This window comes from Megascapheus bottae, chromosome 6 (assembly GCF_031878675.1).
Source record: "Megascapheus bottae isolate mThoBot1 chromosome 6, mThoBot2.hap1, whole genome shotgun sequence".
Classification (NCBI taxonomy): Eukaryota; Metazoa; Chordata; class Mammalia; order Rodentia; family Geomyidae; genus Megascapheus; species Megascapheus bottae.
The window spans coordinates 62,133,346-62,201,449 of NC_143514.1; the positions used below are offsets into that span (position 1 = coordinate 62,133,346).

The window sequence follows — 68,104 nt, forward strand, 5'->3', positions numbered from 1 at the left end:
TGGCTTGTGTGGCATGTGTACACACACACACACACTCCACCACCTCTATGCCTGGTACACAGGAGTTGCTCAACAATTGTTTATCAAATGGCTAAGTAAATTTGTTACTCACTTGTTTCCCCCCATCTCTGTCTTCTAAGACTAGGCCTCTGTCATCTTTTCCTGGACCTTGGTAATTACTTTTTGTCTCCTGGCTTATAGTCAAATCTTTACCATCTTATATTCCACTGAGAAACCAGATGGGTCTAATAAAGTTTCTGATCTGCTTATGTCACTCATCCTACTGCCTGTTTAACAGCTTTCAGTTCCTTTGCAGAGTACAGGGAATAAAACCCTAGCTCCTGACCACAGCCTTACAAGGCCTTGCCTGGTCTGGCTGCTCCCACGCCAAGCTCTGCCTCATCAGATCTTTTTATTTTGCCAGTCCTGGGGCCTGAATACTTAAATTCAGGGTCTGAACACTGTCCTTGGAGTTTCTCAAAGTTAGCACTCTATCACTGGAGCCACAACACCACTTCTGGCTTTTTTTCTGTGTGTATGGGACCAAGGAATTGAATCCAGGCTTTATGCATGCTAGGCAAGCACTCTACCACTAGGCCATGCTCCTGTTCCCAGATCTTTCTTCCTTTCTCTTTTTTTTCAGTCATGGGACTTAACTCTAGGCTTGGGCATTGTCCCTGAGCTCTTTAGCTCAAGGCTACTGCTCTACCCCTTGAGCCACAGTGCAACTTCCGGTTTTCTGGTGATTAATTGGAGATACGAGTTTCATGGACATTTTAGTGCCTGGGCTGGCTTTGAGCCATGATCCTCATATCTCAGCCTCCTGAGTAGCTAGGATTATAAGCATGAGCCATTGCACCTGGTTCCAGATCTTTCTTAATTCAACAAATATTGAGTGCCTGTTCTACCGGGCACTGGGGACTGTAGTACAGGAGCAAAAGCAAACTGAAGATCTGCTCTGTCCTGTGCTACTCAGACCCCACTCCTTCTCATTCTTTCCCCTTGGAAAGTACTGTCTTTCCTTTCTGTGCATCAGGCCTCAGCTGAATCCTTTTACTCAAGGAACATTGTGTGACCTGGCTCTGGTTCACATCTTTGCTGTATGACTTTTTTTCTTTATGGTCTTGGGGCTTAAACTCAGGGACTACACATTGTCCCTGAGCTTTTTTTTTTGCTCAAGGTAGCACTCTTACTACTTGAGCCACAGCTCTCCCTCTAGCTTTTTGCTTGTTGAATGGAGATAAGAGTTAGATTTGTTCATCCAGACTGGCTTTGAGTCTGTGATCCTCAAATCTTAGCCTCCTCAGTGTTAGGTCTGCTTGGAAGAAATTATTTCTTCCCTTGGCTTTCGGCAGACGTTACATTCAGTAGCTAGGATTATAGGCTTGAGCCATCAGTGGCTATTTGGCTGTTGCTACACTCTTGTTGATATTCTGTCTTTCTAGCACTTATGTATTCCACGTTCACATTTGCTTATACGGTATTTGAGGAACGCCCATCTTCTCCACCAAGAAGCTCAGGAGCTTCTGGGCCTGGTTTCTGCTTCCCACAGAATCCCTCTGGTACTTAGTTGTCCCACAAGCAATTTATTGGTTGAATCAATAGTGAGTAAATGCTTTCCCAAGAGCATTCTCAGGATAGTGTCTCTGCAAACATGAAGCAGTGGCTGAGCTGGGGGTCAGGAGATGCAGGCAAAGGAGCTCCCATCATGGAGGGCAGGAGACAGTTCAGGATGCCTCAGCTCATAGCCCATAGGTCTCCCATATCCTGACACACCACCTGCCTCTCCTCTGCCTTCAGGTCAAGTTTAAATATTGGTTCTCAACATAAATACCTTCCTGGAGTAGGTTTCCAAATTATTCTCACCTTTTCACCCAGGTCATTTCTTTTTGCTTCACAAAGGAAATGAATTTGATTGTTTTCACAGGAGAAGGGGATTTGGGGCCACTAGTTCAGAGGTAGGCCTGTTTTAGGATGAATCTTATAGTCTCAAGGACCTAGGTTCTCTTCTCCTTGTTCTGACATCCAGGATGTTGGCTTTGTCCTCAAGCTGGTTGGCAGGATGGCTGTACCCATCCCAGGCATCACAGTGGAACCTTGGATCACACAAACAGGGCTTCCTGATTGCACAATCAACTCATTAACTACTGCAGTGGACAAAGTATCAAAACATTGAACAGCTTTTTGGGGGTTGGGGGTGGGGTTGCTATTACTGAGGCCTGGGTACACTGTTCCACTAGGGTTTTTACTCAAGGCTAGTGCTCTACCAATTGAGCCACATCTCTACTTCTGGCTTTTGGTGGCTAATGGGAGATAAAAGTCTCACAGATTTTCCTGCCTGGGCTGGCTTCGAACTTCAATCTTCAGAACTCAGCCTCTAGGATTAAAAGCATAAGCTACTAGCACCCAGATTTATCTTGCAATGTCCAAGGGTTGGAAACCCAGGAGTGGCTTAATTGGTTAGTTCTAATTCAGTCTCTTATGAGGTGATGGTCACATTATTGGCCAGGACTGAAGTCATCTGAAGGCAGGACTGGACTAGAGAACTGCTGCCAAGAAGCTTGTGTCTGGATGCATGGGGGCTTCTTACAAAGCTACTCACGACACAGCCGCTAGTTTCCTTAAAGTGAACAGCTGATGATCCAGAGAACAATTGTGACAGAAATTGTGGTGCATTTTATAACCTAATCTTGGAGTGACAGATCATCCTTTCTGCTGTATTCCACAGTCAACTTAGGTACAAAGGGACCAGCCAGGGGTGTGAGTTCTAGGAGACATTCTAAAGGAGGTCACCTTAGACACTATCTGCCAGTGTTGCTTTTCCAAAGTGAGGAAGCCTTTCCCAGACACTCTAAGGAGGCTTCTTTTCATGTCCATTGGCTAGAACTGTCACACGCTCATGCCTAAGACAATCACTGGTGAAGGAGTTGGGACCACCATTTCTGGTTCATCACAATCCTGATTCGCTGTCCTGGGTCTAGGTTCCACCTAGCTGAAGCCCAGCAGTGTCCAGAAGGAAAATTTTATAGTGCTCACTGCTAGACTGTAAACTCCACAAGAGGAAAAAGGTGGTTTCCACCTCCAGCCCTGGAGTTTGAACTCAGGGCTTTGTGTTTCCTCAATGGGAGCTCTTGAGCTATGTCCCAGCCTTTTTCTATTTTTAATAGTCTTGTGCTTTTTTTCCAGGCTGGTCTTGGACCACAACTCTACCTATGCCTCCTAGATAGCTGAGATAATAGACATGAACTACACCAGCATAGTCTTGAACATTGGTCTTCCTGATGTCTGCTTCCCGTGTAGCTCAATTATAGGTGTCAGTCACCATGCCCAGTCTAAGCTACATCTTTTCCTATGGCTGCATCCCCAGTGTGCAGCCCCACATCTGGTATAGATACAACAATATTTGTTGAACTAGTAGATGAAGAGTCTATGATGGAGCTAGAAGACTGCAGGGCAAGGTCTAGGATGGGTACAATCAGGTGGGGACAGAGAATCCTGTTGGGCCTTAGGCTCCTTAACGTCTTAGCTCTCCTTTCCCTCTCTACCAGCTCCAAGGATAGACGGGGTTGGCAGAATTATTCTCACTTTATTTCTGGAGAAGTTTGATCAGATGCAATAACACTGATTCCAGGTGAGGGCAGGGGGCATGGTTACCCAAGAAGCAACCTGTATCCTGTGGCCCAAGGTGCCCCCCCATTCCCAGACCTGAGTTCCCCCTCAGTTACAGTTAAATAGAGGGAGGAAGATCTCCCCAGGGAGCCTTGGGAGGAGGGTCTGCCTCCCACCCTGCCCCCTCCACGCTGAGGCATCTGAGCACAAGCTATTTACAGTATTCACATCCACTGTACCCCACTGAACCAAGGCAATACTACAGGTGGCCCTTCCCCAGGGGGGAGGCCAGAAAGGCTGTGAGTGTATGTGTGTGTAGGGGGCGAGGTGACCGCGCGTGTGAGCACACGAATGCACTGAGGGGCAGGGTCTGGCTCCAGCCAAAGACACATCAGTCTATAAGGTGCAGATTAAAAACAACAGAGAGGACCCACCCCCAGGGGCCCAGGCCACGTCCATCTTTGCTCTGTCTCTTTCTTCTGCAGACATCTGGGTAGATGACGCAGAGGGGCCTTCATAGCCGCACCTGGATCCAAGGCAACCGCTTAAAGGACTTCTGAGGGAGGAGAGAGGACAGACATCAGGCAAAGCCGGCATGTACGGCCAGACTGGGGTTTCCATGGTGAAGCAAGAGCAGGTTTCTGGCAGGAAGGGAGGGAAACACAGGGCTGGGGAATAGAGGGAAGGCTGCTAAGAGGGATACTGCTGGGTCCGGGAGCCAGGGGACCCCACCTGTGATCTGCGGGGGCTGCACCACAGCTTTCTTGAGAAAGGCTTCTGCCTCTGCAAAGGGCAAGAGTGCCTCTGGTGTTCGGCCCAGACTCTTGTCCCCAGAAGGTCCCTTGGGAGAGAAGCCATTCTCCTGGTGTGCTGGGAGAGGTTGCAGACCATTCACCAGGGATCCTGGCAGCTCCTTGCTTGGCAGGCTGTGGGTGCAGAGCTGATAGTTAGCAGCTTGCCTCCCTGGGAAATGTAGGCCGCCCCACCTACCCTACAACTCCAGCCTGAGGCTGCCTCATTGTCCAGGTCCTGGGGTTGGGGGTTGATACCTCCACTGTGGCTCCTGGGGGGCCAGCTCCTCTTTCTGTAGAGTGTCCTTCTGTAGGCCTGAGGGTCTGGCCTCCACAGCTTTCTCTGGGTCTGTCAAAGGAAAGAATGGTGGGAACTCAGGGGCTGGTCAGGAGTGAGGCTGAAGGACCAGGGGATGGAGATGAAGGGGACAGAGGTTTTACCTTGGCTGGAATTGTTGGCTGCTGCCTCCTTTCTGTCCTGCTTCTGCTTTGAAGAGGAAGCAGAGTCAGGCTCAAGAGCTATCTGAACCACCTGATATGGAACTCTTCTCTCTCTTGGTCCAGACCTGAGCAGCCTCCTGCCTTGGCTCTGGGTGGCTTTCCGAAGGCTCGATTCCTCACTCAACCTCCCACCCCATATCCAACCTGGGAGACCTGACCTTAGTTTCAGCAACTTCCGACTTCCGAGTCCTCTTCATGATCTCCTCTAGACGCTGTTTGGGAAGCCCCACATCAGTTAGGTTCAAAGCTTTACCAAATCTTAAAACTCCCAACCAGCTAGCCCCGGTGCTGAGCTCAGTGCCTTCTGCACTTATACCAGAACAAGGCAACTACGAACCAGAACCTGCTTCAGCTCCTACACTCCACCAACCCAAGGCTGGACCCCACTATTCATGTCTTCAGTCTCAGGAAAAGGAGAGATCCATCCCAGATGCAGGCCCAGCCCAGGAGTTGGGACCCGCCCATTAACCCCACCCTCCGTCTTGGACACCTTTTTGCGTTCCTGGCGTTCTTGTTCCTCCCGCTGGAAGTGCTTTTCCCGCTCCAGACGCTGTCGCTCTGCTTCTTCCCGTGACCGGGCTTCAGCCTCCTCTTTCTGCCAAAGATCTCTATGAGCTCTGGGCAGGTGGCTCCAGCCCTGCCTCTGGGCCTGCCCAACGCCTGCCTGGGTACCTGCTTCTGCAGCCGTTCCTGCTCCTCCTGCTCAGCCTGTGCCTTCTCGCGGGCCTCCTGCTCCTCCTTCCTCCTGGCCTCTGCCTCCCGCTCAGCCCGAGCCTCAGCCTCCCGTGCTAGTTGCTCTTCTCGCATTCTCCTGGAGAACACAGGTGGGCAGGAAATTCAGGCACAATCTGCATCTCATCTCCAGACCTTATAAATGCTGCCTGGTGTGGGAAGGTAAACTCACTTGTCCTTTTCAGCCTGTAGCCTCCGCTCCTGTTCCTCCCGTTCCCGCTGCTCTCGGGCTTGGCGCCGCTTTTCAGCAAGGAGACGAGTGGCCTCTTCTCTGTCTGTGGTGCCCGCCATGGGTTTGCTAGGGGTTACCGGGGGAGCAGGGGCTAGGGATGAGATCAGAACAGGCATATCTGGAGGAGGATCCAAGATCAGTTAATAGTCACCATACACCAGTACAGGCAGACACATCTACCATTCTTGCTTCCTGGATGTCGGGGTGACCTACTTACTCAATTGCTGCTATCCCTCAGTGTGGTCTATGTTCTGAGGGCCAGACTAGCTGTGTACTGAGCCACCTTCTTCTTCTTCTTTTTTTTTTTTGCCAGTCCTGGGCTTGAGCTCAGGGCCTGAGCACTGTCCTTGGACTTTCTCAAGGCTGGAGCTCTACCACTTGAGCCTCAGCACCACTTCTGGCTTTTTTTCTATGTATGTGGTACCGAGGAATTGAACCTGGGTCTTCATGCATGCTGGTCAAGCACTCTACCACTAGGCCAAACTCCCAGCCCACTGAGCCACCTTCTTTCCTGACCCCTAACACCCAGTTTCCAGGCATGTGTGATAACCTAGACCCCGCACCACCTCCTCCTGCACCAAGGCAAAACTAGCTCCTCTGCCATGCCCATCATGTCTTCATGCCCACCTGCAGGGATCTCCACCGTGGGCTGCTCCTTCTGGAGCTGGGCTGGAATGGGCGAGGGCACGGGTGAGGGTGCTGGTGAGGCTGGGCCTATGGGCTCCTTCTCATCACTGGCCCTGCCCTTGTCCTGGTTCTTGTCCTGAGCCCCTGCTGGACTGGGGCTCTCCTTTGCCTCCTCTTTCCTCCGAACTCGCCCCTTGGGTGATGCAATGGTGCCCCGGGGAGATGGTGGTTTTGGAGGCAGAGCATGGCCAGGCCCAGGGCTAAGGCAAGGAGAAGCAGGCCTAGGCCAGGATGTGGAGGGAGAGGACGTCCGGGCCTTGGACTTAGGGCTAAAAGAGAAGGGAAAGGTTAGAATTGGAGTACAGAGAACACTGGAGCATGCACATACATACACACACAGAACATGTCTCTTTCTCAGGAAGTGTTCCTCTAGGCAAGGCCTGCACCTCCCCTCCTACTTATTCATCCAAACAAGTTCAGTGTAAATAGCTCAGTTTGCAATTATATATTCATTTATGAGAGTCTTTGATTAATGTCTCTCCAATAGCCTATATACTTATGAGCAAAATGGATATAGTTGTGGCTTAGCTCATCAAAGTGCCCTAATCACCAGCAACACTACTCAACATTCATTTATTCATTCGTTTAGGGAGTACACATTGAGTGCTTATCAGGTGCCAGACACTTTAAGATATGGAGGCACGGCTATTATCAAAACATGTTAGGGGGCCAGGAGTTTGGCTTAGTGGTAGAGTGCTTGCCTAGCATGCATGAAGACCTGGATTCCATTCCTCTGTACCACATACATAGAAAAGCCAGAAGTGTGCTGGGTGCAGTGGCTCGTGCCTGTAATCCTAGCTACTCAGGAGGCTGAGATCTGAGGATCAAGGTTCAAAGCCAGCCCAGGCACAAAAAGACCTGAGACTCTTATCTCCAATTAACCTCCAGAAAACAAGTGAGGCTGTGGCTTAAGGGTAGGGCGGTAGCCATTAGCTAACGAAATCAGGGACAACGCCCAGGTCCAGGTAGCTGAAGAGCTCAGGGACAGTGCCCAGGCTGAGTTCAAGCCCCGTGACCCACCAAACACACACACACACACACACACACACACACACACACACACACACACACACACACACACACACACAAAACCCATGATAGGGAGAGAGGAAAAGAAGAGAGAAACAGAGAAAAGGGAGAAAAAGAAAAGAGAAAGAAAAAAATCCAGGAATAATGGTGCATGCCTAAAGTCCTATCAGTCAAAAGGCTAAGATGGGGGAGATATCTTGAGTCTCAGACCAGTGTGGGCTACATAGTGAAATTTTGGCTCAAAAGGAAAGAGAGAGGGAAGGGAAAGAAAGGAAAAAGAGAGAGAGAGAGTGAGTTTCGGGAGTGTTGACTTAAAGGAATGTTCACCACCCCAGGCAGGGTGCCCAGGAAGCGTTTGGGACCTGCGGTGAATGGTGGCTGGCTGTCGGGTGGCCCACCTGGGCTGGGAGGAGAGCCCCGAGGAGAGGCGCGGGCGCAGAGAGGCAGGCAGGGACTGGCGCTTCTTAAGGCTGCGCTCCCGGGCTAGGGCGCTTTTTTCCTTCTCGTTTTCCCGCTCCTTATCCTTCTTCTCTTTCTTCTGCACCTGGCAGGGAGGGGTTGGTGTGGGACGCAGAGGTCAGTGACGCCCGTGCTCCTGGACCCAGGCCTGCGGCCCCACCGCGTGCCCAGGCGCCCACTCACCGGCGAGGCTTCGGGCCGGCGGCGGGCCAGAGCAGGGCTGCCGCCCGCGCCGCCGCCACCGCCGGGCTTGCGCCGCTCCCCGCGCTCCCCGGCGGGGGTGCAGCGGTGCACGCTGCTTCGAGGGGCGCTGCAGGGTGTCAGGGGGCTGGCGGAGGCCGAGCGCGGGCACACGGGCACGGCTGCGGAGGGATGAGTGCGGTCGGGGTGCGGTCCAGGCCCGAGGCTAGTCCCTGCCCGGCCCCGGGTGGGGCGTCTCCCAGGGCTGCCGCCCCTACCCTGGTCACGGCCATTTCGGGGCAGGGTGACCGCACTGCGACTCCGAGCCAGGAAGGAGAGGGTGGGCGTCATGAGACGGTCCACGATGCTGCTCTCCCACGCGCTCAGCTGCAGGCTGCGATCTGAGGAGAACACGGGAAGATGGTCACCGGCAGGCAGGGCGCGGCCGAGACCGGGGACGGTCTCCACCCCACGCAAAGGCGTCTCGCCCCGAGCGCTTGTCGTCCCCCCCACCCCCAAGTCACGCGGGGCCAAGCTTGTCCTCCCTAAAATCTGGCTCTCCACTGCAGACCCAGGCAACAAACACTTCTCAGGGCGACAACCCACGCGGCTTCATAACACCTCCTACCAGTCTCCAGGGGAGACAGAGCTCTAAACCCAGGGCACAGGAAGCGGCCATAAATACAGGACTGGTGGGCCTGGGGCCCTCTCCCAGGTCCCTGTGCTGGGCCCCTGCTTCTCCTACTTTCAAAGCACTGGCTTGGACGAGGCATGCCCCCTGAACTTGGGGCAGTGGGGGGGAGGGTGGTTGTGCTTCTGTGACCCAGCTTTTAGGTCTGTGCCAGGGAGAGTGGCTGCTAAGGGGGACTGGCTGCCCTAGGCTACCCTGCTCTGTCCCCTCAGCTGCTGGGTTATTTTTATGCCTCAGTCAGGTGGGGTTGGTGGAGCAGCTGATTGGGTTGCTAGGCAACAGAGCAACCAAACAAAAGCTAGAGAAATTTATAAATAACTCCTACCACAGCTCCTTCATATGTAAGCCCCGGGGCATGGTGGGAACGCAGGGGCTGTGCCACCCTGGTTGACCACAATTCAGGATAAGCCAAGGCTGGGGCTCTAAAGGCAGAGTTCTACAGGATAGCATGGGTTTCCAGGGTGGAGTCAGGATGCCACCCTCAGCACCCAGGCAAGTCTGACACAAAAGGACAAGACCATCAGTCTCACATTGGCAGGTCAGCTAGCTAGCTAGCTGTGGTTGGGAGATAAGGCTGCCTTGTCCATTCCCACCCCCAGCCATGACCCCTGACTTGCTCTGGAGGCCCCTTGTCAGGCTTTCTGCCCTCTGGGCCATTGTCTTTTGTGTTCTCCTGTCCTGTGGGGCACAACTCTATCCTCAGGGCCCAGGCTCCAATGCTGGTTGCCCTGTAAGGCAGAGCTGGGGTAGGGTAAGTGGGAATGGGGTGTATAGCATAGGAGGGCTTGCAAGGACTGGTATTGTTGCTGAGCTCTGGAGGAGGCTTAATGGGGACTACAGGGGACTCTGCAGGGGGAAGGCCGGGCCTTCTCTTACTTCTACTGGGGGAGTTCCAGAGTGTGGCAGAGGACTTTGAGAGCCGCTTGTTGATTATAGAGTCCACGTGTTTGGGCAGGTTTACTGCCGACACGGAGCACCTGTTCCCACCTGGAGGGGAAAAGACACGGCATTAGGGCCGGGCCGGACAGGAGCCAGGGGGGGCACTGAGGCCTTCCATGCAGGATGCTCCGAGGGCAGGGTGGGAGAGGGAAGACTGGACAGACTAGGATGGGGAGGAGGTGGACTTGGCTGTGAAAGAGGGAGGGGGAGGGTAGGTGATCAGAGACAACCTGAATTGGGGGGGGCTGATGGAGGAGCAGAGGGAGGAGATGGCATAAAACTAGAACAACTACAGCCTTCCTGGCCAGACCAAAGGAAGCCATTCCCTAGGGCTGGGTGCTGCAACCCCTCCCACAACCACCCAGCATTGGTACTTGCTGACACTGCTCAGCCAAGGCGCTATGGATACGACACCCACATAACGGGGACAATGCACAAGTTCCTAAACAGAAGAACTTACACACATTCACATATTCATCCAGACATAAGGACAAAGACATGCAGAGGCAGGCAAGTAGAGTGATAGATACTTTTGCATGCACATGTATTGCAGACATGCACAGATACACAACAGGTAATGAAGGTATCAGACTCGGATGCACACGTGGCACAGACACATAGAAGCACCCTAACCATGGTATTGACAACAGCTGATACTTGTGGATGCTTACCATGGGCCTGGCACTGTGCTGGGCACTATACACGTTACCTCAATGGATTCTGCAAACATCTACCTCTAACCTTGGAAGCAGGCAGTGTAATTATTCCCATTTCACAGATGAAAGTGAGAGGCTGAGAAGATAGACATCATACCACCAGTGCCAGAGCTGGTACCCAAGTCTGTCTGACTTTAGAAGCCCTCACTGAGGTACACAAGGCCACGAACACACCATTACAAACATATTAAGCTACACAACACAGAGATCCACGAGCATTTACACCAGAAGATATACAGCTAGACATAGGGAACCTAGCCATTGCACAAAGACATCCAAGCACAGTGGTACATACATGCCAGCAAAGAATCAGACCAATGTCCATGATGTGCCTACATGAAGAAAACTCAGAGGCGAAAATCTACCTTCCAAGACAGGGGTGACAGTTTTCTTTAAATATCCAGTGTCTGCAGGGCATTAAAATCCTCTTTTATGTATCATCAACTAACAGTAATTGACAGGAGCAAAGAAGGCTACTCCTAAAATGACAGAGGTTTGAGGAGCAAACCAAGTGGAGAGAATCCATCTCTGACTTGAGAGTGGAGTCCTTGAGAAGGACAATTTGGTTTATAGACCATTCCAGAAGATACAAGTCACATGAAGCAAGACACACCAGCTTCAGGGAGCGGCCAGCACCTTCTACGAAAGTTATTCCCTTCCCTCCCATTACCAGACCCCAGCCTTTCCCACCCAGCCAGCAGCCTTCCAGCCCACTCACTGGTCTTACGTCCTGGGGAGCTGTGATGCAGGGCCCCTGCCCAGGACCAGCGCTGCTGCCGGATTTCAGCCCATGTCTTCTTCACTGACCGCTGGATGGCTGCTTCGTAGCGCTCCTGAGGGCAGGTGAGGAGAAGACAGGGGTCTGGACTCAGAATCATCCATCATACCTTGGAGAGAGGCCTTCTTCCTCCCATGACGGAACCTCCAGAGCCCACTCCTAAGCTTTTCCTGACTCATTGCAGGTAACCAAGTTTATAAAGTCCCTGTTATGATTAAGGCCCATGTGGGACAGATCCCTGTTCTTGGAGAGCTTTTCAGTATGCTTGAGTCATTTCCTGGGTCTATGAGTTGCCTCTCTGAGCATGGGGTGGGACTTTCCCTGCCTGGCGCTTCTAGACAAGGCCAGGTCTTCCTAGCACCAAGGTCACCTTGGGGCAGTGTTTTCCTTTTAACCCTAGGCCGGGCAGGCCAGGCTACCATTTTTCTTTTTTTCTTTTTTTTTTTGCCAGTATTGGGCTTGAGCTCAGGGCCTGAGCACTGTCCTTGGACTTTCTCAAGGCTAGCACTCTACCACTTGAGCCTCAGCACCACCTCTGGCTTTTTGCTATGTATGTGAGATACCGAGGAATCGAACCTGGGTCTTCGTGCATGCTAGGCAAGCACTCTACCACTAGGCCAAACTCCCAGCCCAAGGCTACCATTTTTCCTTCACTACCTCACCAGCTCTCATGCCAGGGTTCTACCCATGTTGGGAGCTAGGCATAGTCACACAGACATGGAGCTCCCTACATACATATGAGCAGACACACAGACCATCTGCAGTGCAGATGTCCAGACATTGGAATCCAGATGTGACTGCTCATATACAGGACTATGCAGACATGGCTCCTGAAGGCACGAATGCCAGCGTGTATACCCACTTCACCCCCACACACACACACACAGGCATGTGCAGTCTCAAACTTCTAGATATGTGCGAACCCAGGCAAGATTAGCAGAAACACACCTTGTTTTTCTCGAGCTTCTGCCGCTGCCTCTCCTCCAGGGCTGCACGGCGCTGTTCGGCTTTCAGCCGTTGTTCCTCCAGCCGCCGCCGGCGCTCCTGGAGCTGTTTCTCCCGTAGCACCTTGGCCTTCTCCTCCTTCTCTAGCCATACTGCCTTTTTGGCCGCTGCAAGAAAAGGAGCCCCATAGCGTGTGAAGGGTCCTGTGACAGACTGGGAAGGCCTCTGCTTCCTGCCTAGGTGGAACCTTTACATTCCAGGCACACCTTCATATTTAAGGACTTATGGAAGGCAGCCCTGTGGTAAGGCTTGCTTCTCCTCCCTTGATCTCAATTCACATCTCAGATTGAAGGAGACATGAACTCTTCAGCATGAGACCCCATACTATTTGATAGATTTCCACATGTTATGGTTAAGAGCCTGACTTTGGGAGCTGAGGCCTAGCAGTAAGAGTGCTTGCCTACCATGCACGAAGTCCTGGGTTCGATTCCTTCAACTCCTTCTCACCTTGGGGTGAGAAGAGACATCAGGGTCTGAATCTCTGCTTTTCCACTAGCTGTGCAGTTTAGGCAAGGGGTTTCACGTCTATGATTCTGTTTCCTTCTTCATATGGTGAGAGATTTAGATGCGATAGTGCAGGTACTAGTCTTGCATAGCACACATGCACTGTTATGCATAGGAAACTGCTCATGATGATGTTTCCCAGACACTCACCCAGGTACTTGGCCCGCTCTTCTCGCCGCTCCTTTGCTAGCTTGTGTCTCTCTCCTGCCTTCTTGACATCTTAGTGAAGGAACAAGAACAGACGAGTCAAAAGGTTTCCCTAAGGAGCAGCCAGTCTTAGGCCTTCTTCCAGCCTCACTCTTGCCTATCCCTATGTCCTCCAAAGCAAAGGGGATTTCCTGGGCTGGGAGCATGGCCCAGTGGTAGAGTGCTTGCCCAGCATGCACAAAGCCCTGGTTTGATTCCTCGGTACTACATACAGAGAAAAAGCCAAAAGTGGTGCTGTGGCTCAAATGGTAGAGTGCTAGCCTTGAGAAAGTCCAAGGATAGTACCCTAAGTTCAAGCCCTAGGACTGGCAAAAAAAAAAGTGGGGGGAGCCAGGCAGAGTGGCTCATGCTTGTAATCCTAGCTACTCAGGAGGCTGAGATCTAAGGATCAAGGTTCAAAGCTAGCCTGGGCACAAAAGAACTTGAGATAAGAATCTCCATTTAACCTCTAGAAAATGGGAAGTGGGGCTTGGTTCAAAGGTATAGTGATAGCCTTGAGCTGAAGAGCTCAGGGACAGCACCGAGGCCAAGCTCAAGCCCCATGACCCCCCCCCTCCAAAAAAAAAGTGGGGGGAGAGGGGGAATTTCCTTGTGTGACACCACCCAGGACCTATGACAAGCAGCATCACACATACCTTGCTTAGTGGGAGGACTGTCAGAGGCTGGCACTGTTGTTGGTGAAGGCTGGCTGCTCCTTCGTAGAGGCCTGGCATCCCTTGGGCCTGAGGCTGGTGGGGTAGATCCCCTGCTCTTTGATTCTGAAGAAGGGGATTCTTCCTGCAGCAGGGCTGGTCTGGACATGACCTGCCCTGTGGGGCTCTCTGGTTTAGGGCTAGTGGCATTGTTCATGGCAGGAGAGGTATTTGGGGGAGTGTCAGGGACCAGGGATGACATCGGTGGTGGTGGTGGAGGTGGAGAAGGGTCACCTTCTGGAGAAGGTCTTGGCTCTGGAGGGATCCTGGCTATCACAGCTGAAAAAGACAACACGTGAGAGGAGAGAGGGTCAGACTACACCTGTGCTGTCAGTCCCATGCGAGTCATACATACATGTTCTTTCCGAGTTTCAGGTCTACTATGTTTAGATACTAATGATATAATGGTGTGGAGACATGGAGGATCCCTGCCTTGAAGGGGCTCACCCGGGAGCAGGGCAGGCAGGCACACAGCAGCCAAGAAGGAAATACCAGGTCTGTATGTGGGGGTTTCCTAAAGAACCAGGAAAACTGCTATCTGAAGAAGAAGCTACAGTCCAGAGAGGAGAAGAGGGTTCCAGCAGACAAGCATGTATGTGCACAAGGGGCAGAAGGGACAGGGATAATCAGAAAAAGTTTGTAACACCAAATAGTAATGGTTGGTTGCTATGTCTGCTGCCCAGGACCCAACCCATAATAGGGTTGACCAAGAAGAAACATAGAATCAGGCTTCAGTGGCTCATGCCTGTAGTCCTAGTTACTTAGGCAGCTAAGCTCAGAGGATCCCAGTTCAAAGCTAGCCTGGACAGGAGCCTGTAAGACTCTTACCTCCAATTAATTACCAAAAAGTTAAGAGTTGTGGCTCAATTGACAGAGAACTAGCCTTGAGTGAAAAGCTAAGGGACAGTGCCCAGATCCTGAGTTCAAGCTCAATACTGGCAAGCAAATAAATATGGGATGCCCATATTGCTAAAATCCCCAACAAGGAGGGGTACACAAGCAGCTACATGCCTACTTTGTATCCCACCAGCCAGCACCCTCGGCCACTCTCTCATTTCTTAAGACATGAGTATTCCAGGAATAATATAAAAAAGATATCACAGTACTAACAGTAAGTATATATGTACACATATGCCTAAGTATGCTGTAAGGCGGGATAGGTAGGCTTCAGCCAGTTGAAGGCCTCCCCCTTCCCCTCTGCCTCTTCTCTTCCTCCTCCTCTTCCTTCCTTCCTTGGATTTTCCCCTCTACTTCTGGCTTTTTGTTATTTGGAGATGAATCTCATGAACTTTCCTGCCACGGCTGGCTTTGAACTATAATCCTCAGATCTCAGCTTCCTGAGTAGCTAGGATTACAGATGTGAGCACTAGCGTCTGCTTGAGACACTACTTCTGACCTGGTTTAGGAAGCAGTTTTGTTTGTTTTTATAGTGCCAGGGCTTGAACTCAGGGCCTGAGCAATGTCATTGGGCTTTTTCAAGACTAGAGCTCTACCACCCTGAGCCACAGCACCACTTCCAGATTTTTTTTTTTTTTTGCCAGTCCTGGGCTTGAGCTCAGGGCCTGAGCACTGTCCTTGGACTTTCTCAAGGCTAGCACTCTACCACTTGAGCCTCAGCACCACTTCCGGCTTTTTTCTATGTATGTGGTACCGAGGAATTGAACCCGGGTCTTCATGCATGCTAGGCAAGCACTTTAACCACTAGGCCAAACTCCCGGCCCCCAGATTTTTTTTTTTGTATATGGTACTGAGACTTGAACCCGGGTCTTCATGCATGCTAGGCAACCACTCTACCACTAAGCCAAACTCCCAGCCCAGACAGTTTTCTTGGGGAATAGTTTTTGCTCTTGCTGGGGATCTCTGCCATGGTATGGCCTCTGTTCCTAGAATTCTGACCCACTTGGGATATAGTGAAATGTCTTATACACACTGTATTGGCCCTCTTTGATGGTATTTACAAAGGACATGCGTAAAGCATCTTTCAGACAGAAACATTGAGGTTACTCAGCTGGTAGCTGAAGGAGCCTAGACACGCACCCAGTGCCAACAGCAGAACCCATGCCTTACCCATGCACCCTCCCCCGTCTGTGTGAAGTTTTAGGCAACAATATCCCTGAAGTTCACACTCTTTCCTCCTATACTTTCCCAAGCAAGGGTCTCATTTGACGCCCCAGTGACCCCTTATCTCTACCAGTCTCTGGCTCTATGACAGGCCACCCAGCTCTCCCCATACTATCTGGAGAAGGCAGCCTGGTCACTGCCAATGTATTTCCCAGCAAGTTGCAAATTCCTTAAGCAAACTAGTGGCAACTGCTTAGGGAGGGGCTTGATGTACACTAATCGGGATGCATTCTGCAGTTCGCCACACCCCTGAGAGGCAGAGACTGACACTGATGAGGTAACGACGCTTGCCTCACTAAGTGATTTTCCCTGGGTTATAAAACCAGCACATGGTAGAATCAGGATTTTTGAACCCAGGATTGTCTGGGCCAAAGCCTGGGTGTGCCCAGGCTTAAAAGCTGAGGGCAAGGCCCTTCTCCAAGCACCTGTGTGTGCGTGTCACAGGTGTTGCAAGGAAAATTGGTGGGAGGGTATTTGTCTACACCCACCAGGAAAGACCGGAAGTCTAAGGAGGCTCTGACCAGCCACATGAAGGGAGGCTGGGAAGAGAAAGAGGATGAAGTCAAGACACGCCTGCGAGGGGATTCTGGATCTATATGGGACCTTGAGCAAGCTCTTGAACTTGTCTGAGTCTCAGGTTTCTCACTTGAGGAATGGTGTGCTTCTGTGCTTCTTTTTTTTTTGCCAGTCCTGGGCTTGAGCTCAGGGCCTGAGCACTGTCCTTGGACTTTCTCAAGGCTAGAGCTCTACCACTTGAGCCTCAGCACCACTTCCGGCTTTTTTCTATGTATGTGGTAATCGAACCCGGGTCTTCATGCATGCTAGGCAAGCACTTTAACCACTAGGCCAAACTCCCGGTCCCAGGAATGGTGTGCTTCTAAACAGCATCTATCCCAAAGAATCTACTTCGCTCTACCTCTGCCAAAGAGCTCACTGCTCCTCTCACGGTCACCAGTGACCTCCTGCTACCAAATCCAGTAGCTATGGTCCATCCTGTCTCCCCTGACTTGTCAGTGCATTGGACACTGCTGACTCTTTGGCCTCACCTGGCTTTAGAGCTGACACCTTTTCTATCCATGTTTCCTTTCTGCTTTGCTATGACTTAGTCTTCCCTGTTGGCCCCACCCTGACTTCTTCTCTGCACTGCTGTGTGCCCAGGGCTGTCAGGAGCTCACCTCTTCTCTGTCCCTACACTCTCCCAGGGTGACCTCATCCAGACTCACAGCTTTACATACCATCCCCTGTTGATGACAACCAAAAGTGTCTCTCTAGCCTAGACAAGACTCTCCCTGGAGGACCAGTTTTGCTAGTGCAACTCCCTACTTGACACCCCTGGGTGTCTCACAGATACCTAAACTTAACACATCCAAAGGTGAGCTCCTGATCTTCCCCTCAAACACACTTCTCTCCCAGTTTGACACCCCCATCCTTTTGAATTCTCAGGACTTCTAGTCATTTCAGCCTCTTTACTTTCCATAAATTTAATGTCTAATCTCCCAGAAAATCCTTCATCTTCAAATAAAATCCCAGATGCAATCTCTGGGCACCAATCTCCTTTTCTACTACCTTGACTCAGCAACCATCATCCCTCACGAACTCCCTGATCCTATTTATTTCTGTGTCAGAGCTAAGGCTTGAACTTGGGACCTGGGTGCTAGCTCTGAGCTCTTTTACTCAAGGTTAGTACTCCACATTTGAGCCACCGTTCTACTTCAGGCTTTTTGTGGTTAATTGAACCTGGCTTTGAACTGCAATTCTCAGACCTCCTGTGCAGCTAGGATTACACATGCAAGCCACATGTGAGTACCTGGCTACCCTGCTCCTTTTCTCTGCTTTTTGGTCTTTTCTCAATATTGTTTCCAGAATGATTTTGTTTGAAAGAAGTCACAGCATGTCACTGCTGACAAAATCTCTCAATCTTGAGAGAGCTCAAAATGTTCCCAAGGGCCTCCAGGGTTCTGCTGGCTCCTCCTTCTTCCAGCTGCTGCAGTGGGCTGTACTCCTGGACCTCACTCGCCTCCTTCCCCTTTCCTCTGCCCAGCCACTCCAGCCACTGTTCATGTGGCCTCCCTCTTGCTATCTTCTCCATTGGGCCTCCTGCCCTCCCCTCCTTCAGGTCTTTGCTCTGATATCACTGTTCAATGAAGCCTTTGCTGATTCCTGTAACCCATGTCTCCCTCTCCTTCTCTCAACTGTATTTTTCCCCTTTACCATTTTTTTTTCCTCCATAAGCACTAGCCCCATTTTTTAAAAAACTGTTATTTACTGTCGGGGTAATGTATAGAAGGATTACAGTCACATTCATCAGGTGGTAGGTATATTACTTCTCGAACAGTGATATCCCTTCTCATGTTTTTGTCCCCCTCTCCCTCTCCCCACGCCCTCCCACTAGCCCCATTTTTTTTTTTTTTTTTGTGGGTCATGGGGCTTGAACTCTACTTGGGCACTGTTCCTGAGCTCTTCAGCTCAAGGCTACCACCCTACCCTTGAGCCAAGCCCCACTTCCCGTTTCTAGAGGTTAACTGGAGATAAGAGTCTCGGGTCCTTTTGTGCCTGGGCTGGCTTTGAACCTTGATCCTCAGATCTCAGCCTCCAGAGTAGCAAGGATGACAGGCGTGAGCCACCGCCACTGAGCTGGCTTTAGTCCTAGTTTTATTTTTATCTTCCTTTTTAGATATGATATCCTGAGGTTATATAAGCTGTTCTTGAACTCCTAGGCTTGGCTACTGCTAGGCTAAAAAGATATCTACAGGAGTACAAACTTTGGTTTGTTTTGTAGTTGCTCTATCTCTCTCAGGCCACAGAGCCTGGCATACATCTGGGGAGTGAAAAAATGAATGAATTCCACCCTCACAGATGGTACTGACACTTCTCTTCTGTGGATGAGTACACAGCCCTGCTCTACCACACCCATTTCCACTCTGCACCTTAGTAAGCTTTTCTACATGCAGGCCTGATCATGAAACTTCTCAGCAGCTTCCTGTGGCTCTGAGCACAAAGACAAAATTCTTGAACCCAATCTATGAGTCTGAATCCCTGTTCCCTTCCACCATATATCTTAATCTCTTGGCTTACCCTCTTCCCCATTTGTTCTGAACTGAAAACACACCAACTTTTAAAAAAAATTCTGGGGCTGGGAGTGTAGCCTAGTGGTAGAGTACATGCAGGAAGCCCTGGGTTCGGTTCCTTGGTACCACATACACAGAAAAAGCCAGAAGTGGCACTGTGGCTCAAGGGGCAGAGTGTTAGCCTTGACCAAAATGTGTCAAAGAACAGTGCTAGGCCCTGAGTTCAAGCCCCAGGGCTGGCAAAAAAAAAAAAAAAAAAAAAAAAAGGTTCTGGCTAGGTACTGGTAATCCTACCTACTCAGGAGGCTGAGATCTGAAGATCAAGGTTCAAAGCCAGCCCAGACATGGAAGTCCATGAAACTCTTATCTCAAATTAGCCACTAGAAAACTGGAAGTGGTGCTGTGGCTCACTGGGTAGGAGCAGCAGGCTTGAGCAAAAAAAAAAAAATTCTGATAATCATCCAAATTCCTTATTGCCACAGGGCCTTTGTACATGCTCTTTCCCTTCTTTTCTTAGTTAACTCCCACTTCCCCTTCATATCTTTAGTCATCATTTCCTCAGGGAGGCATTCCCTGGCTTCTCTGATCTGCATAGATGGTCACCACTTACAGTGGTGGCTTCTTGTGTTTTTGTTTGGAGTACTGAACTGTTACAGTTTTAAACTTCCTTGTGTGGTTCTTTCCTCATTGTCTACCTTCTCTATGGCTGGGAAGAAGCCCCGCAAAAGCCAGGCCATGTGTTTGCTCACAGATGCATCGCTAGCAACTGCCACAATTTCACATCTATGGTGACAATCAAAAAATACTGTTGATGGCCAGGCCCTGGCCCATTAACCTAGATACTCAGGAGGCTGAAATCTGAGGATGAGAGTTCGAAGACAGCTAGGGCAGGAAAGTCCATGAGATTCCTATCTCCAAAAGCCAGAAATGAAGCTCTACCTCAACTGGTAGACAGCCTTGATCAAAAAAAGCTAATTGAAGGGCTGGGAGTTTGGCCTAGTGGTTAAAGTGCTTGCCTAGCATGCACGAAGACCTGGGTTCGATTCCTCCGTACCACATACATAGAAAAAAGCCAGAAGAGGTGCTGTGGCTCAAGTGGTAGAGCTCTAGCCTTGAGAAAGTCCAAGGACAGTGCTCAGGCCCTGAGCTCAAGCTCAGGACTGGCAAAAATAAAAATAGCTAATTGAGGACTGGGAGTTTGGCCTAGTGGTAGAGTGCTTGCCTAGCGTGCACGAAGACCTGGGTTCCTGGGTTCGATTCCTCGGTACTACATACATAGAAAAAAAGCTGGAAGTGGTGCTGTGGCTCAAGTGGTAGAGCTCTAGTTTTGAGAAAGCCCAAGGACAGTGCTCAGGTCCTGAGTTCAAGGCCCAGGACTGGCAAAAAAAAAAAGCAAGCTAATTGAGAGCATAAGGCCCTTAGTTCAAACCCCAATAATACTGGTGCCTAGCTTTGCAGGAATGTTTTTACTCTCCTAGAGAGTACATGCATGTGGCAATTTATTGTATAAGGATAAACACTTGAAGGAAACCCAAACAACTCCATCTCATAGAGTTGGGCAGCTTCCTGGAATGAAGCAGTCAGGTAGAAGCTAACCAAAATAATAATGAGTGTTTACTCCACCACAGCCGAGCAAGACAAACTCCTCAGAGGCAAACATGCCATCTGGAACTTCTCTTGTGACCTGGTGGACTGGACTCTGAATACAAATATTCCCTTAGAATTATGCCAACCCTGGTGAAATATCATCCAGACAGTGTTCCCAGGAATGATCTGTATTAAGCCAAATTAATTCCTTTGTTAAGTACCCCAACTAGATGGTTGATCCTTTTCTGGTAATTTCCCTCTTCCAATATCAGTGTGATGCTCTGGCTACTTAATTTCACCTTATTTTTAGTCTATGGCTGATTGAGGTTTCAGCCATTGTCTGTTTTATTTTTGTTATGCTGATATCTACCACAAACACTTGCTAAGAACTGGATAGTTTGTATTTGTTTCTTGGCACAGAGAACATTAGCAGGGCAAAGGGGCAGGAGTGAGTTACACGGTGGGGTCAAAAAGTCCTGGCTTCCCCAGCATCCCCAAAGTAGCTGGGGGCTACAGAAAGACTGGGCCAAGTCCCTGAGAGGACCCATCACATCTCAGAGTGGGATCTCCTCATTCTGCATTCAGGAGCTGGCAGTCCCTCTCTCCATCCCTCCATTCTCCCATCCCTTCTGCCCGGCCAAACAGTCCTTCATAGCACTGATAATCAAGTGTCATTATTCTGCCTGCCACCCCTCCACCCCTTGCCCCATCAGGGTGAGGCTCATTGAGAGCAGATTGTGTTTTAGTTTTAGTCCTGTTGGCAGATCCTGAGCTCACACTGACTGGCCTGGCACAGAGCAGGACTCCTGTGTCTGTTTAGTGAATATCCAGAGAGATGGATGATGGATGGATGGATGGATGGATGGATGGATGGGATGGATGGATGGAATGGGTGGCTGGGTAGTTGTATGGAGGTGTATGGAAAGCACACAGTTCATAGTAAATCCTCAGGATACTCTAAGGCTTAAATCTCTCTCCAAGACTTAAGGGGGATCCTACCAGAGCCCAGCATATCCCCTGCCAGTAAATACTGAAACCTCATTACAGACCAGCCTAAAGGGAAAGCACCATGGATGGCCCGCAGTTTCACAGGTGAAGAGCTGTTATTTGGACAGATTAAATGAATCATGGATGTTAAGGTGGAGCACTGAACCCTGCCTTGCCAGATGACAAAATCTTAGGTCTTACTGATTCTGGTAGACAGCACATCATCCCTCCCTGAAGTTCCTGCCTGTTCCCTAAAAAAGGAAATGATTCGGTGCTTCCCTCAGGGAGGCTCCCCCACGAAAAATGAAGGGTACAGGTGGGGCAGGCAGGCCCTGAGCTCATAGCACAGGAATGCAGGGAAGGAAGGCTCCTGCCCAGGCCGGCCATCCGAAGGCAGGAAGTGAGGCTGGGCCGGTGGGGAGACCCACCTCCAGGGCATATCAAGAGCTGGGGCCAGGCTCGGTGGCTCACGCCTGTAACCCTAGTTACTCAGGAGGCTGAGATCTGAAGATCACAGTTCAAAGCCAACCTGGGCATTAAAGACGGCAAGACTCATCTCCAATTAACCACTAGAAAATGGGAAATGGTGCTGTGGCTCAAGGGGTAGGGTGGTAGCCTTGAGGTAAAGAGCTCAGGGACAGTGCCCAGGCCTAGAGTTCCAGCCCCACGACCGCAGGGGGGGAGGGGGAGAGTTAGAAGGAGTGGGAGAAGGAGAAGGAAAGGGAGAGCAAGTGCGCTGGGGTGGGAGCAGCAGAGGGACATAGATGGTACCTGACACAGGCACCCTGGGAGGGGAGCATGGAGAAGGAAGAGGCTTCAGACAGAAAGAGGAGACAGATTAGTACCTTAAGTAAGAGCCCTCTGGCTCTTGTAGCAGTTTCTGAGATGACAACACTGTACTAAGACAGATGGAGACCAAGAGGCAGGGAGGAGGCAAAAACACAATACGTCAGACATGGAGACACACAGGAGACACATTAGACAATTCAGTCAGGGCCCACATGGTGGCAAAAGGCAAGATATCTTCTTTGTTCAGGTATCCCCTCTAAAGCCAGGCAAAGCCTCAGCCACACACAGAAACACAGCAGAGTCACAATGTTCAGCTGTGGCCATTTCTGCCCTCCTCCTTCAGGGTATTCCTTAACCTGGGCCCAGGGAAAGTCTGATTAACAACAGTATTAGCTAAGGTTTGTGTCAGGCCCCCAGCTAAATACTTTAAATTCGTTAGTTCAGTCTTTGCCACAATCCCATGAAGTAGCTATTAGCCCCTCTCCTTACAAAACAAGAAATAGATTCCAGGAGATTAAGATACTTCTTACGCCACACACCTGATGAGTGGCAAGGGTGAGGGTCCAGATTCAGGGAGACTTTCTCTGCCGTCCGCCTGCTCTTGGATGGGGCAGCCTTCAGTAGGGGCAGCCCAACGCTGGCCTGGTGGAACTAAGCAGCTGGGCAAGGAGAGGGCAGCCCGTTAGAGAAGTTGGGCTTTGGGCTGGAAGTCCTTGAGGCCAAGCTGTGGCTTCGGTGGATGGTAAGACAGAAGCCCCACTAGTGGATGGTAAGACAGGAGCCCCACTAAGTCTGCAAATTGGAAGGAGCTCCCAGGCCCTGCTGGCAGCCATTGTTCCCAGCCTCCAATCAGGAGCACCCGCTTCCTGTTATTTTAGCAGCAGGAAATGACCCCATCCCTAAGCCTGAGCTCCACCATGTCCCTCCCTCAGTCCCAGCTGATCCGCTGGGATCTAGGTTAGGGCCTAGATGCTGAAGGTAAAGGCCTGTGGACAACCCATTAGCTAAACTGTCACCACCTGGGTCAGGGACCTCTTTCTGAACCAATTTGTTCTGACTCCTAGGCTGGCTCTATCTCTGCCTGACAAACAAAAGGATTAAGGGGTCTCATGAACTCTGCTGGGCAAGGTGGCTATAATCCTAGCTACTCAGAAGGCTGAGATTTGAAGATTGCAGGTCAAAGCCAGCTGGGGCACTAAAGTCTGTGAGTCTTTTTTTTTTTCCTTTTTTGTTTTTTATTGTAATTAGTAAAAGGGTTACACGATATTTGCCAGATAGAAGGTGCATTAATTCACATACATTGATACCCTTTCACATGTCTTGGTACCCATTTTGTGAGAGTCTTATCTCCAATTAACCACCAGAAAACTGGGAAGTGGCTCTGTGGCTCAAGGGGTAGGGTGGTAGCATTGAGCTGAAGAGCTCAGGGACAGCACCCAAGCCAAGTTCAAGTCCTACATCCAACAAAAAAAAAAAAAAAAAAAAAAAGGATTAAGGGGTCTCCAAGACCAAGCGTCCTACAGAAGACCCATTATGGAAAAGTGGGCCAGACCTGGCTACAGGCCGGCTTTGTCATGATAATCCAATAGGGAGGCAGATTTTAAAGTCAGTCCAAACCTTGCCCCCGCCAGTTCCCAGCTCTGTGATTTTAGGCAAGCGACTTCATCTCTCTGCGCCTCATTTGTAAAATGGAGACAATACTAGGTCCCTACTCAAGGGACTGTGATGAAGAATGAATGAGACAATAATCATGAGCACTGTGCCTGGTACAGTTAAGGCCTTTAACAAATTGGAGTGGTAAATCACATGTGAAAGTTTGGTTCACCAGGGAGTCTTATGCTAGGCCTACATCTGCTCTGCTTAAAACTGGTGAGGGGGCCAGGAGTTTGGCCTAGTGGTAGTGTGCTTGCCTAGCATGCACAAAGACCTGGGTTGGATTCCTTGGTACCACATACATAGAAAAAAGCTGGAAGTGGTGCTGAGGCTCAAGTGGTAGAGCCTTGAGGAAAGCCCAAGGACAGTGCTTGAAACAAAAACAAAAACTGGTGAGGAGCACTAAGAGGAGAAAGAAAGTAGGCTGTCTACCAGGGCAGAGCTGCAGCTGAGAGGTGATGGAGGACACACTGGAGGCTGTACCCTGGGGTGCCAGGCAGAGCTACTACCGGCCAACAAGGCTGTATTATCTCAGCTGGCTCTTTGGCTTCCTCTCTGGCCCTGAGACCCAGTGGAGAAACAAGGACATAGTTCCCACTTGCTCAAAGTCTCACTTCCAAGCTCAGTCGGATTCAGAGACCTGCCCGGAGGGCCTTCTACAGCCACCATTCTAGCCTTGCATCCAGCCTCTTGTATCTCCCCTCTCCCTTGCCCCACCAACAGCAGGTGCCCATCTTGGGAAGAAGGGGGATAAGCTGGCTTAGTGCCCTTGTACCTAATTTACATATGCATGAATGCATATTAGAGGCTCATTAGAGGCCTCATTACTGGGCCCATGGGGGAGGGTTGTTAGCTGCTGCATGAATACCTGTGGCTCACTGTGCCAGCCTCACTAACTTCTGCTCACCCATTCAGGGTCACTTCAAATGCCTCCGCCAGGAAGCCTTCCACAAGTAGAGCTCACTACTGCACTGAGCTTCCCTCAGACGCATGTGAGCACATCTCCTTGCCCCTCCACGAAGCAGGTGTCCCTGGAGGGCAGGGACTCTGATTCACTCCTCTACTGTCAGCACAGCCATCACCCAGCTGGCACATGGCAGGGTGTCAGATACACCCCAGCCCACATCTGTTTAGATCTCCCTCCCTCAGCCCTCTGTTCTAGTTAGCTTCTGACGTTCTAATTCACCTCACCTTCTCCTCTGGCCTCTGAAGAATATGAAATTATCTCAACAAAAACTCAGATGATTAGCACTTAAAACACTAGCTCCACATCAGAGCCTAGGCTGAGAGGGTTTTTTTTTTTTTTTTTTTTTTTTTTTTTTTTGCCAGTATTGGGCTTGAGTTCAGGGCCTGAGCACTGTCCTTGGACTTTCTCAGGGCTAGAACTCTACCACTTGAGCCTCAGCACCACTTCCAGCTTTTTTCTATGTATGTGGTACTGAGGAACTGAACCCAGGTCTTTGTGCATGCTAGGCAAGCACTCTACGACTAGGCCAAACTCCTCAGAGTTTCATGTATTCACCTCATTTAATGATCCTGACGCGTCAGAGGTATCAGTTCTAGCATTATTCTCATTTAACTTTATTTTTTTAAGGTAGTTCTGAGATTAGCACTCAAGGACTTGGTTTTCAGGTAGGCATTCTATCACTTAAGCCACATCTTCATCTCTTCATTGTTTTTAACTCAATATTCTTATTTAATCAGTGAGAAAACTTCAGACTCAGGTGAAGTAATTTACCTGAGGTCACACAATAATAAGTTACAAAGTGGAACTTAAACTGATTCTAGAATCTACATTCTTAAACAAACTGCTTCCCAACTCCTGCCCCACCCTCGCCTGTATTTCATGCCTCCCTCCTGGCACCAGTTTCAATGAGCATAACCACAATAATGGTAATAACACTTCATTGTGGGTGTCTGTGCTGTGTGCCAGGTTGCTTTAGGTTCATCATGTCTAACCCTCACGTCACCCCACTGGCAAGATAACACTACCCTGTTTTCCAAGGCAGAAGCTAGCCAGTCAAGGGCGAAATGGGGTTTCCGTACAAGTCTTCTGACCCCCAGAATGTTGCCACACTTGTCCACTGCCCCACGAGGCCTCCTGCTGTTAGTGCCCAGTGTACAAGTGCACAGAGGGAATCCTGAGAGGACAGGGACTGGGCACACACAGCTCATACTCGCTCATGTGAAGGGCATTTACTACTTGCCTCACAGGTCACTATGGTCCTTTCAACTCTCAGTGAAGGCACGAGCCAACGTCCCTGATATCGACTGTCAGGTAACTCTATTCTAGACCTTGGTACACGAGAGCCATCCAACCCAGGACTCTATGCAGCCCACACCCCTCAAGAGAGCCTAGCCTCCCATTCAGGCAAGCCACTGGTTATACTTTCTCACCACCCCTGTTCAGGCTCCTGTGTACACATCAGTGCCCAGGACACTCGGGTGCTGAGGTCCGGAAAAGGGATGGATGGACCATGCTGTGCCTCCCTGGGTATCCCCTCTCAGACTCAGCAGAGCCAAGACAGACCCAGACATCTTGTTTCCAGCATGGGCCCCATAAACCCACCACTCTGATATGATACCTCCTCCTCCTCCTCCTCCAGACCTTCCAAGCTCCCAAGCCCACAGAGTCCTCTTCAAGTACTCCTGCTGCAGCGGGAGGAGCCCACCCACAGACAAGCAGCCCCACCTGGTCCCGGGCGCTCCGCACCCACAGACAGTTTCATCCTGGGCCTACACCCCAGGGGGCAGGGAGGTGACAGGATTAGTCTCAGGACTCCACGGAGGTGTGGGGATTGGGGCCACCTCCCCCCTGAGTCAGTGGAAACAGAACCTGGGCTCTTGGTGCTTCATGCTCATCCCTTCCCTTCCAGGAAGAAAGGAAGAGCCCTCCCTCCACCACCAGGCCCAACCAGAAGCCTGTCCCCACCCCCCATCAGCTGCTCCCAGATCGAATGGGATTTGCAGAAGTCCCGGACTCTGGCGGTTGGCGGGGTGAGGGGTGGGAAGGAAACCTTTGGCGGTTTTTTTTTGGGGGTGGTGGTGGTGCACATGGTGTGTGTGTGTCCGCGTATGTGTGTAAGGCGGGGGGGGGGGTGAATGATGTGGCAGGTCCCGGGAGTGCGCCTTGAGCCCTCCTCCTCCTCCAGTGAGATTCGGGTCTGGAGGAGCTGGGCAGTACGACAGGCAGGACAAGCAAATCTACCTCGTCCCCTTTCTCCCCCGAATCGGGCTGGGTGGGCTCCAGAGCAGGCCTAGCCTCCAGGGAGGCAACCCCCTGCCCAGCTCCCGCCCGCGCCCCAAACAATGCCGCCTCCCCCTCCCCCCCTCGCCTTTATCCGGCGGGTTACTTGGCAGCCAGCGCTGGAGACCTCCTCCTCCTCCTCCTCTCCCCTCCCCGCCCTTCCCCGCCAGCCCGCAGCAGCAACAGGCCCTTTGCGCGGCAGCTGGACGGATGGGGTGGGGGCGAGGTCTGGGCCGGAGCCTGGGCGGGGGGCGGGGAGGGGGCACCAGGGCCTAGGCCTCGGCGTGCGGGGGGCTCCAGACCTGAGAGGTCGACACCCACCTCCAGGCGAGGGTCACACGTGCCCACTGGGGATGGGGAGAGGGGCGGCCACCAGTCCCAGGCTCGGCCAAAGAGGATCTGGGTGGAATGGAAACGGCGGTGGGGGCGGGGAAGCCGAGCTGGCACGGGGCTGCGACCCAAGGGGTCACCCCGGCAAGCCCCGAGCCGGGTCTCCCTCGGGGACCCCGCCCGCCCCGCGCGGCGGGGCGTCGGTGGGGGAGGGGAGCTGTCAGGAGATGCGGCCGCCGCCGCCGCTTTTATTTTTAAACGTCCAGCGGTCAGAGGGCGCGGCTGGGCCGGCCAGCCGGCCTCCCTCCCGCCCGGCCTCCCCGCGGCCTCCCCCCCCCGCCCGGCCTCCCCGACCCCGCGTGGCTCCCGACGTACCTGGGGATGCGCCGGGACCCGGCTCCGCGTGCGGGCCGCTCTCCATGGCTGCGGCGACGCCCGGGCGCTCCGGGGGAGCGAGGGTTGGGGCGGGCAGAAGGGGGGGGTGGGGATCTCAGCGGCGACGGCGGCGGCGGCCCGAGGCCAGGGCCGGGGTCCCGCGGCGCATCACGCCCGCCCCGCCCGGCGGGCCACGACTGGGAAGCGGCAGCGGTCCGCGAAGGTCGAGGCTGGGATGGCTGCGAGGCTCCGAGATGCCGGCCCGCCGCCCCGGGTAGTGTCCGCGCCCGCCGCAGCCCCGCTCCCTGGCCCGGCGCCGGCCCCCAGTCCCCGCCGCGGCCCAACCCTATTGTACCGCCCGGGCTGGGCCTGGCCTCTCCGCTGGCGCGTACCAAGTGCGACGCGGGGGACGCCGCCCCCGCCGCGCTCCGGAGCCGCCTCCTGCGGGCCCGCCCCGAGCCCCCGGACCCCGCCCTCGGCCGCGGCGCCCGCACCCGCCCGACACCCCTTCCGAGGCCGCCGCCGAGGGCCGGCCGCGGCTCCCCGGGCTGCCGGCCGACGCGCTCCCCCCCGCGGCCGCGCGTTGGTACGTCCCGCGCGCGAGCAGACTATGTAGGGAGCTCTCGGGTGACTCACCCGCCACTGGACTGGGGGAACGGGGTCGGGAGCCCCCCCTCCTCCAGTCCACTCTGGAGCTGGGGACTCTGGCTTGGGGGGTGGAGAGGGCATCGGCGCGTCTCAATCCGCTGCCAAACCCGTCTGCCACCGAATCGGCCCTGCGGGGAGGCATCAGGAGGCAGGAGGGAGGGTCGCACGGAGATTCCCTCCGTGGGCTGGGCCTTCTCTAGGGATGGCGGGGAAGGCCGCCCTTCCTCCGGCATCCTAGGGTTGGTGTCTTCCTGCTCCCGTGGGGGGTAATTACAGCCCTGCATGGCTGCTTTACCAAAGTCTCTAATCTTCTGGGTCCCTCCCAACTCCAAACTGGGTGGTCCGGGCTCTGAATCCCCTCCACCCCTTCACAAGAACCCCTCCCCAATCTCCCCAGAGAGATTTTCTTCTCCGATGATGGGAGTGGGGCTAGCGAGCCTCTCCTGGTTCCCTTCCCCCGAACTATCCCCTGCTTCCTCCATTCCCCCTGGTGCCAGCTGAGGTGAGGGCCTCCAGCCAAGTCAGGCCCAGCGTGGGGCAGAGGGGGAGCTTGCTGGAAGGTGGATCGATGGTGGTGCTGCTGCTGCTGCTGCTGCGGCTGCAGGGACTGGCTAGAGAGGAAGGAGGAGGGACAGCTGGGCTCTGCCCACCCTGGCCCTGTCCTTTGTCCTTCAGAAGGTCAGTTCTGCAATTCTTCATTGTCCAGAGATTAGGTCCCCTCCTCAGACTGTCCCCCTGTTCTTGCCCCCCTTTCCCACCAGAATCTCCTTCCTTTGAATAGCTCCCCAGAGAACAGCCATCTGAAGGGGGAGGACCAAGAGCAAGGGTCTCAGACAACCAGGGAGCAGCCTGTCCCGGAGACCCTCTCAGGAGGATTTGGGAAGGGTGATGATACAAAGATGATGCTAGATACTAAAGCTGTACCCTTAAGCTAGTGACAACTTTTCTTAAATCCAGTTTGTCTACCAGTAAAATCAAGAAAACAGTGCTATGAGGCATTATGGGGTCACTGTATAGCCTAAATAGGATAATGCTGACAGAGTGCATTGCACAGAGCCTGGCATGGGAGAAGTGTGAATAAATGCGATGTTAATGATACTTTGATGATGAACAGGTTTCAAATGCAAAGGTGTATGGGGATGGAAAGGTGATGACAACATTTGCTGGTCATCTCCTCTGTGGATGGAGTCTATGACTGCCCTTTGTGAGGTCAGAGGCCTCAGGGTCTGCATCCTCCAGAACTGAATGGAGGCCCACCCTGAACTGGAAGGCAGAGGGTAGTCTCTGGACAATTCAGAAAGGAAACTCAATAAGGAAAAAGCCTCTGCAATGGTTCCTTTTCCACCTCTCATTTTAGGGATAAAGATGGATAAGTGAGAAAGGTGAAACAACCATTCCGCCAGAGCTCAGGACTAGTGGAGGGGCAACTGGTAGCTAAAGATGAAAAATAGAGAGTTGAGCATGGGAGCACATAGCTGAGTCTCTGCTACTGGGGAGATAGAGGTAGGAAGATAAAGAGTCTGAGGCAAGTCTGGGCAAAATCATAAGTTCTTATCTGAGAAACAAAATTAAAGCAAAGTGACTGGGGTATGGCCAAGTGGTAGACGTTTGATCATCAAACAGGAACAAACAGGAAATTGCATATACACACATATGTACATATAGAGGCACAATACACATACATGCATACACATATATAAAATGAAATGGTTTATATAGGATGACTTAAATGCCACTTGCAGAAGTAGATTCTGCTAGGGAGCTACTGAACCAAGGGGAAGAGTTTCTTCAGTAGGGAAAGACTTTAGAACTGGAGTGTGTGTGTGTGTGTGTGTGTGTGTGTGTGTGTGCGCGCGCGCGCGCACGCGCGCGTGCATGCGCTGGTACTCAGGCTTGAATTCAGGGCCCAGACCCTGTCCCTTAGCTTTTTCTGCTGCAGGGTAGCACCCTAACACTTGAGCCACACCTCTACTTCTAGCCTTTTTTTTGGTCTGTCTTGAAACTTGAACTCTGGGCCTGGGCGTTGTCCCTGAGCTCTTCAGCTCAAGGCTATCCCTTGAGACATAGCATCACTTCCAGTTTTCTGGTGGTTAATTGGAGATAAGAGTCTCATGGACTTTGGTGCCCCGGCTAGCTTTGAACCAAAATCCTCAAATCTCAAGTCTCCTGAGTAGCTAGGATTATAGGTGTGAGCCACCGTGCCAGGCTTTACTTCTAGCCCTTTGAAGGCAAGAGTCACAAGGATTTTCCTGCCCCAGCTAGCTTCAAACTGTGATCTCAGATCTCAATCTCTTGAGTAGGGAGGAATACACGCCTGACCCATTGGGGCTGGCTTAGACCTGGAACTTTTTGATTGCATCTAATTATCTGTGACTGACTTCAGGAAGCTCCCTGAGTAGAGACAGCTTATAATATTGGAGCACATGTTTTCAGCCTAATCAGTTTTGCCCCTTTTACCCCTGAGACATTTGTCAACCAAAGTTTAATGGCATTTTGTCTGTCATGATTGGGGGTGCTACTAGCTTATAATTAATGGAAGTCAAGGGCGCTGCTTAGCATCCTATAAGACACAGTAACCGCCTCCTTCCCCCCCCCCTCCAATTATCAGGCATAGTTTGAGGAAGACTTCCTTTCCAGATCAATTCCTACACTCTGGAAAGATGCTGGTGGTGGAAACTCGTGGGATAGCTGGGAGTGAGACAACTGGAAGGACAAGTATCCTAGCCAGGCCCAGTTCCTGAAGGCTTCCTGTGCAGCTGACAGGCCCACAGGGAGCCTGGGGATGGCTTTGGGCAAACTATGAGAGTACAACTGCCTGGGGAGGAGGGGGGTTGACATAGTTGGAATGGACAGAGTAGGCTTCTCTCCTCTCCCCTCCCCCACTGACCAAGCCCACAGCAACTTGGGAGGTTTGACATTGGTGTCTTTGAATCCAGAGCTAGATAACAGAGCTAGATAACACTGCCTGCACTTCCATGGTCCATGTTCCAAAGAAGGTGCAAATGGGCCACTGCAATATCTTGGAGTAAACCACCAACAGGATGCCTCTGCCCAGCGTTCGAAAAATCTGACATCTCTTGGGACCGGGAGTTTGTCCCTAGTGGTAGAGTGCTTGCCTAGCATGCACAAAGCCCTGGGTTTGATTCCTCAGTACCACTATACATAGAAAAAGCCGGAAATGGCGTTGCAGCTCAAGTGATAGAGCCCTGAAAAAGCCCAAGGACAGTGTTAAGCCCTGAGCTCAAGTCTTGGCACACACACACACACACACACACACACACACACACACACACACAAATAAATAAAAATCTGACATGTCCTCTGTGGCCCCAGGGCAATCTCCTGCTCTTCTATAGAAACAAGCTCACCAAGAAGATGAGGAAGGTCCCAGCCAGGAGATCAGACACAGCTCTGACCATCCCCCTCCCTCCCTATACCCAGGAAAGTTAGCCTACTACAAGGGACATTTACATTTCACAGCTTTCTAAGTTTGGTGGGACAGGACCCAGGATGAACCTGATGGAGTGCAAAAGGAAATCATGGGAAGATTTGACTCCCCGATCACAATCTCAGGATGGAGGCCCTGGGTACGGCTTCCCTACACAAGAAGTAGGAAGTAGGAGGAGCCTAATGGGAACAGCAAGAAGAACAGAGGTCAGATACTCATTCCTACCCCACTCCCAGTCAGGAACCAGAAGAAAGAGGCTCTGTCCTCCGGGAGCATGGCCTAGGGGTAGAGTGCTTGCCTAGCATGTACCAATCCCTAGGTACGATTCCTCAGTAGCACTTACACAGAAAAAAGCTGGAAGTGGTGCTGTGGCTCCAGTGCTAGCCTTGAGAAAGCCCAAAGGACAGTGCTCAGGCCCTGAATTCAAGCCCCAGGAATGGCAAACAGAAAAAGAAAAAGGTCTTAACCCAGATTAGCTCTTTAGCCTCTAGGGCCCTCTGACCCAAGGTGGAAAGGCCTCCAGGGCAGTGGTAACACCGGCTACCTCTTTCCCTCTAGCTCTAGGGAGGAGGAAGGACTGAGGAGGAATAGAGTGTGATGAGGAATTCAAATCAGGACTATACAGGGTGGACCCTTTGAGTGCCTTGTCTAGGGTCCCTAATAAGGACAAGAAGTTGACCCTGCTGTGTTTTTATCCTGTGGCAGAGGCAGAAAATGGGGAGGTGTGACTGATGGTCTCGACTGTCTTGATCCCTAGAAGTGGTGGGAATGCTTGGAGCCATCCTCACAAGAACTATGTAAGAAGTGTGTGTGCATGCGCAAGCTTTTGTGCACAAGAGGATCAAACCCAGGAACTCGCCCTTATAAAGTATGAACTCTACTCTCCAGCCATATACGCCCCCAAAACATGGTTTCAGTATAAGAGGAAGAACCTATATAGATCAACAGATGGACTGCACCCCTACTCCTAATTCCTAATTAGTCCTGAATTAAGTCTCAAGAGTCCCAAAGAGAAAGCTATGCCAAGAGAGGAAGAATCTCGAGGGCCAGGCGGGGAGAAGCTCCACCTCTAGTCAATCCAGAGCCGCCCAGCCTGACAACATGCTGGGTGGAGCCCGCTGTGGCTGGCCATGACTGTGACTCAGGTTTCTGTGGGCAGCCAAGGCAGCCCGAGGGGAGGAGCCCAGGCCAACAGACAGGCTGGCCAACTGCAGCTTTCACCTCAGCTGTCCCCTTTCCTGGGAATGTAGGAGGAGACTGGCCTTGCGAGACCAGCGGACCCCTGCTTTCCTCCATCCCCCTCCACTACCCCTCCTATTTCTTCCAAGAGCCCTACCTCCCCTGAAGACATGACACAAGTGGGAGAATCAGGGATCACTGACTCTAGGGAGGCCCCAGAAAGTCTATGCCACAGGGAGAAAGGGTATAATAATGATTGGTCTTACGCCCTCAAGGAGGGCCTTGGGGGGAACCCTGGGCTTCTCAGCCTTCCCCCAGCCTGGCTGGCTCTTGTCTAGACAGGTTCATTGTCATGATGAAGACTAGGGGGTTGGAATACAGCTGCTAACTGAGTCAGCCCACCAGGCTGAAGTGAGGGGTCTCAGGGTCCTTCAACCCCAGTCTAGGCCCTTCCGAACTGACCACTAAAGAGAAACGGCTGGAGCTGAAACAAAAGCATTGTAAATTATAACTGCAGGACTTCCCCTTAGCAATAGGTGAGGGTTCAACCAGAGCATTCATTGGCTGTTTTTATCAGGTGGCTTAGAAGACAGAGAATCCATACTTAGTTGGTGGCTTAGAACACACTTCATTAACCTTCCCAGCAACTGGCCTAAGATGGCAGGGCTAGCATCAGAACTCAGCATTTACTGCCATCACAGCTGGGGATCATTCTTTTCTGCGAGCTATTCTAGAAGAGGCAAGGGGAGAAAGTAACTTGAACTTTAAACTCAAAGATGGTAGGTTGTTGGGACTGGGAGTTTGGCCTAGTGGTAGAGTGTTTGCTTAGAATGCACAAAGACCTGAGTTCAATTCCTTGGTACCACATACAAAGAAAAGGCTGGAAATGGTGCTGCAACTCAAGTGGTAGAGCTCTAGCCTTGAGAAAGCCCAAGGGCAGTGCTCAGGTCCTCAGTTCAAGCCCCAGGACTGGCAAATATATATATATATATATATATATATATATATATATATATATAAATGGATAAATGGTAGGGTGCAGGTGGTGGCTACTCTGTGGGGTTTGGGAACAGATGACAGAGGAAGAGAAAGTAACAACATGCCTGACCACAGAGTAGGTCAAAAAGTTTTACAAGAAGCTAGCTTTCCAAAATGAGCCAATGATCCTTTGTTGTGTCTTGGCCAGTTCTGGGGCTTGAACTCAGGGCTCGGGTACTGTTCCTGAGCCTCTCTGTGCTCAAGTCTAATGCTCTACCACTTATCACTTGAGCCACAGCACAACTTCTGGGTTTGTTTGTTTTTTTTTTCCTCCTAAGTAGTTTATTGTAGATGAGTCTCACAGACTTTCCTGTATTTGCTAGATTCAAAGCTCAGATTTTAACCTCCTGAGTAGCTAGCATAATAGGCCTGAGCCACCAGTGTCCATCTTCTTTCCTCCTCCTCCCCCTCCCCCTCCCCCTTTTCTTATGTCAGTCCTGGGGCCTGAACTTAAGAGGCCTGGGCACTGTCCCTGAGCTTCTCTGTGCTCAAGGCTAGAGCTCTACTCCTTGACCACAGGGCCACTTCCAGCCTTCTCTTTGTACCTGAGGAATCATGCATGCTAAGCATGTACTCTACCACCAAGCCACATTCCCAGCCCTCAAACGTTTTAAGGATATCTTGGGAGATTCTGGAATGGAATTGCAGCAACAGAGAAGGAAGGCAGTTTGAAAGGGACTTGGAAAGATCAACTCGACAGAGAGGAACTTGAACATCATTTCTGAGCCAGGCCTGGCGGGGGAGGGAGGGCCCAGAGCCACAGCGTGAGCGGACACCGTGGAAAACTACCGCAAGCGGAGGCCGCCACCCAGCGGCCACAAGGCAGCTTAACGGACCAGGGTTGGGAACGCGTGGCATTCCGGGAGTCGTAGTCGGAGTGCACGGGAAGGCGGGGCTTCCGGTGCGCCTGTCGGATGTTGTAGTCTTCCGTCTGCGGCGTGGAGTTATCCTCACCCGCTGGACCACAAGTCCCATGTTGCGCTGCGGCAGGTCACGCAGGCGCAGTGAGGCAAAGCCAGTTGCTCTGGGGCCGTGTCTGGGTTGAAGCGGCGTCCAGAGGGGGTCACCAAAAGGGTCTTTCCGCGAGGCGACAAGGCACCAGAGGAGGCGGCACCATGTCGAGACAAGCGAACCGCGGCACCGAGAGCAAGAAAATGGTAACTCGGAGTGCGTGACTGCGACGGGCAGGGCGGAATTGAGGCGTTGGGGGGTGGGGCCTGGCGCGGTGCGGGAGGCGGGGAGGTCGCCTGCGGGGTCAGTCCGGGAGGAGGAGCGGGGGGCCGTGCTTGGGGCGGGGCCGAGACCCACCCGATGCAGCTCTGTGCTAGACCAACAACAGCGACGGGAATAACAGTAACTTTGGCACCAGGCCACGCACTCGATCTCATTGGATCCGCCAAGTAACCCGACGAGGTGGATGATGTTATGCTTTTTTACCGCTCGGAGAGGTTGTGTAACGCCTCAATGTACACCTGGGAAGAGTTCGGATCGGAGCCCTTGTCTCTCCAATTCCACAGCTAATGGCGCTTGCAAAGGCCTGATGGGATGAGTTCAGATAGTGGTCTTGTTGGAAGGAACTTCCTACCCAGTGGAGTAAGATGGGCCAAAATCAGTAGTGAGAGCCCCTCCAGGGAGAGGAGGGTAGCAAAGAAACCTTCTCCTGGAAATACGGGGACACTATATGTTTCCCTGAAGTTTGGACTTGGGACTGTATCTGCACAGTAAGGTAGATCCTATTTTTTCTTCAGCTAAGGAGCTTTTCTGGCAGGTGTTCCTTTTCTTTGGCATTCCCCCGGCTCCCCTCCCAGTACTGGAGATTGAATTTAGAGCTGCATGTTTGGTAGGCAGGTGTTGTACCACTTGAGCCACACCTCCAGCCTCCTTTTGCACTTGTTGTTTTTTGTCAGTCCTGGGCTTGAACTCAGGGCCTGAACACTGTCCTTGGACTTTTCTCAAGGCTAGAGCTCTACCAGTTGAGCCACAGCACCATTTCCAGCTTTTTTCTGTGTGGTATGTGGTACCGAGAAATCGAACGTGGGTCTTTGTGCATGCTAGGCAAGCACTCTATCACTAGGCCAAACTCCCGGCCCCATTTGTTGTTTTTTTTTTTAAGGTTGTCAGTCATGGAGATTGAACTTGAGGTTTGGACACTGTCCCTGACCTCTTTTGCTTAAGGTTAGTGCTCTACCACCTTGAGCCACAGCACCATTTCTGGTTTTTGAGTGGTTCATTGGTGATAAGAGTCTCATTAGGACTTTGCTGCCCAGGCTGGCTTCGAACTGTTTTCCTCAGAACTCAGCCTCCTGAGTAGCTAAGATCACAGGCGTGAGCCACCAGGGATCTGCTGTATTTCCCCAATCCTCTCCACTGTTGGTAGGGGGCCTTGAACTCTGGGCCTGGGCACTGTCCCTAAGCTCTTCAGCTCAAGGCTACCACCTTACCCCTTGAGCCACCACTTCTGGTTTTCTAGTGGTTAATTGGAGATAAGAGTCTCACTGTCTTCAATGCTTGGGCTGGCTTTGAACCTCAATCCTCAGATCTCAGCCTTCTGAGTAGCTAGGATTACAATCATGAGCCACTGCAGCAGAAATGTTTTGTTTTATTTTATTGTATTGTATTTTGCCAGTCCTGGGGCTTGAACTCAGGGACTGAGCACTGTCCTTGGGCTTTCTCAAGGTTAGCGCTCCACCACTTAAGCCACAGCACCATTTCCAGCTTTTTCTATGAATGTGACACTGAGGTCTTCGTGCATGCTAAGCAAGCACTCTACCACTAGGCCAAACTCCTGGCCCCTTGCATTTGTTATTTTTGAGGTAGGGTCTTGCTGTATGCCCCTTTAGGCTGTGATCCTACTGATTGTGGTTTCTCAGTTGTTAGGGATAAAAAGTATTCATCACCGCTCCCACCCTTTGGTTGATATGGTCTCTTGTCTGACTTTTAATTATGATCCCCAATCTCTGCCTTTCCTAAATAGCAAGAAGTAGAGGCTTGAGCCATTGCACCTGGCTTCGTTGGCATAGTCTTACTTTTAGAATTGCCTTTGCTTGTCTTTTTTTTTTTTTTTTTTTTAGGTCATGGTGCTTGAATTCTGGGCCTGGGCACTGTCCCTGAGCTCTTCAGCTCAGGGCTACCACCCTACCTCTGGAGCCACAGCACTACTTCCGTTTTTCTAGTGATTAATTGGAGATAATAGTCTATGTCTTTTGTGCCCAGACTGACTTTGAACCTCGATCCTCAGATCTCAGCCTCTTGAGTAACTAGGATTACAGGCATGAGCCACCATGTCCGGCTATTGTCTTTGTTTTGAGATAAAAAAACAAAAAAAACTGCGCATCTCAGCCAGGAGTTTGGCCTAGTGGTAGAGTGCTTGCCCAGCATGCACAAAGCCCTGAGTTGGATTCCACAGTACCACATACATAGACAAAGATGGAAATGATACTGTAGCTCAAGTGGTAGAGCCCTAGCCTTGAGAAAGCTCAAGGACAGTGCTCAGGCTCTGAGTTCAAGCCAGGACTGGCATAAACAAACAAAAAAACAAACCTGAGTCTCTGAGCTGGAGAGTATCTCTCAGAGGAAGACTGAAGATGCAGGAAGCCCTGGGTTCAGTCCCCAGCACCAAAGACAAGAGCAACCCAGTTTCTGAGGTTGAGTGCTGGACATACCAGGGAGCCTTGGTACCAGTTCAGAAAGAACGATGAAACTTTCCTATACATCTTATACCAGCCACAGCCACCAAGAAATGGGAAACCTTCAGGGAAGTCCCTCTGTTGCATCCTGTTATACCTTTGCCTCGTAGACACCTTTCTTTTTGTGCCAATCCTGGGCTTTGAATTCAGGATCTAGGTGCTGTCTCTGAGTTTTTGTGCTCAGGCTAATGTCTTACCACTTGAGCCACACCTCTACTTCTGGCTTTTTGGTGGTTAGTTGGAGAGAGAGTCTCATAGGCTGTCCTACCTGGGCTGGCTTCAATTCACGATCCTCAGATCTCAGCCACCCAAGTAGCTATACAGCCATGAGCCACTGGTACTGGTTCTTGGACATTTGAGAAACTGGTGGTAACATTGAATCTTTCCCCAGAAATATTAAATACACAAAATGTACACTGTGACTGAAGTGGGGTTTGATCCTCAGCAATGCAAAAACAAAACCCCAAATTCCATGAACATTTACTTACATTTTCCAGAGACTTATGGGTTCCCAAAGATAAATCCATGGATTACAGGTTAAGAATTCCTACCTAGGGGCCAGGAATGCAGCTCATCAGTAGAATGTTTATGTATCATACACAAGACTCTAGGTTTGATCCCCAGCACCCACCTCCAAGAAAAAAGAGGGGGGGGGAGGAAAAAAAGAGAAAAATCAACGTTTATAGAACATATCAGTAATGTAAAAGAAGTTGGGGCCTGGAGCATAGCCTAGTGGTAGAGTGCTTCCCTAGCATGCATGAAGTCTAGCATAGGTTCATTCTTCAGTTCCACATACTCAGAAAACGCTGCAAGTGGCACTGTGGCTCAAGCGGTAGAGTGCTAGCCTTGAGCAAAAAGTGTCCAACAACAGTGCCTAGGCCCTGAGTTCCACCCCCTGTAGGAGGGAAGTGACTGTTTTGCTAGGGAACCATGTAATTATGTAAAGGACATAGGCTGGAATTCTTGCTTATCAATTGATTCTTTTTTGGGGGAGTGGGTGGGTCATGTGGCTTGAACTGGGCCTGGGTGCTGTCCCTGAGCTCTTTAGCCCAAGGCTACTGCCCTACCCTTGAGCCAAGCCCCACTTTCCATTTTCTAGAGGTTAATTGGAGATAAGAGTCTCAGATCCTTTTGTGCCTGAGCTGGCTTTGAACCTCCTTCCTCAGATCTCAGCCTCCTGAGTAGCTAGGATTACAGATCTGAGCCATGGTGCCTAGCTTCAGTACATTCTTTTTTTTTTTTTTTGCCAGTCCTGGGCTTGAGCTCAGGGCCTGAGCACTGTCCTTGGACTTTCTCAAGGCTGGAGCTCTACCACTTGAGCCTCAGCACCACTTCTGGCTTTTTTTCTATGTATGTGGTACCGAGGAATCGAACCCGGGTCTTCATGCATGCTAGGCAAGCACTTTAACCACTAGGCCAAACTCCCGGCCCCCAATACATTCTTATTAATTTCCTTATCTATGAAATGTAGGTGTGTTGCCTACTTAAGAGTAGATGAAATAGTGGAAAATTCAAGGGATGTATGTTTGTTTCCTCCTTTTTTTCTGATACAAGCTGGGAGATACCCCCCCTCCCTGCCCCCTTTCTTTCTAATCCTGATGCTTGAACTCTGGGCCTCTGGGTCTGAGCACTGTCCTTAGGCTTTCTTCAAGTGCTTTACCACTTGAGCCACAGCACCACTTTGGGCTTTTCTATGTATGTGGTACTGAGGAATCGAACCCAGGTCCTCATGTATGCTAGCTAGGCAAGCACTCTACCATTAGACCAAACTCCCATGCCCCCCCCTTTTTTTTGCCAGTCTTGGGGTTTGGACTTGGTGTTTAGGCACTATCCCTAAGCTTCTTTTGCTCAAGGCTAGTGCTCTACCACTTGAGCCACAGAGCCACTTCTAGTCTTTTCTGTTTGTATGGTACTGAGGAATTGAACCTCAGCTTCATGCATGCTAGGCAAGCACTCTACCATGAAGCCACAGTCCCAGCCCTCAAGTCCTATTTTGCTTTAGTTATTTTTCAGGTAAGGGCTTGTGTTTTTGCCAGAGCAAGACCCCAGACCCCAATCCTCCAATTATACCTCCCGTGTAGTTGCGGTTACAGGTATGAACCACCTTTGACTTGGCTTCAAACTCTCTCTTCTTTATCTCTGCCTCTTGTATAGCCAAGATTATAGATGTGAGCCAATGTGTCCAGCCCCTAGTATTGAATTTTTTTTTTCTATGTATGTGGTACCAGGGTCTTCGTGGATACTAGGCAAACACTTTACCACTAGGCCAAACTCCTGGCCTCTTGCATTTGTTATTTTTTTTTAATTAAGGAATTTATTAACATTGATTTTTACATCATATTTCAAATGTCATGTTTAACAGAGTATTCAAGAAGGGAATTTCTATATACAATCACTGTGCATTTGTTACTTTTGAGGTAGGGTCTTGCCTTATGCCCCATCAGGCTGTGATCCTACTGCTCGTGGTTTCTCAGTTGTCGGGGATAATTGTGCATCACCACTCCCACCATTGGTTGATATGGAGTCTCTTGTCTGACTTTTAACTATGATCACCAATCTTTGCTTTCCCTAAATAGCTAGGAGTAGAGGCTTGAGCCATTGTACCTGGCTTCTTTGGCATAGTCTTACTTTTAGAACTGCCTATGCTTGTCTTTTTTTTGTGTGTGTGTGTGGGGGGGGCTGGCTTTGAACCACGATCCTCAGATCTCAGCCTCCTGAGTAGCTAGGATTGCACCCAGCTCCAGTATTGATATCTGTACTCTCAAGCTTGCAATCTCCACTTTCTCCCTAATTTCTGGAAATGAGGTAATTAGAGAGTTGTAGCACTTTACTCCATTCTGCAAGGCTCTTGGAGCTATCTTTTTTTTTTTTTTTTTAAAGTTGGCATGGGGCTTGAACTCTAGGCCTGGGTGCTGTCCTGAACTCTTCAGCTCAAGGCTGAGCCACAATACTACTTCCAATTTTCTGGTGGTTAATTAGATATAAGAGTCTCTCAGACGTCTGTGCCCGGGCTGGCTTTGATCAGATCTCCACCTCCTGAGTAGCTAGGATTGCAGTCAGGAGCCACTAGCAACTGACCTAGAACTGTCATTTTCTCTGCTTAACTCCTCTTTCCTGGATAATCATCTAGCCCAGAGGTTAACATCCTCAAAACAACCCTTCCCTGGCCACCTGTGTAGTTTTTAGTCCTTTCTCTGCTCATTTTCTTTATAATATACTCTCTTTAATTTTAAGTGCTATTGTTATGAATTTTTCCCACATGAGCATGTGGACAGGGATTTGTTTGGTTTTATTCCTAGCACCTAGTTGCCTGATACTGGTCATCTGATACACAGTTGAAGGAATGAGGGTTTGAGATGATTGTCTTATTCCCTTGCTTGGTGCATACTCAGAGCTTTTCACGTGATCCTCTTTGTGAACACATGGGGTTTTTTTTGTTTTTTTAATTTTTTTATTTTTTTGCCAATTCTGGGTTTGAGCTCAAGGCCTTAGCACTGCCCTTGGGCTTTCTCAAGGCTAGAGCTCTACCACTTGAGCCACAGCACCACTTCCGGCTTTTTCTATGTATGTGGTATTGAGTATTTAAACCGGGTCTTCCTGCATGGGTGCATGGCAGGCAAGCACTCTACCACTAGGCCAAACTCCTATCCCCGAACACCAGGTTTTAACTTGCTCTTTTGTTGAGCCCACCCCTCTGCAGCCTTGAAGGGCAGACAGAGAATGTCGTTGTTTTACAGATGAGAAGAGTTTTTCAGTATGGCAACAGTGGCCTAGAATAACCAAGTGGCTTTTTTATGTTTTCTTTTGGCAGTACTGATGTTTGTACTTAAACTCCATAGGCAAGTACTCTGCCCACTTGAGTCAAACTCCCAACCAGTAACAAAGGTTTTTCTAGAACAGGGCTCAATTTTCAGGGGCAGTTGAACATGTTTCTTAACCTGTCATCTGTAAAATGTACAGTAAATATAATGCTGATTCTATCAACCCTGAGTCTTGTGATTATGAGGGTTAGTGAGAAACTATCTGTGATGACATTCTGAAGATTTTTAAGTATTTCTGAACATTATTGTTACTATTAAGTATAATTAAATCAGAGAATCATAGTATAATTTAAATAGTACTGCAGAAGAATGTTTTTTATTTTTATTTTTGGCCATTCCTGGGGCTTGAACTCAGGGCCTGGGCACTTTCCCTTAGCTTATTTTGCTGAAGTCTAGCACTCTTACCACTTGAGCCACAGCACCACTTCTGGCTTTTTCTGTGTATGTGGTACTGAGGAATCAAACCCAGGACTTCATGTCTGTGGGCAAGCACTCTGCCACTAAGCCACATTCTCAGCCCATGCAGAAGAAATTTTATGTTTTTGTTGGTAAAGAGATTGTGAAAGATTAAGCTGTTTGCAGTAGGTTTTTGGCTCATTGATTTCCAGTGACTATCTCAGCTACTTGTGACATGTTAGGACTTTTACTCCCCAAACATTGTCCCTCCTTTGTGTTTTTCCACAAATAGTGAGGTTTCCCTCCCACCCTATTGAAAATGAGAGCCCCTCCCCCAGCACACATGAAATGTAGATATTCCTTTTTTTTTTTTGGTTAGTTGTGAGGCTTGAGCTCTGGGCCTGTGTGCTGTCCCTGAGCTCTTCAGCTCAAGGCTGCTGCTTTACCCCGGGAGCCCACAGCACCGTTCTGGTTTTCTAATAGTTAATTGGAGATAAGAGTCTCATGGATTTAAGGGCCTGGGCTGACTTTGAACCTTGATCCTCAGATTCCAGCCTCCTGAGTAGCTAGGATTACAGCTATGCCTGGCCCAATTTTTTTTTTTCTATACCATAGTCCCACTCTTATTTTGCAAGTACAAAGACCTTTAAGTTATATATTTATTTTTCTCATTATTCCAGACAGACTTGGTTCACAACTGAAGATGGAGACAGACTTGCAAATTAATAGAGGCTATGAAAAACTTGGGTGAGGGATTCTATTTCCAGATCTCCAGTGTATTGACTTATGACCGTGGATCATGGTTCAGGACTTTGATTTTCCCTATTGATAACGTGTGGCTGCCACACAACCACATTCTTGATAGTATGGTGATTTGCATGTTATTTGGCATCATGGAGGCTGGAGGCTCTTGTCTCCATCCAAGGGTTCATTAATAATGGAAGGAAAGCTCTCCTGATTTAATGCAGTAGTGCCAACTCTTCAGACTGGTAATTGCTGGATTGTCTCCATCCATTCATGCCCAAGTCATTCTGGTGCCAAGCCCTTGACTTTACTAAAAAATCATTCCTCTCCTTAATAGTTTTTCTTTGATTGCCATATTTGGCAAATGTCAGGAGACACCCTGATCTGACTGTTTTAGCGAGTTCAGAGCTTCCTGATTCCAGAATTGATTTGCTTTCACTCTAGTGCATCTAGTTTTTTTGTTTTGTTTTGTTTTCTGAGGAGGGATACATTAAGCTCTGGCAGGAAAACCTTTGAGTTTGGCCCCCAGAATTACCTTTTGCCAATAATTAGCTATTTAACCTTGGGCAGATTATTTAATCATTCTGGTTTCAGTGTCCTCCACAGTAGGATTTCTTTCTTTCTTTTTTTTTTTTTTCTTCTTCCCAGTTGTAGGGCTTGAACTCTGGGCCTGGTTGCTGTCCCTGAGCTCTTCAGCTCAAGACTAGTGCTCTGCTGCTTTGAACCATGGTGTCACTTCTAGTTTTCTGGTGGTTAACTGGAGATAAAAGTCTCACAGACTTTCATGCCCAGGCTGGCTTTGAACCACAGCCCTCAGATCTCAACCCCCTGAGTAGCTAACATTATATGTGTAAGCTACCAGCACCCGTCTAGTGAGATTCATTTCTGTCCTCTACTTTATTATGGGATGCAAAATGGCTTAACTGTAGGCCAAGATCTGTGATATGGTCACATTTGCCCAGCACACAGAGGCTAGTTTGTAAATATCTGTTTCTGGTCCATCTTTCACAGAATCTAGTGAGTGACTACCCCCACATGGATTCAGGTGACCACACTTAGGCTTGGTAGCTGTGGAGGAGATTTAGGTTGGCAGGTGTGTTGTGAGAGTGGCTGCCCAGTGTATGAGATTACTGCTCTGTTGATATTAAGGACTGCATTCCTGGTCATTCTGTAGAGGTGTTGTTTCTTTGGGGCTATAGGGTGCCTGGTGACCTTCCTTGGCAGTGGTATCAAGGTCAGTCCAGATTCTTGCCCTTCTCATTTGCTCTGCTCGGTCCTGATTGCCTTTTGAATCTCTTTTAGAGCTCTGAGCTCTTCACCCTGACCTATGGGGCTCTTGTCACTCAGCTGTGCAAGGACTATGAAAATGATGAAGATGTCAATAAGCAGCTGGACAAAATGTGAGTGAGCACCTTCGCCCAGAGACAGGAGTGGGGCTCCCCAGTATCCTGTCTGCCTCATCCTTTACAGTCCGGACAGGTTTGGGGGACAGGTTCCACTGAGCTCATCTTGGGGTATTCTGAGATTATCCCTGTTTTTCCCTTTACACATAATAGCCTTATGTGTAGGTATAAGATGTTTAGGCCTGGAGTTGGGAGTTTGGCCTAGTGGTAAAGTGCTTGCCTACCATGCATAAAGACTGGGGTTCAATTCCTCAGTACCACATACACAGAAAAGTGTTGCTAGGGCTCAAATGGTAGAGCTCTAGCCTTGAGAAAGCCCAAGGACAGTGCTCAGACCCTGAGTTCAAGCCCAGGACTGGCAAAAGAAAAAAAAGAAGAAAAGATGATCAGGCCTCCTAATGGTCTGTGCTCTGATTTCCCTCCCAGGGGCTATAACATTGGAGTTCGGCTGATTGAAGATTTCTTGGCACGGTCAAATGTTGGAAGATGCCATGACTTTCGGGAAACTGCAGATGTCATTGCCAAGGTCATTATCCTGGGCTACCTGGCCGTGCCGAAGGATCTCCACTGGGAGATACTGCTCACTGCTCTCTGTCTCCCTGCGAGAGGGCCTTAATTTCCTCAGAAACCAATAGGCAGCTTTTTAGGCTATAAAAGTGCTCCCAGTGGTGTGGAAATAATAGACCCTGAAAAAGGGATGAACGGTGGATCACCTCTGTGGATTAAAGCCGGAGTTCTTCACTGTGGAGTCTGAGCAGAGTAGTTTAGGGAGTAAGAATACAGATTTTGGACTCAGACAAACCAAGCTTCAAGTTCTAACTCCAGTATTTACTGGTTCTGGGTTCTCAGTAAGTGAATTTTACCCTCTTTAATTAGCAGTTACTTCACCTTGAAAAGAAGAAAATAAGAGTTACTTCACAGGGTTGTTGTAAGGTGTAACTGGCATGAACATTCAGGTATAGCGAATGCACTTCATATAATAGTATTGCACATACAGTGTTTACTGTTAATACTAGTAGTGCTGTATATTATGGTATTAAATGATGTAACACGTCTAGTTCTGTGACATTTACCTAAAGGATAATTCCCTCAGATGTAAGCATGCTGGCCATACCCAAATCCTAAAGAGGATTGAGAGTAAAGAGAACATTATGAGGGTAGGATTAGGAGTGGTGGATAGAGAAAGATACCTTGAGAGTAGTTCATTTTCAAGAAGATGGGAGCTGGGCACCAGTGGCTCATACCTGTAATTAGGAGGCTGAGATTTGAGGATCCTAGTTCAAAGCCAGTCAGGCACGAAAGGCTATGAGACTCTTTAATCACCAGAAAAACCAGAAGTGGCACTGTGGCTTAAGGAGTAGAGCACTAACCTTGAGCTGAAATGCTCAGGGATAACGCCCAGAATTCAAATCCTATGACTGGCAAAAAAAAAAACAAAACAAATACGGGTTCCTAACTGAACCTGGCAAGTACACAGAGTAGTTAGGGCTTCTGCTCAGATGCTGGTTCAGGATGTTTGCCTCTCAGAAGGGCAGTGGTCCTTTCCACACAAAGAGTGAGTTGCTGCTTGATTGTGTAATGCTTTGAGAGAGAGTGATGTGGAACGATGCACAGTGCTTCTGCCTTTTGCCATGAATATCTAAAACTTCATTGTCTTTCAGAGAACATAACTGACATAAAGCTTCATCCTTCTCTCCTGTCACCATCCTTATTACAGTTTCCTTCCTTCTTTCCTTCCTTTTTTGTTTTTTTGCCAGTCCTGGGGCTTATACTCACGGTCTAGGCACCGTCTTTGATCACTTTTGCTAAAGGCTAAGGCTCTGCCACTTGAGCAACAGCACCCTTCTTGCTTTTTCTGTGTATGTGGTACCCAGGAATTGAACCCAGAACTTCATGCATGCTAGGCAACTACTCTACCACTAGGCCACTCTCCTAGTGTCTCTCTTTCTCCTTCTCTCTCTCTCTCTCTCTCTCTCTTTCCTTTCTTCTCCTCTCTCCCCCTCCTCTTCTCTTTTTCTCTCTCCCCCTTTCTCTCCCCCTTTCTTCTATCTCTCCTGTTTCCTCTCTCTCTCTCTCTTTCTCTCTCTCTCTCTCTCTCTCTCTCTCTCCCCCCCACCCCCTCTCTTTCCTCTCCCCCTCTCCCTTTCCCCCTCCCCCTCTCCTCCCTCTCCTCTTATAGGGCTTCAACTCAGTGCCTGGGCGCTGTCCCTGAGCTCTTTAGCTCAAGGCTATTACTCTACCACTTGAGCCATAGAGCCACTTCTGGTTTTCTGGTGGTTAATAGCAGATGAGAGTCTTACCCACTTTCCTGCCCAGACTGGCTTTGAACTGCAAACCTTAGATTTCAGTCTCCTGAATAGCTAGGGTTACAGACGTGAGCCTTTAGCACCCCCAGTGGCCCTTGTGGCCATTTCTGTTTGCTAGTGCTGTTGTGTGTCCCCTGACAGGTGGCATTCAAGATGTACTTGGGCATTACTCCAAGCATCACCAATTGGAGCCCAGCTGGTGACGAATTTTCCCTCATTTTGGAAAACAACCCCTTGGTGGATTTTGTGGAGCTTCCTGATAACCACTCATCCCTTATTTATTCCAACCTCTTGTGTGGCGTATTGCGGGGAGCCTTGGAGATGGTGAGTGCAGCTTTTTACCTTTTGTAATATCTGAACCGTGTTTGACTGAATGAGAGAGAAGGGCTTTGGCTCTTCCCAGCCCTTTACTGCCTGAGATGGTAGTGATGCAGAGATGGGATCCAAGTGGAACATCTATCCACGGTGGTGATCTTAACCTACTGGGCTGAGAGGGGGGTGTCCTCAGCCCCCACAGTCCAGGGCTTACATGGTCACAATTGCACTATTGGGACCATTGTCTTCTGCCATGGGAGGCTGGAGCTGGAAGTCCTGTGGGAGCCAGCCCTCCTTTTGAGTGCCCAGGAGTCAGACACAGCCTAGCCTGAGGCTGGAGCATCTGCCCTTGCCGTACCCAGGTCCAGATGGCTGTGGAGGCCAAGTTTGTCCAGGACACCCTGAAAGGAGATGGTGTGACAGAAATCCGCATGCGTTTCATCAGAAGGATTGAAGACAATCTCCCAGCTGGAGAAGAATGACCATCCTCAGGACAAGGAGGACTTTTTTTTGGAAGCAGAAAGGCTCAGCACTCCCTCTGCTCCCTGGAACTCAGTGACTCTTTAGTATTGATGTTCTATATTCTTCTAACCTTGTTTCCATTCTCCATGCTACTACAGAGCAGACTGGTATAGTCCATTTATACACCATAAGTATGCACATTCAAAAGGGCAGTTCTTCGCTCCCTTCCCCTTCAGAGGGGCTGAATGTAATTGTCCTTGGTTGGACTAGAAAGAACTCAAAACATTTTACATTCCTGTACATTTTCCAGCACAAAACCTACTTTGACCCCATTGAGAGACAAATCTGGCACATCTATTCCTTGGCCTTCATAAAGCCATTGACAGATGGCAGTAGGGAATCTGGGGTTTTGGGGAGGAGGGATAGCAGGGCGTGGGTCGGAATTTCTCGGTGCAGTGTGACATGCTGTAGTGCTTGCCAGGACATGGGAGCCAGTCATTCCAGAAGCACTGACTTCTGGGAAGCCTCTCAGGCCTCATTCCCCCTGCTGTTGGAGGCAACATCTCCTCTTTTTACAGAGAGTCCATCCTTTTTCTTATAATTCTTCAATAAAGACACATTCTTGAGTGAAATCCCAATTGTGTCCTGGTTTCTTTCTGTTTAGCATGGAAAATTTGACTAGAAACACTGTGTGAATACATGCCGAGTACTTACCCTGTCACTCTGTCACCCTGTGTCACATGCTGTATTGAACTCTTGCGTTATGTAGTTGACTGGTTCCATTCTTAGAGGTCAGACCCCAAGGTCATACCACTACTAAGTGGAGATGCCAGGGTTCAGAGCCGAGCCAAATGCAAAGCTCATGCTCTCAATGGCATTGCTTTTGTGAAACTTGGTTAGCACTGGGGAGAGACAGGAAATCATTGTGCAGCTCCTCTCTTAGCCTTACAAAGTTTTGGTAGAGGAAGCAACCCTGTTTCTGGCTGTATTTGTTTTTGTTTTTTTTTTTTTCTTTTTGCCAGTCATGGGCTTGGGCTCAGGGCCTCAGCACTGTCCTTGGACTTTCTCAAGGCTAGCACTCTACCACGTGAGCCTCAGCACCACTTCCGGCTTTTTGCTATGTATGTGGTACCAAGGAATCGAACCCGGGTCTGCGTGCATGCTAGGCAAGCACTCTACCACTAGGCCAAACTCCTGGCCCCTCTGGCTGTATTTGGTAGTGCTATTCTTGGCTTAGGACCTTCAGTCCAGACAGGGTGGAGGGGAAAAGCTAGACTCTAGGCCTTGCCCAAGTTACTGAATAGGCCTGGGATGAGGGGAGCCACTCAAAAGTGTATTGTACTTCAGAGTGTGGCTTTTTTGTGTGAGGGTAAGATCAGGTTTCTGAGACCCCAGTAAAGGGGCAGTGTGTGCACAGGACTTGTTTCCAGAGCAGTTTGCCACCAGAGAGAAATGGTCACTTTGATGTCCTCCTCCGTTGAGCTTAAGTCTCCTTCCACATACAGTTAGGGGGCTCTGTGGCAAGTCCTCTATTTGGGGCAGCTGTATCCTTAGCATTCACAGTGTAAGGCTGAGTCCAAATGAATGAGATTGAGGGCATGAATACTGGAGTCCAGATGTGGGAAGCTTTCTGTAGTTAATCCTATATATGTCCTTTTTCTTCAAGAAGCAATATCACCTTTCTCCTTGTGTCATAGTCTGGTAGCCATTTTGAGTATTTCCTAGAATAAAACTTGGACAATATTACAGGGCTAATGAGCTATGGACACAATTAGTTACAGTTCCATAATTTCGTGTTGTCACACGGGGACTGAGGGAAGGAAGAGGGCTGGAAACTGCAGGACTATATGAAACACCCCATCTTCCAGAATTTCCAAACAAATATCAGCCCTGCCACCCTGGTAGCTGGGTGATTGTAGTTTACATGGATCTAGAGCAGAAGCTGTATACAAAAAATGCCTTGCTGTGCCGCCTTTGGCCGCCAGGAGTCTCCAGATCACTACCCCACAATGCCAAGAAATAACACTGGACCCCTGGCTTTCAGAATTTGCTAGAAGATGCACCTTATAAGCAAATCTCAGAGTCTAAATCAGTCTGGGAGTGTCCTCTCTTCTAATCACATTCATGAGCCCTGAAAGCAAAGCTCACGTAGCTGCCAGGCTAGCACCCTGCTTATTGAACCCAGGGTATGGGAAAGGCTCACTGGCCAAGATGTCTGGCTCATTTACACTTCAAACTCTCAACAAGCTAGATCTGAGTCCGCCTCTACCCCCCTTACTTCCTGAATGGTGTGCAGGGCCCCTGCCCCAGCCGCTGATCTAAGAGCCCCCTTCCTTCCCCAGAACCCCAACCCAGTGACATTTCCATAGTATTCCTTCTCCTGGGAGGCTGGCCTCCCCTGAAGTTGTACCAGGCATCCAAGTCCATGAAGCTGTGGCAATGCAGGCCCCAGGAGCTGAAATCACATTAAATAAAATAGTCTCCTAACAAGCAGTCCATTGTGGCTCGTGGGAGGTGGGGTGCCGGAAAAACGTCCTCCATCCTCCCTGTGCTTAAGTGCTACCATGTGCTGTTCCCTGGAAGGGAATGGGGTGGTGAGAGGGAGGGCTTGGGAGGGGAGGGTGGTGGCCAGTGAGGAGACATGCTGTTGCCGAACCCGAGCCTTTGATGTAGGGCCAGGCCTGACCCCAGGACAGCGGCTGGCCACTGCCAGGGGAGCTGTGGGATGCAGCACATTCCTGGGGGCAATTTACACTCTGGCAGGAGGAGAGAGGAAACTTTCTACTGTGGGGAGGGAGGTGGAGCAGCCACTGTAGCACAAGTTGGGGGTGTTCTGAGGAACACAGGAAGGAGCAACCGCACCTTCTTGCTTGGATCTGGCTCCCTTCACCAGTTGCAGTAGAGGCCTCCTCCAGGAAGCCTTCCCCAGGTGGGCCCCACCTGTGTGAGTGGGGACTGATTCCATCCTTGCTAGCTTGTGTGGCAGAGTGGCTGTGTGCCCAGGGTGACCTACACACTTCACGAGCACTCCCCACAGAGTAGTCTCCACTATCCCATTTTGCAAGGGAAAAACTGAGGCACATGTAAGTGAGTGGGAGATCCAGGATAGGCGCACCAACGCTAGACAGTGCATCGAGTGTTTCACATGTGTTGTGGTGTGTCACTCACTGTGTGTTTCCTTGTGTTCCTTGAGCGGGGTGCCTGCATGTGAACTCTTGTTGAACACAAATGTAGCCCTGTGCCAGGGGCTGGGGATATGAAGGTGACCTAGACCCCACCCTCTGTGCTGTGAGCTTCTGTGCCAGGAAACAGCTGATTGTGAGATGTGGGGAAGGGGAGAAGTGCAAAATGAGACACTAGACAAATGATTTGAATGGGAAGCCGCAGTCTTTTGAACCTGGGAAATGGGAGCAATACTGCTTATCTTGCTGGCTGTTTTGAGAATGTAAATTTCCTGGCACCTACTGAATATTCTCTAATTGGCAGTTAAGGTTATCATGGATTTTATGGGTTGGGGACTGTCTTGCACACACACCTGCTCTATGGGTGTGTGAGTGGGGAGGGCAAGTTTGTGTGAGTGAGTGTGTAGGGAAGGCAGCTTTGTGAAGCCTGCTTGTCTGCTTTTCTTCCCTGAATCCTGAGCATCTAGCTTTGCTTCCCAGTACCATGTAGATGTCTGGGATGTAAATGTTCACAGAGTAGGTAGGTATTGACTGTTAGTATTGGGTGGGGTGGGACCAAAAGAGGAGGAGTTTATGGGCTGGTTTCATGGGACCAGCAATACAGTGGGAAATGTAAATTTGGAGACTTTTGTTCAGAAATTGTTAGCCTGGGCACTGCGGCTCACACTTGTAATCCTAGCTACTCAGGAAGCTGAGATCTGAGGATCATGGTTCAAAACCCAACCGGGCACTGGGCACTAAAGACCATGATACTCTTATCTACAATTAACCACCAGAAAACAGGAATTGGGGTTGTGGCTCCAGAGGTAGGGTGGTAGCCTTGAGCTGAAGAGCTCAGGGACAGTGCCTAGGCCCAGAGTTCAAGCCCCATGACTGACAAAATAAAAATAGAAAAGAAATTGTTAGCCGGACGCAGTGGCTCACATCTGTAAAATCTAGCTACTCAGGAGGCTGAGTTCTGAGGATCGCAGTTCAAAGCCAACCCAGGCATGAAAGTCTGAGACTCTCATCTCCAATTAACCACCAGAAAGCCAGAAGTGGCACTGTGGCTCAAAGTGGTTTAAAGGACTAAGCTTGAGCTGAAATGCTCAGGGACAATGCCCAGGCTGAGTTCAAGCCCTGTGAATGACACCAACAAAAAAAGAAAAAAGAAAGAAAGAGAAAAATAAGAGAAGAAGGAAGGAGGAAGGAAAGAAGAGAGGGCAGGAGGGAAGGAGGGAAAGAGAAAAAGCAAGAAGGAAGAAATCAATCATTAGGAATCTCAGGGCAACCAGCAGGGCATTACAGCAGGATCTTGTGAGTGGGGAACCCAGTGTGACTCCCACAAGCCAGCCCTGGCCCCCACGGGCTGCACAGCAGCGTCACCCACAGCCCCTCAGAACCAGCCCACCTGCTGGGGAGAGTATGTACCCTGTCCTTAGGAAGGTGGAGTAAGAAAAGCTTCAGTGTGAGCAGGCCAGAAGAGAGCAGAGGGAGGGCACAGTGACCAGGAGACCTCTCCCTCCAATCCCCCCTCACCAAGCCATGCCTGAGAACAGACCCCTGCCTGCCATCCCCCAAAGGACGGAGCACCCCCCCCCCCCCCAGGCCACTGGGTGGTCTGGGCACATGTGGTCACGTTTAGATGTTGATTGAAACAAAATTGTTACAAGATTAGAATAGTTAAGGTAACTTTAATTTCCACTGCATTACTGGGATTTTTGAAGATGGAGCTGAGAGACCCCTCGGGTGGAAGTGAGGAGGATGGGGGCTGTGGAAGGAAGTTTCCACCTCCTCAGCTCTGGCGGAGAGGCCCTGGAAGGAAGGAGAAGAGTTAGACAAAGGAAAGGACTTTCCAGGAATCTCAGAGCAAGGAGTCCAGTCCTCTAGCAGATGTGGAAGTCAGGGGCAGAATTCCTGGTGGAGTGGGATTTACCAACACCACACCCTCTCCCCAGACCATCCATACGCCCCTGGCCACACATCTGTGCAAACATCCCTCTCCTCAACTTTCCAGACAGGGGTGGCAAGATGTGGGTCACACCCCAGTCCTCCCCAGGCTCCAAGCCCTGGGGCCAGAGCCAGAGATTGGCTGGCTTTTTCTTTCCTTCCTTCCTTCCTTTTTCTTTCTTTCTTTCTTTCTTTCTTTCTTTCTTTCTTTCTTTCTTTCTTTCTTTCTTTCTTCTCCTCTCCCCCTCTCTCTCTCTCTCTCTCTCTCTCTCTCTCTCTCTCTCTCTCTCTCTCTCTCTCTCTCTCTCTCTCTCTCTCTTTTCTCTCTCTTTCTCTTTCTTTTTGCCGGTCATGGGGCTTGAACGCTGGGCCTGGGCGCTGACCTGAGCACTTCAGCTCAAGTCTACTGCCCTACCCAGCACCACTTCCAGTTTTCTAGTAGTTAATTGGAGATAAGAGTCTCATGGTCTGCAGTGCCCAGACTGGCTTTGAACTGTGATTCTCAGATCTCAGCCTCCAGAGTAGCTAGGATAACAGGCAGGAGCCACTGTGCCTGCCTGCCTGCCTGCCTGCCTTCCTTCCTTCCTTCCTTCCTTCCTTCCTTCCTTCCTTCCTTCCTTCCTTCCCCCTCGCTCTTGTTTTGCCTTTCCTTTTCTTTTTCTTTTTGTTCTGGTTTTAGGACTTGAACTTGGGGCCTGAATCCTGTTCCTGAACTTTTATGCTCAAAGCTAGTGCTCTACTACTTGAGTCACAGCTTCACTTTTGGATTTTTTAAATTACTATTATAAAGGTGATATACAGTGGCTGTATTTTTCTAGAAATTTATTGGAGATAAGAGTCTCATAGACCCAGGTTGGCTTCGAATCACAATCCTCAGATCTTAGCTTCCTGAGTAGCTAAGATTATAGGCATGAACTACTGGTGCTTTGTTTGGCTTGCCTGCCTGCTCACCTGCCTGCCTTTCTTATCATTCCTCCCCTTCTTCCCTCCCTCAGTTGTCCTCCCTCCCTTCTTTCCTTCCTTCCTTTCTTTTTATTTTTTATTTATTTATTTTTAAATATATTTTTATTGTAATTAATAAAAGGGTTACATGATATTTGCCAGATAGAAGGTGCATTAATTCACATACATTGATACCCTTTCACATGTCTTGGTACCCATTACCCTCCCCCCCTTCGTTCTTTTTAATTTTTTATTTTTTGCCAGTCCTGGGCTTGAGCTCAGGGCCCAGGCACTATCCTTGGGCTTTCTCAAGGCTACAGTTCTACCACTTGAGCCTCAGCACCACTTACAGCTTTTTCTGTGTATGTGGTGCTGAGGAATTGAATCCAGGGCTTTGTGCATGCTAGACAAGCTCTCTACCACTAGGACACACTCCTGGCTTGCTTTCTTTCTTTCCTCTCTCTTCCTCTCTCTCTCTCTCTCTCTCTCTCTCTCTCTCTCTCTCTCTCTCTCTCTCTCTCTCTCTCTTTCTTTGTGTACACTTGCTGGTACTTGAACTTAGGGCCTCAAGCTTGCTCAGCTTTTTCACTCAAATCTGGTATTCTAACACTTGATCCACAGCTCCATTTCCAGCCTTTTGGTGGACAGTTGGAGATGAGTCTCATGGAATTTTCTGCAGGTTAGTTTTGAACTGTAGTCTTCAGATATTTGCCTCATAAGTAGCTAGGATTACAGCATGGGCCACCAGAAGGTGGTGGCTCAGACAGTTTTCTTATCGTAGCTAGAACAGGAATGAGATGACAATGGTAATAGTAATAAGGGTTATTTCACAGTAAATTTAATGATGATGAATATGGACATTTATTATTCAGTGCCTGGTTATCTGAGCCATTACCATGTATCAAGGTTGTATTAATTTCGTCATTATCCTCTGTGGCTTAAACAGCACTTGTTTATCTCCCGCAGTTCTGAAGGCTAGCGAGCCCTCTAGCTTATGATGAGCACGATCGGCACCTGGACGTTCTTGGGTGGCTTCTTTCTGAACTGGGGTCTTCTTCTTCCTTGGCTCTTCTGTTTTCTTGGGTCTTCACTTGGTGAAGAGAGCTCCCTGTTTCTTCCAGGAGGTGCTACAGGGGAAGAAAGAGGTACCAGTCGCTTATACTCAGGAGGCTGAGATCTGAGGATTACAGTTCAAAGCCAGCCTGGACAAGAAAGTCTGTGAGACTCTTATCCCCAAAAAGCCAGAAGTGGAGCTGTGACTCAAATAATCGAGCATCATCCTTGAGCAAAAAAGCCAAGGACACTGCCCAGGCCCTGAGTACAAACTACAATACTGGCATACACTGGGGGAATTTTTTTTTTTTTGGTCAGTTGTGGGGCTTGAACTCTGGGCCTGGACACTGGCCCTGAGCTCTTCAGCTCAAGGCTACCACCCTACCCCTTGAGCCACAGTGGCACTTCCAGTTTTCTAGTGGTTAATTGGAAATTAGTCTTATTGTCTTCATTGCTCAGTCTGGCTTTGAACCAGGATCCTCAGATCTCAACCTCCTGAGTAGCTAGGATTACAGACGTGAGCACCGTGCCCCACTATAGTAAGGATTTGAAGGATTGACCCTCAGTGTGCTCAGCACAGTGCCTGGCATCACCACGAGCCCCTCAAGCTTCAGCTGCTGTCCCTGTTGTTAGCCCCCTCTTGCAGAGATGGAATTTGAGGTCACCTGTTCATAGTCCCAAAGAAACAACACTGGGCTCAGATCTGTTCAACTCAGCCCCACTCCTTGAACCACAGGCTGATGCTGGTGTGAGGCTGCCAGGGGCTACACTAAGATACTTCTAGGCCTGTTGTCGTTTAGTTTAACCACTCACCTCATTCTGTACCTCTGCTCAGATCTCGAATCAGATGGCTAGCCACTGATTCTTGTGGCAGAGCAGAGGCGTGGAGACACCACCACAGACAGAGGAAAGATGGAAGTCCCTGGCAGGTGCGGGGGAGGCTGGCTGGGAGTTTGGCCTGCCCTGGTTCTGAGGCGAGTCTTGAGTCAGTAGACAGAGACTGGCTGGAGGACCCTTATTTTCTGTCCTAAGGCAATGGCTGGTAGACACGGAATCTGCAGCCACAAGGTCCTGAGAAGGCTGTTTCAGCCTCTGGGGTCGGGGCCCGGGAGACCTGGGCTGCCAGAGCTCCTTTGCGGTGACGTAGTGTTCTCATGGCAGTAAACATTAAGGCCATAGGATGTGACGATGGAACAGGGCCCAGGCTTGGCATGCAAGACCTGGGTGAAAGGAGAAGGATATAGATCTTTGTCTCCATGAAGGGCATTGGGCAGAAGGCTGCCAGGAGTGTTGTGTGGCACTTAGACTCAGGCCCAAAGGCCTGAAAGGATTGAGGAGTGGAGGCAGGTACTGTGGCTTATGCCTATGATCCTAGCTCTTCTGGAAGAGTCTGAGATCTGAGGATCATGGCTCAAAGCCAGCCCAAGCATGAAAGTCTGGGAGACTTATCTCCAGTGAACTACTAACAAACCGAAACTGGCACTGTGACTTAAAATGGTAGAGCACTAGCTTTGTGCACAAAGGCTCAAAGATAGCTCCCAGGTCTTGAGTCCAAGCCCCAGGATCTGCACACATACACAAAAAGCTTCAGGAATGGGTTTCGGGTGGGAGGATGAGTATGTGAAGCTCTTGGGATTCTGGCGTGGGCCCTCCTTCACTACCTCCCAGCCATTGAGTCCTCCTTCTCTCTATGCGTAGCTCCCACTCGAGCAGCTGCATGTTCTAATGTGAATTAACAAATAGATTCTCCACACAGCCCTAAGACAGCATAGGGAAACAGAGAGATAGGGAAACAGAGGCACAAGACATTTAAGTAGTTTGTGAAAGGGCCCTTGGCTGGTGGTGGTTGTCTCTGAATTTGAACCCAGGCAGTGGAACACCAGAGGCCTGGGATCATCTGAACTCTCAGCTCTCGTGGATGCCTCTTCCAGGGCAGGTTTTCCACTCTATTCCCCCTGGGGAATGGTTTCCTAGTTAACCACCCTTCCCAGCAGGCCTCCCCTACCTCAGGTAGTGTCCCAGCCTAGCTTTACAGGAGCTCCCCTGGGCTTGGAAGTCTAGACTCGCAGGCCCCTGGCAGCTCCCCAACCCAAAGGGTGGGATGGGGTAGGCCCAGGCTCTGGGAGTAAGTGAGGGTGAGAGGCCCCACTGAGGAGTGGCGGAGTTGGTGTGTACCTTGGCAGGGGAGCAGCAAAGTGGGAGGCCCTTGGAGGGCAGACGGTAGGAGGGGGAAAGGGCTATTGGGTAGACCTGACCCACAGACAGCCTGCCCTGGGCTCTCCTTGCTGAGTTTCTGGCAAAGAGCTTGACTCCTTCCCACTTAGAACACACATACACACACACACGTACACACACACATACACATCCCTCCCCTGGACTCAACTCACCTAAGCTGTCTTACAATGCCTCCATTTCCTTCCTTGTGGTGCACTTTTACCCTCCCTGCCTGGGTACTGCCCTGCATGTCACCCCAAAACACCAACCCATAACTACCCATCCCAAAGAATGATCTGCTGTTTCTATGGGTCTTGCTGGCCTTTGCACTTCCCTCCCTGGTTTTACAGACTTTGTGTGTGTGTGTGTGTGTGTGTGTGTGTGTGTGTGTGTGTGTGTGATCAGCTCTCTTGCTCAGGGATGTTACTGTTCTACCACTTGAACCATGCCTGCAGTACAGCATTTTGCTGGTTAATTGGAAATGGAATCTCACAGACTTCTCTGCCCAAGCTGAGATCCTCTTCTTGTGCAGCTAGGATTATAGGCATGAAGTACCCAACTCTACCCACTCTTTGCTAATGCAGTTAATGTGCCCTCTCTGGGTCCTGCTTCTCAGGGTCCTCATCACTCCCTGGCCTCAGTTTCCAGCTATACATACACTAAGGAGCCTTGTATCTAGCCCAGAATTTTCCTCCATGCATGGAAGTCTCACACACTCAGTCCTATTACACTCCTCCTGGACCCCACAATTCCCAAACCTACTGAGACCTGAGCACTGTCCTTGGACTTTCCTCAAAGCAAGCACTCTACCACTTGGGCCATAGCATCTTTTCCAGCATTTTCTAAGTATGTGGTACCAAGGAATTGAACCTGGATCTTTCTGCATGCTAGGCACTTACTCTACCACTAGGCCAAATCCCTGCCCTGATGACTGCCAGGTTCCTCACCCCAACATCCAGACCTTCCCCAGCTTCTCCCACACTTGACCCTCCCTCTTCCCATATCTTGAGCCATGCCACTGGTGGCTGTACCTTACCCACACCTGCCAGAGGGCTCTTCCAGACACATCCCATCCCTCCTGCCTTCTGTGGGTCCCCACTTCCCTGAAGGTGACACACAGCTCTAGTAGGCCACCTGGGCTGAGCTTTTACCCTGAAGCCGAGAAGGCCAGTCATGGTTCCCGGTGATCCCTTCTGGGTCTTTCTAGGGTACCTTTGAGGGGCCTTCTGTCTGCTTAGAGCACCTTTGGGGGTACCAAGGCACCTTTGGGGGTCTCGTGTCTGCCCAGGGCACCTGTGGGGTCCCGTGTCTGCCCAGGGCACCTGTGGAGATCTTGTGTCTGCCCAGGGCACCTGTGGGGTCTCGTGTCTGCCCAGGGCACCTGTGGGGTCCCGTGTCTGCCCAGGGCACCTGTGGAGATCTTGTGTCTGCCCAGGGCACCTGTGGGGGTCTCGTGTCTGCCCAGGGCACCTTGGGGAGGGGGTTTCAGGTGGATCTGGGCCTCCCTCGCTGCAGGACAGGTGCCCTGGAGGGCAGGGATGGGCTGCAGTCCGACCGCGAGGGGCGGGCAGAGCTCCGGGCAGGCGGGCGGCCTTGGCGGCGCGGATGGAAAGAGCGGGTGAGGCCCCGCCCCGCCCGCCCCTCCCCGCCGCGCCTCCCCGGTCCCCTGACTCGGCGGCCGCGGCGGGCGGCGGGCAGAGCAGCGCAGAGCCCGGAGGCGCGGACCCGAGGACCCCGGCGGCAGGCCGCCTCGCAGGTAACGGGGCGGGCAGGGGCTCCCCACCCCCTAAACCACCACCAGGGACCCCCAGAGGCGCCTGGGCCTCGTGCCCATCCAGGTCCGGCGCCCCAAACTCCTGTGGATAACCCGCTAGAGTGCCTCTCCCTCCCGACAGAATTTGGGGCTCCAGCCTCGGACAGCGCCCACTCTGTCCACCCTCCCCCCCCTCCCCCCGCCACCTGCGGCTCAGCCTGGCTTCCCACCTGTAGAGCCTGGAAACAACTCCCTTCCAAGGTGGAGGAGAGGGGCCCCGGGACCTTCCAGCCTGCTTGGCCCCCCTCCATCTTTCTGCTATTCCCCCCTCCCCGTCCCTCGGCTGTCCTGCCTCTGTCCCCGAAGTCCCACCTCCAAGTTCCTGGGCAGGCAGCCTCCTTCGCACTGGAGACTGAAGTTGGATTGGTGTGCTGCCTGAGACCTGAAGGCCCAGCTCAAGAATTGGGGACCTAGGTCCCTGGCACAGCCTCTCAGAGCCTCTGCCCTGGGGCTGGAGCCATAGTGGCTCAAGGAGCCCCCCTTCCCTAATGGAAGGCCCAGGAATGGGGTAGGCCGACCACTCTGACTTTGCTCTCTTGGTGTGTGTGTGTGTGTGTGTGTGTGTGTGTGTGTGTGTGTGTGTGTGTGTGTGTGTGTGTCACTGTGTAGGATTCCTGACACAGTTGCACCCTGGAAGCCCAGGGTCTTCTTGCTACCTCCTATTGTAGCAGAGCTGTTTCCAGAATGTGTGTGTGGCAGGCCTGGGGACTGTGGGATAGGGGCAGGCAGGCTGGAGAGGGGCAGCAGGCTCTGGGAACCTCAGCTAAGGAAGACAGACCCTCACTGCCCTGAGCAGAGGGGTTCTTGGGAGAAGACCCTCAATGGAGGGTCTAAGAGAGGCATAAGGAGAGCTGGCAGTCATGGTGAGGGCGTGGATGCCCTCTGGCTGGGCTACTGCACACTGACAGATCCTTAGACATAGAGTCACCCCAGAGGGTATTGAACACAAACCAGATATACACAGTCACCAAGGGTCAACTGGATTCTCCTTCCAGATGGGAATCACCATCATATACCAAGTCAAACACTGGTTAGCCACATGTCAGCATACTTCTCTATCTCCCTGGTCCTCTCTGTCTTTGTCTCTGTCTCTGTCTCTGTCTCTGTCTCTTCCTCTCTCTCATCTCTCCCTCCATCTCTGCCCCCTCCATCTATAGGCTCAACAGCAGGCCCTACATGGCTCAGCCAGACATGCTCATATACACATGTGCGTGTCTGCACACACACACACACACACACACACACACACACACACTCCACATGCTCACCAGGGTCTCTCTCAGGTTTCATTTTGTCTATCAAGTGAACATGAATGTTTCCACTCCATCCCAGAGGAAGGGAAAGGAAAATGAGAAGGGAATGTGTCTGTTAGCAAGGGGGCGGGCTGCAGCCCGAGCCTCCAGGCCTCACTACTTTCCCTGCCCTGGGCGCAAGCCAGACCAAAGGATGTCTGGACCCAGCTTTCCTGTCCCTTTGGCTCCCCACCAATTCATTCAAGTTCCCTCCTAGGGGTAGTCATAGGCCCCTTGTTGGAAAGAAGAGGGACTTCAGATGAGCTAGCCCCAAGAGTTGGAGTGGAAGAACTAGAGAGACTCAGTGGTCCCATATGGAGTGCAGCTGTGGTCAAGGGGGGACCTGTTGAGGAATGGTGGGGGAGGAACCCTGCAGAGCGTGTCTGGGGGTGCAGATGGCAAGGCCCAGGGGGTGACTGTCTGAGGCTTTCAGGGATAATGAAAATTCTGTCAGATGCAGGGGGTGAAAGGGTGGCACATCTTGCTGGAGGGGAGAGCATGTGGAAAGCTTCTCTCTCTCTCTCTCTCTCTCTCTCTCTCTCTCTCTCTCTCTCTGTGTGTGTCTCTCTCTCCCTGTCTCTCTCTGTCTCTCTGTCTGTCTCTGTCTGTCTGTCTGTCTGTCTGTCTGTCTGTCTCTCTCTCTCTCTCTCTCTCTCTTTCTCTTCCCCATCCCCTTGGACAGTAATAGGGCACTGTTGGGTCACACAGTGGGGCATAGGAGGGGTTCATATTGCTGGGAGGTCAGATTTCCAAGAATCTTGTTCAAAGAGAGTGTGTGAGCTGCTGAGTGATGCGACCTGGGAACCACTGGCTGCTGGGGCAAACACAGGACTCTCTGTGGCAAGGTGGCCTGGCAGGAGGCTGAGCATTTTGAAGAAGAAGATGAAGGGGACTGAAGTGGGCCGTTGCTATGGGGATGAGAGGATAAGGTAGATGGAGAAGAGTGAGGGGAGAGGCTGATTGGTTGAGGAATGAGGAGAAGGTGGGCCAGGGGCTTTTGCACTGGAATCCTATCACCTGTCCCAGAAGGAGGCAGGTGCAGGGGAGATGTGGGTTTGGCTCCATGGTCTGATAAGCTGAATGACTGGGACTGAGTTGGAGGTAGTGTTTAGAAGGTCTGAAGAATGTACTGAAGCTAGAATGAGTGTGCCAGGCCAGAGTGTACACCTGTGTGCTCAGACATTGGCCAGACAAATCCCTCTGTTAGGAAGAGAGTTCTAAACCTCTCTGTTCTGGGTAGAATGTGGCCAGTGGGTCTGGAGTGAAGGCAGCGGGTCCAGTGTGAAGAACTAACCTTGGGAGTCAGATAGGCATGGTACTGCCCATCTGTGAGCCTCAGTTTCCTTAGCTCCCATAGCAAATGCACCCCAGGATTGTTGGAGGGGTGAGGAGTGGTTCCAGGTCACGGCTTCTGGAACTTACATCTGGATTTCTGACCAGTGTCCCTTCCCTCTATGATTAGATCTGGAAGCACAGAGGACCTAGGCCTGTCTCATTTAGATTTTCAGGAAATTTTTTTTTTTTTTTTGCCAGTCCTGGGGCTGAGCTCAGGGTCTGAGCACTGTTGTTGGGCTTTCTCATGACTAAAGCTTTACTACTTGAGCCATAGCACCACTTCTGGCTTTTTCTATGTATGTGGTACCGAGAAATCGAACCCTGGTCTTCATTCATGCTAGGCAAGCACTCTACCACCAGGGCAAACTCCGGGGCCTCTCAGGAAGTCTTAAATGAGGTCAGATGCCAGTGGCTCACACCAGTAATTCTAGCTACTCAAGAAGCTGACCTGGCCAGGCACCAGTGGTTCACGCCTATAATCCTAGCTACTCGGGAGGCTAAGATTTTAGGATTATGATTCAAAGTCAGCCTGAGCACCAAAGTCTATGAGACTCTTCTTCAATTAACCACCAGAAAACTGGAAGTGGCACTGTTGCTCAAGTGGTAGAGCAGTAGCCTTGAGCTGAAGTTCTCAGGGACAGTGCCCAGACCCAGAGTTCAAGCCCCATGACAGAGGATGGTGACGACGACGATGACAACGACGAGGAGGAGGAGGAGGAGAAGGAAGAGGAGGAGGCGGCAGCAACAGCAGCAGCTGGCCTGGAATACTGAACTTAGAAGCTCTTCTAGGCAGAAAAATCTAAGAGATTGCATCTCCCGTTAACCAACAAAAAACCAGCTAGAGATATGGCTCAAGTGCCATGAGCAGAAAAGCTGACTAAGAGGACATGCCTTGGGTGCAAGCCCTGGTACCAACACAAGGAAAGACAGACAGATAGACAAAGAGATAGTGTTAACTGTCCCCATACAAGTTGGATAAGTGGGATTTTTGCTTTTGGAGGGCAGAGGGGCTCACCTTCATGGGTGGCAGAGGGCAAATGTCTCTTAGAGAGAGCTAGGCCTTCATTGCTGGTAGGAGGTATGTACTCATACATAAAGGGATAACAAGAGTCTACAGGCCACTAGCTGTGCACAGGTCTTTGTTCACATTTCTCATTTAATCCAATGCTGCAGGGCAGGGATTAGTGGTCCCTTTCACAGAAAAGTGAGTGGAGGCTCAGCAAGGTCAGTACCCAGCCTGTTTGTTGAGTATTGGTCTGTGAGGATCCTCAGCTTTTGTTGTTTATACTTACCTCTTTGATCACTCCCCTCTCTAGGTTGTGGCATGGTTGCAGAGCACCCACAGGGTGCCAGGCATTTCTATAGCACAGAGGGTGGCAACATGGTTTGCTCAGAACTTCCACAGAGTTGTTATTTTCTAGTATTCAAGACATCCTTGGTAATCTCTGTGATGGAGAGATCTCCATCACATCAGGAAGGAGCCTGAGACCAGAGGCCTGCCCTCTGCTCCTAGTTCTGCCTCTGGCTGCTCTGTGACCTTAGGTAATCTCTCCTGAATCCATAATCCCATCTAGGAGATGGGCCAGTCCTGCCAGCCTGGCTCTCCCTACAGCCTGTGGTGAGTGGAAATGAGATTACAGGGTGGGGAACTCATCTTTCCTTTCCCGAAGGATCCCAGAGGACAACTCTTTGGCTTCTACCCCCATCCAGTGTCTGCAGCCCTCATGACCTGGAAGTTCTTCCTTCTGTCTAGCCTTGTCTCTCCTGCTGGGCTGGCTGCTATGCAGCTTTGCGTGGGCCCTCCAGGCCATGCTCCCTGACAGGCAACCATGCTCAGCTCAGCTCGTGGCAAACATTCTTTTCATAGTTCCCAGAGCACAGCAAATCCGCTGCTTAGGCAGGAATGCAGTGTCCCCCTCCTACAATGGCAGCAGGGGCTGGGCCAGGACGGAATCTTTGGGGGTCAGCCAGGAGGGACTAAGGAATTGGGAGGGGGCCCCCAACACGGTGTCTCAACTAGAGAGGGGGGAGCTGTCCCCAGCATCTTTGGACTCATTCAGCTTCGTTCAAGCTCTGGGTAGCACTGGCTAGCTGCTGAACTTGAACTAGTGCCTTCTCGGAGACTTTCTCTTAGATGTAGAACCTTTTTCTTATCTTGCTCCTTCTACAGGGCTGTTGGGGTTGGGGGGCACATCATGGTAAGAAGATCTACCATGGTAACAGCCTTCACTCTGAAGTTGTGTATGACAAATCTCTGCTCTCCGCTCATTCTGACATCCAAAATTCATTTGTCTAGTTCTCCCATTTCTTGCTAGGAGAAGAGCGGAATTGGAGTCTGAGATCTGAAGATCACAGTTTGAAGCCAGCGTGGGCAGAAAAGTTGGTGAGCCTCCTATTTCAAATTAACCAGTCAAAAGCTGGAGTTGTAGGTATGGGTCAAGTGGCAGAATGCCAGCTGTGCGTGAAAAAGCTAAGGAAGAGTTTGAGGGCGTGAGTTCAAATGAGTTCAAGCCTCACTTCTCTCCCTCTCCCTCTCCCTCTCCCTCTCCCTCTCCCTCTCCCTCTCCCTCTCCCTCTCCCTCTCCCTCTCCCTCTCTCTCTCTCTCTCTCTCTCTCTCTCTCTCTCTCTCTCTCTCTCTCTCTCTCTCTCTCTCTCCCCCCCTCCCTCCCTCCCTCCCTCCCTCCCCCCCCCTCTCTCTCTCTCTCTCTCTCACACACACACACACACACACACACATTGTATACAGTGGTGTATACAGTGGCCCTTTGGGGGTGATTTTTTTTAAAAAATGAGATGATTAGCCCAGAACCTGCCTGTGCCTGTGGTGTGTGTGCTGGGGAGGAGAGATGGCTAACCTCGGAACCCTCAGCCGCTTAATTTACAAAGCCAGAATGGGGAAGTGGGTCTGGGGCCTTCATATAGCTGCTGGGTGCGAGGTGCGGACTGTCCGTCTGCCATCTGGTCTGGGATTTAGGCTTAACCAGCTGCAGCAGCTCTGCGCAGAGGGACAATGTCGTCTGGAAGGGCTCAAGAAGGAGATTAAGGAGGGGAGTTAAAAACAGAGTCCCATTGAAGTGGGCTCAGGCACTGCCCCGCACAGCTGCCTAGCTTGGTTTCCCATTTTGTGGAACTGAAGCCAGGACTCCAGAGTCTCTTGGTAGTACTCCATTTAACACCCAGCCTTTCCTGTCCCTGGAGCCATCTAGTTGCGGTTGGCATGGTGGGGATAGAGTGGAGTGGGCCTCAGATCTCCTCAAGTATGGGGATGTTGGCTCTTTGGAGCTGGACAGATAAGGGTGCAGATGCTGCCCCTTTTCTTCCTGCCCTGTAACCTGGGGGACTAGATGTGAGCTGTCTGGGCCCCCATCCTTAGTAAAACTGGACAGCTGTTCCAAGACTGCAGGCGAGTTTGTTAAAACAATGCCAGCAAGCATGGGAGTATGGTTCTGGTACTTCCAATGTGCCTGGGATTAGAAACAGTTATTAAGGGCTAGAACGGATGGAGAGGAGAAGAGCCAGCTTTGAGCTGAGCCCAGGTCTCTGACCCTTAATGCCTTGTCAAAGCATTTCCGAGTCTGACAGCAGCCAGCCCTGTCATGTGAAGTCATTCGTACAGTCAGTGGTTAAGAGTCTAGGCTTTGGAGCCAACAGCTCAAGTTAAATTCAGACTTGGTCTGTTTCCCCATCAGTAGAAAGGGTTATTGTGAGGATTAACAAGATGATCCATGATAATACCCAGAGCCAGTGTGCTGGTACACATTGTAAGTTCAGCCCTTAGGAAGAAGAGGCAAGGAAGTTGGAGAGTTCAAGGTCAGCCTTAGCTACATGAGACTTTTAAAAAAAATAAAATTGTAAGGGGCCGGGAGTTTGGCCTAATGGTAGAGTGCTTGCCTAGCATGCAAGAAGACCCGGGTTCGATTCCTCGGTACCACATGCATAGAAAAAAGCCGGAAGTGGTGCTGAAGCTCAAGTGGTAGAGCTCTAGCCTTGAGAAAGTCCAAGGACAGTGCTCAGGCCCTGAGCTCAAGCCCAGGACTGGCAAAAAAAAAAATTGTAATTAATAGAAGGGTTACAGTTATATTCAACAGATAAAGGGTGTTTTACTTCACACACGTTGATTGTTCAACCTCGTAGTAGGGCTTGAACTCAGGGCCTGAACACTATTCTTGGACTTTTCTCAAGACTAGAGCTCTACCACTTGAGCCACAGCACCATTTCCACTTTTTTTTTTTTCTATGTATGTGGTGCCGAGGAATTGAACCCTGGTCTTCGTGCATGCTAGGCAAGCACTCTACCACTAGGCCAAACTCCCGGCCCTGATTGTTTTTTAGAAAACAAAAATTCGCTGGGCTCAGTGGCTCACAACTGAAATCCTAGCTACTCAGGAGGCTGAGATCTGAGGATCAAGCCCAGGCACAAAAGAACCTGAGACTCTTATCTCCAATTAACCTCTAGAAAATGGGAAGTAGGGCTGTGACTCCAGGGGTAGGGTGGTAACCTTGAGCTGAAGAGCTCAGGAACAGCTCCCAGACCCAGTTCAAGCCCCATGACACCGCCCCCCCCCAAAAAAAAAAATCACTGAGTCCCAGTGACTCACACATGTAATCAGGCTGAGATCTAAGAATTGTAATTTGAAGCCAACCTGGACAGAAAAGTTTATGAGACTCTAATCTTCAATTAAGTACCAAACAAGCCAGAAGTGGAGCTGTGGCTCAAGTTGGTAGAGTACTAGCCTTGAACAGAAAAAAAAAAAAAGTATGAGCATGAGGCCCTGAGTTCAAGTCCCAGGACTGATACACACACACACACACACACACACACACACACACACACACACGTTAGCCTGTAGACCGGTTGTGTATAAGGCCCTGGGTTTAATATGCAGTACTGAAAAAGACAACAACAACCAACCAGAATAGTGCCAAGCAAAATAAATATTAGCTGTGGTTAATTAATTAATTTGTTGGTTTGGGGGGTTTTGTGTCTCCCTACATGCTGGGGCTAGGGAATTGAACCCAAGGCCTTATGTGTACTGGTCAAGTGCTTGGCCAATGAGCTCCACCTTCAACCTAGTTCTTGTTTATTTTGTATTAATCCTTTTCATCTCTCCAGTGTGTTCAAGCTTTTCTTACCTCCATACCCTCATTGGAGCTCTTCCTTGGCCAGGACACCCCCCTCCCCCTCCAGCCAGTTAAATTTCGCTCACACTTTCAAAAGCCAGATCCAGCAGAACTCATTTCCTGCCAGCGATGGAGGAGGGTGGGGGGAGGACACACAACTGGGCTAGAGAAGCTGGAGTTAAGCTGAGTGGGGACCTGTCATCTAGGCAGGGGTCTTGAAGAATGGAATCTGGGCCAGTTTAGGGATCTTGATGTTCAGTCTGGCGGGATGGAGGCAGAGCGGGCCAACTTGGAGAGAAGGCCCAGGATTGGCTGGTTTTGGCATTGACTGCTTGTGCAGCCACGGTGAGGGCTGCGATGCCAGAGTTTCCATGGGAGTGGGCAGAGGCAAGCAAGCAGCTGAGGGAGAGAGTGACGCAGCCGGCAGTCCTTCTTGCCAGGTGGGTTGGCTGCGTGTCCCCTCATCCACCTAGGAGTCCTGTCTGGGTTTGGACTCTAGCTTAGTCCCTCTGTGTAGCCACCTGGACTAGGGCCTTGGACAGAGCCTGGCACTGTTTGGTTGAAGCAGAAATGGGGACTGGGCCATCCAGGGCTTGGACCACACCACCTTCCTACTCAACAACCTTCCATAGCTCCCCACTGACAAAGGCAAGCATGGCACTGAAGACCCCCACTCCTTCCCCAACTCCAGCCTTAGCTCCTATCTGTCCTCTTCAACCCTACTAACACTTCTGGGCCTTCCCTATATCTGCCAATACATTTTAGCAGCTATTAGTGTGTGTGTGAGTGTGTGTGTGTGTGTGTGTGTGTGTGTGTGTGTGTGTGTGTGTGTGTTCTCTGTGGCTTGAACTTAGGGCCAGGTGCTGTCCTTTAGCTTTTTTACTCAAGGCTAGAGCTGTACCATCCTGCCTTTTTGTCTTTTTTTTTTTGCCAGTCCTGGGCCATGAACTCAGGGCCTGAGCACTGTCCTTAGACTTTCTCAAGGCTAGAATTCTACCACTTGAGCCACAGCACCACTTCTGGCTTTTTTTTTTTCTATGTATGTGGTACCAAGGAATTGAACCCGGGTCCTCGTGCATGCTAGGCAAGCACTCTACCACTAGACTAAACTCCAGGCCCCTTTTTGTCTTTTTGTAGTTGATTAGAAAGAGGCTCAAAGACTTTCCTGGCTGGGTGCGGTAGCTCACGCCTGAAATCCTAGCTACTCAGGAGGCTGAGATCTGAGGATCAAGGTTCAGAGCCAGCCTGGGCACAATAGGACTTGAGACTCCAAGTAACCTCTAGAAAACAGGAAGTGGGGCTTGGCTTAAGGGTAGACTGGTAGCCTCGAGCTGAAGAGCTCAGGGATAGCATCTAGGCCAAGTTCAAGACCCATGACTGAAAAAAAAAAAAAAAAAAAAGACTTTCCTGCCTGGCTTTGAACTAAGATCCTCATTGTGATCTCAGCCTCCCATGTAACTAGAATTATAGGCATGAGCCACTAGCAACCAGCTTCTGAAATTCCTTTCTTCTTGTTGCTGTTGGTATGGGGCTCGAACTCAGGGCCTAAGCACTGTCCCTGAGCCTCTTTGTGCTCAAGGCTAGCACTCTACCACTTTGAGCCACAGAGCTACTTCTAGTTTTTGAGCAGTTAGTTGGAGATAAGAATCTCCTAGACTTTTCCTATCTGAACTGCCTTGATTCTCAGCCATGCTTCTCGGATCTCAGCCTCATGATTAGCTCTGATTACAGGTGTGAACCACCAGTGCCCGGCTTCAAATACTTTTCTCTTACCTTGACTACCTTTCAGATCCCTACTCATTTTTCAGAATACAGCGTCAGTATTCTGTATCCAGGAACCATTCTGGGGGCAGTGGGGCTGTGAGGAG

The 68,104-nt window shown here is 50.5% G+C and overlaps 2 protein-coding genes across 12 annotated transcripts; one reads left to right on the forward strand and one right to left on the reverse strand.

The window, feature by feature from the left end:
* Positions 1–3,566: 3,566 nt before the first annotated feature.
* Map7d1 (MAP7 domain containing 1) lies at positions 3,567–28,266 on the reverse strand. Of its 11 annotated transcripts, none has more exons than XM_090335226.1 (18): positions 27,910–28,264; positions 13,696–14,031; positions 13,004–13,072; positions 12,293–12,456; positions 11,294–11,399; positions 9,788–9,898; positions 8,499–8,621; positions 8,224–8,402; positions 7,980–8,125; positions 6,493–6,821; positions 5,806–5,983; positions 5,574–5,712; positions 5,392–5,496; positions 5,060–5,113; positions 4,842–4,884; positions 4,659–4,749; positions 4,342–4,535; positions 3,567–4,165 (listed from the first exon to the last, which is right to left on the reverse strand). In XM_090335226.1, exons 1-18 carry the CDS (start codon positions 27,953–27,955, stop codon positions 4,155–4,157), a joined length of 2,424 nt encoding a protein of 807 aa, XP_090191352.1. In that variant the 5' UTR covers positions 27,956–28,264; the 3' UTR covers positions 3,567–4,154. The 11 variants fall into 11 exon arrangements, with proteins under 11 accessions (XP_090191352.1, XP_090191351.1, XP_090191349.1 ...); XM_090335225.1 differs by having other exon boundaries at positions 11,285–11,399; XM_090335223.1 differs by having other exon boundaries at positions 8,224–8,621; positions 27,910–28,266.
* A 6,932-nt stretch (positions 28,267–35,198) lies between these two features.
* On the forward strand, positions 35,199–47,993 carry Trappc3 (trafficking protein particle complex subunit 3). Its single transcript, XM_090335233.1, has 5 exons — positions 35,199–35,379; positions 44,172–44,269; positions 44,699–44,798; positions 46,720–46,902; positions 47,256–47,993. Exons 1-5 carry the CDS (start codon positions 35,338–35,340, stop codon positions 47,373–47,375), a joined length of 543 nt encoding a protein of 180 aa, XP_090191359.1. The 5' UTR covers positions 35,199–35,337; the 3' UTR covers positions 47,376–47,993.
* Positions 47,994–68,104: the final 20,111 nt, after the last annotated feature.

Coding starts and splice junctions, on each gene's coding strand:
- Map7d1 (XM_090335221.1), bottom strand. CDS start 27,955: ATGGAGAGCGGCCCGCACGCGGAGCCGGGTCCCGGCGCATCCCCAG. Junction 12,457..13,003: donor AGAGCGGGCCAAGTACCTGG/GTGAGTGTCTGG, acceptor CTTTTCTTGCAG/CGGCCAAAAAGGCAGTATGG. Junction 11,400..12,292: donor AGAAGCTCGAGAAAAACAAG/GTGTGTTTCTGC, acceptor ACCTGCCCTCAG/GAGCGCTACGAAGCAGCCAT.
- Trappc3 (XM_090335233.1), top strand. CDS start 35,338: ATGTCGAGACAAGCGAACCGCGGCACCGAGAGCAAGAAAATG. Junction 35,380..44,171: donor GCACCGAGAGCAAGAAAATG/GTAACTCGGAGT, acceptor AATCTCTTTTAG/AGCTCTGAGCTCTTCACCCT. Junction 44,799..46,719: donor CTGCAGATGTCATTGCCAAG/GTCATTATCCTG, acceptor GTCCCCTGACAG/GTGGCATTCAAGATGTACTT.